This window comes from Oncorhynchus gorbuscha, linkage group LG15, assembly GCF_021184085.1.
Source record: "Oncorhynchus gorbuscha isolate QuinsamMale2020 ecotype Even-year linkage group LG15, OgorEven_v1.0, whole genome shotgun sequence".
In the NCBI taxonomy this organism is placed as follows: domain Eukaryota; kingdom Metazoa; phylum Chordata; class Actinopteri; order Salmoniformes; family Salmonidae; genus Oncorhynchus; species Oncorhynchus gorbuscha.
In genome coordinates this window covers 44,902,942-44,963,889 of record NC_060187.1, presented here as the reverse complement: position 1 = coordinate 44,963,889, position 60,948 = coordinate 44,902,942, and the positions used below count along the sequence as shown (strand labels likewise).

The 60,948-nt window shown below is 41.9% G+C and overlaps 2 protein-coding genes across 2 annotated transcripts; both read right to left on the bottom strand.

Annotated features, from left to right (window-relative positions):
• Nucleotides 1–4,513: 4,513 nt before the first annotated feature.
• LOC123997402 (zinc finger and BTB domain-containing protein 37-like) lies at nt 4,514–7,268 on the bottom strand. The gene is made up of 4 exons (XM_046301591.1): nt 6,675–7,268; nt 5,545–6,586; nt 5,170–5,269; nt 4,514–5,069 (listed from the first exon to the last, which is right to left on the bottom strand). The coding sequence occupies exons 2-4, from the start codon at nt 6,555–6,557 to the stop codon at nt 4,554–4,556; spliced, it is 1,629 nt and encodes a 542-aa protein (XP_046157547.1). The 5' UTR covers nt 6,558–6,586; nt 6,675–7,268; the 3' UTR covers nt 4,514–4,553.
• A 17,074-nt stretch (nt 7,269–24,342) lies between these two features.
• Nucleotides 24,343–28,002, bottom strand: LOC123996579 (sphingosine 1-phosphate receptor 1). Its single transcript, XM_046300035.1, has 2 exons — nt 27,866–28,002; nt 24,343–27,091 (listed from the first exon to the last, which is right to left on the bottom strand). The coding sequence occupies exon 2, from the start codon at nt 26,894–26,896 to the stop codon at nt 25,778–25,780; it is 1,119 nt and encodes a 372-aa protein (XP_046155991.1). The 5' UTR covers nt 26,897–27,091; nt 27,866–28,002; the 3' UTR covers nt 24,343–25,777.
• Between the last annotated feature and the right edge of the window lie 32,946 nt (nt 28,003–60,948).

Genomic DNA, 60,948 nt, shown 5'->3' with positions numbered 1-60,948 from the left:
GACATTTTTCTTTTTCAGGAACAGGACCATGCAAAAAATAAAATAAAAAGGGAACTTCACATATAACCTGCAAGATCTTGCAAGACCACAGCTGGTTTTGTACATTTCTTGACAGTGAAAATGTAAAATATTGTCATTTAATATATTCCATTTCCTTTGAGATATTCTTTGTTTATGAATATCTTTTTTACGTCAAATAATATTTTGCCTTAAGTATTAAATATTTTTGCCAATTAATTACATAGCCTAATAATTAGTTGGAGTAAGCATTTTGCAGTCAAAATCATATTGGATCTACTGCATGTATGCATTTGTGTATAGACATTTCACACAAGACAATTGTAAAAAAAAGAAATATATTTAAAAAAATGAATCAATGAATCAAGACAATGGATCAGCAAGACCAAGACATAATAGCACAAAATGTAGAATATATTAAATGTCACCTAATAACATTATTTGGCATGTTTTGGAGCAAATATATTGATAAAGAAACTTTCCCAAGTTTGGCATTGAAAACCTATGACAAAGATGGCATGCATTGATGCTAAATAGGGCCTCAGCTTGACAATTCATTCAAGTAACTGAAATGTTTGGATTCCTGATTTTGACATCTTAACATTTATAGCTAGATGTTGTTTTTCACAGTTGGATAGATGGGTCAAAACAGAACTTTGCAGAGAAGTACTTAAATCAACTATATATGCATTATTGACACCCTCGCACTAGCTTAGTAAGAATCTTCACACGACATACCGAGGTAAGTGGAGACGACATAGATCTGTTTGCTGAAACTGGAGAGGCTACACGAGATGGCTTGTTCCTGTCATTGATCCACATTCAGCAGTAACAATACATATACAAGGGTTCAATAATCATATTTACACTGCAAATACACATGTCCTCAGCACAGTTAAAGCTTATTAGAAAAGTAACAAAAGCCATTTGAATTATGAGCAATAGACAAAGAAAACAGCATGACAATCAATCTTGGTCGAATCCCCAAAAAGGCCTGGGAGTACTATTCAAACTAAATTGAAATCCGGCAAACCTGGTACCTGCTGGGGAAAAAATCTTGTAAAACCAAACATTGAGTTTTGTTCTTTTTTCATATAGTAATTGTTTAAAAATCAAATCGTTTTTTAAAACACAATGCAGGAACATTTTCCTATCTGGATTCCAGGTTTTCCGGCATCAAGGTTTGTAAATGTAATGTAATCTCTAAAATGATTGAAATCTAATGTATCTGAAAATCAAGTGTCAATTCAAATGATTCCGCTTTAGTTCTACTTTGGAATGCTATGTACGCACGGGAATGTTTTAATTCGAAGTCGGCACACCTTATAGCTCTCCAGGACCAAGGTTGGTGACCACTGGCTTAGAGGCATGATCTGTGAGCGCGACACATTTATTTTTAAATGTTAGCTGAAGCCATCTCATTGTTAAGAATCTTCATGCTGCAAGCATAATATTGAGTATTAAAATACTTATATCATGCATCCCTAATTGAAACATATTTGAATTCACATCAGTGTAGGACAAATATGGCTGAAAAAAACAATATTCTGTACCAATATTATATGGTGTTAAATCTGAGCTAAAATAAAATGACACGGTGCACTGTTCACCTTGTACAACTCCCAACACCCGGGGATTGGTGTTCTCTAGGTGAAACTATATTAGACCTTTTACAAAAAAATGGTATTTTATCAATTATGAAAAAGGCCTTTTGATAAATAGCTAGTTGTTGACACAATTTCTGTAATACCATTTTTCCCATGATGGCTGATACAGAAATTATATCAGTCATCATGGACAAAAGGATATTGGTTACTGACCAAGATTTCCCCCTAGCCTTTTGGGGGCCTAAAGCAACATTTTTGCTGGGAGGCCCCCCCCAACTCACAGGAGAAAAATATTTTAGTGGACCCCTCTTGATGGCGTAGAGAAAAAAATATATGTTTTGAGTGAATTTCCTTGCAATACATTTTTGTTTTTGCCATTGGGCGCAGAGAAAATATTGCAGTTTTAAAGCAAGTTTGCTACAATTCTACACATTTTGCCATGGTGCAGAGAGAAGACTGCAATTCTACAGATTTTGCCATGACTTACGCCACGTTAATATGATATCTGAGGGAGAGTGACTGGCAAAATCAATGGGAGGCCCCTGGGCATGTGCCCTTCGTGCACGCTCAATAATCGACTGACATAAGAGAAAAAAACTGCTGATGCTCAACTAAATTGCAAAACTGTAAGTTGAGACCCCAAAAGAGTTCCTAAAAACACTAACGGCTTGGGCCCAAAGCAACCGGTTTCAGTTCCACATTTGTGCATCCCTAGTTTCGACGTAAGATAATAGCTGCATTGCTACTCCCATAATGGCATTTTCATTTACACAATAAAATATTTTATTCATTTTATTAAAACATGTATATTTAAGCTTTGCACACTTGCTAAATAAAGCTTGCTGTAAGATATCACTGCAGTTAGCCCAAGCATGTTTTTAAACTCCATAATATTAAACGTAACTTACAAAGAGAGTAAACTTAAAAACAGTAAACAAAAATACCTGATATTTGTTGTAACAAATGTTGACCTGTTTTTGTCTGACGAATCTAGACTGAGGTGTACTGTGGTGATGTGTAATGCATTCTCAATCCGGATAAGAAATAACCAGTGGACAAATCAGTAGCTGTTTTTCACTTGCATACACCCATTCATAAAAACTCCTGTCACAAACACAAATGATTCACAGCTCTGTAAAACCAAAAGGGGGAGGGGGGGAGAGAGAACAGCCAATCCACTATGCTACCATTATATCTGCATTCAAAATCTTAGCAAGTTTAGGTTCTCTTTACTCTTATATAGCAACAAATGTGTTTAAATATGCATATGCGATATATACCTTTTACATAATTTTTAAATGCTATCCTTTCAAACCCCTCCTTTAAGTGCTTGGCATAGTAATGTTGGCCTCCATGTGAGGGGGGGGGGGATAAGTTCCTTGGCTTATCCTCTCAATTCCATTGGTTGCCAGGATGCCTCTTACGGATTGCCAAAGGAGCACATTCTACTGTAGCAAGCACGCAGGCTGCGTGTCTATCCTCTGGTGACAGGCCATCCGTGGCAGTCAGTGACCTCCTGCTTTCTCTCGGGTGGTACTACAGTACAGCCGCAAGGTCTTATTAGTCTCCCATCCTGCTCCTCCTTAGGACTCCCCCGATAGGGATACGAGTGTCCCCCATTACAATCTCGTCTCGTCTCTACGTCCTCCAGATACATTGTCAGAGCTAGATACAAAAATGTTCCGAAAGACATGAGATCTATGCGGGATTAAAAAATCTTGTCACTTAAAAAAAAAAATCATTAAAAAAATAGTTAACGTTAACCACAACATAGATAAATGAGAAAACAATTACATACGGTAAATTCTGCTGAGTGTATCGACCAATCTGCTTTGAGCAGACCTGTATTGCGTAGTGATGTGTGAGAGGTAACTGAGTTTTATTGTAGCTTATCTGAGGTTGAAGACCATTGAGTTTCCTGTGTTTTGCATTCCTGTATATAAGTACGCATTCAGCAGCTAGTTGAAGAATGTAGAGATATGAGGTTTTAACTGGCAAATTACAGATGGATCAAGAGTCCTCTTTCACAATACACCTGTAAAATTGTTGTACTGATTAAATAATGTTACACTTTCGAAAGCATTTAGCCATGTTGACCCTTCGGTCTTCTTGACATCTGTCAAGAAGGTTGTGTTATTTTCATCATTGCACTTATTACTACCAAATTAACAGTTTTTATGTTCACTGGGCCATGTCTACTATTCATGTGCAATTGCATTTTTTAAAGCCATTCTGGCACTTAAAATGAGCATATATGAAGAGTCTGATTATCTATCATTGACCCCCAACTGCTCAAGATTGTCTCAAGGCAAAAGGAAAAAAATGGAGAGTATGTATATATGTAGTTATTATACTGGCACAGTGTTTTGGCAATATTAATACAATATGACCAAACTGTGACCAGTTCAGCCTGTTATTTTTCTGCATTCTGAACCTGTAAACCGGTAATACAAAAGTATAAAACTGTAACATGGGAAAATAGACAGTCAAATAAAAACTATGGGCATTCAGTGTTGTATGAAGTTATTAGTGTGTGGCATTTCTTCATGTGTTCGATTTATCTGTTCAGTTTGTGTTATGAAGGTAGATGTGGTCTAAAGCGGACATATCACTTATAAATAACTATATAATACAAAGTGCCCTATCAAACTACTCTTTTGCATCATTCTGGAACTCCCGTCCCTGCTGTTTAGTTGAAGGGGTTTGAAAAATGCTTATAAAAATAACACCCTGGATGGACTTGAAACTCTCTGAAATCACCTACTCCCTTTTCATCCTTTCCTTTGAAGCTACTTCAAGATATATATTTTTTCCTTCGCCTGGCAGGAGAGCACAAAATGACAGCTTAATTGCCTGCCTGCCCCCCCCAAAAAAAACAAATACCCTGTTCTCCCATACCCCAACCATCTCTCTCCATGGTCCACTGAGTCAATCAGGCCCAGTGGTGGAGACCGAGGCCTGGGCACCCTCTCCAAAAGAGGCCCCTCCTCCATTGCTACCCCCCTCTGGCTCCTCCTGGCTGGGCGACTCCTCCTCGTTCTGGCCCCCCCGTGAGGAGACGGTGGTGGTCTCTGGGGAGGCACTGTGGGCCACCTCTTGAGGGGCGCAGCCCGGGTGGTTCTTGCGGAAGTGCTGGTTGAGGATGGCCTGGAAGGGGAAGCTTTTGCCGCAGACGTGGCAATGGAAGGGCTTGTTTCCTGTGTGCTTGCGAATGTGGTACTCCAGCTGGTCCTTGCGGGTGTACTTCTTGCCGCAGATGCGACAAACGAAAGGTGTGATGCCCATGTGCAGCCGCATGTGGCGGTCCAGGCTGCCCTTCTGGTTGAAGGACTTGCAGCAGTAGATGCAGGTGAGCCGAGGGTTGTAGCGGAACCAGCGGTCACCCACCTGCTCACGCAGGTACTCCTCGTAACCACCCATGTCGAACACGGCCTGCTCCTCCCCCTGGCAAACAAACCACAGGACTAGCGATGTATGGTGGACTTTGGGAATGCATAGTGTTGACCACCAGGGTAGAATACCAGTCGATGAGGGTGACACATACCTGTGAGCTGGTGTGGCGCTGGTTGTCCGCTCTGCTGGGTGACTCACTTTTGGCTCTCTGTCTCTCGGCCATCACCACCACACTGCCAGTAGGACTAAACCTAACAAGATAGAGATACTGGATCCGTAAACCTCAGTTCGGTGAGTAGCTCCACCTTGCCATTTACCTTAGCACTCCATCTTCCATTAGTAATACATATAGTAGGCTACTTTGTATTGAATTTTCACTCAACTTTAAATGTTACCCAAAGTGCTTTTCTGAGGTACTTCGTACTGAATTTGACTGCAGTTCAAAACTTGCATGCACACTCTCCCTTTATATAAAAAGGCATAGATGAAACCATGAAGGGCCTGCTTCCCTGGAACTTGTACCCACCTCTCTGTCTCACTGAAGCTGCTGGAGGGCTGAGAGCTTTTGGCCCCCGTGACAATACCCTCCTGCACCAATGAGCTGCGCCCGGACGTGTCGATCATCATGGCTGCTCCCTCCTCCGCCCCACTCCCTTCCTCCTGGGTATCGGCCCCCATCCACTCCTCCAACCTCTCAGTCTTTATCCTCAACCCGTCCACCACCCGCACTGACTCCCCCTCTTCACCACCACTCCCTCTCTCTGACTCGGCCTCCACATACCACTGGCCAGCCCGATTGATGCGCAGTATGGGCTCCTTCCCCAGCCTGCTGCCCACTACCACCCCCCTAGCCAGCCCCTCTGGGCCCAGCCCGCTGTGCTCCACCATCTGGGGGCTCATGGACTCCCCCGCTGGGCTTCCCACCTCCCGGATATCCAAGGCCCCTCCAGCACTGCTTCCTCGAAGGCCCAGAACCCTGGGGCTGCTGTGGCGCGGGCTAAGGGAGCGCGAGCCCCCTGATGTTCCTAACCCCCCTCCTCCTCTTCTGGCCTCCAAGCTCCCAGCCCCCCTGTGCCTCACTCCAGCCCCCAGTTCCTCCTCCACATCCGCCAGGCTGATCTTCAGATGGATGCCCTCCAGGATCTGGGTGCAGCGGTCGATGATGTGTTGCATCTGCAGGAAGCTGGCAGCTGTCAGGTAGCTGATGATGTCTGCCAGCTGCATGCACAGCCTCCCGGTGTAGCAGAAGGAGAGGAGCTGCTCGAACACAGAGGGATTGCGGATGACTGACAGGGATACGGTGCTCATCTGGCTCAGTGACATGTGGTCTCGAAAGTAAGGGGAACTGGCAGCCAGCACCACCTTGTGAGCACGGAAGCTCTGGCCCTGCACGTTCACCACAATGTCGCACAGCCGCCCCTGCATACGCAGCTGGTTCAGGTGGGACAGCACAGAGTTGCTGAAGTCAGGGATGTCCAGTTGGATGCTGCCAGCTCGCTCCATGGTGTCTCCTCGCTCCATGGTGTCTCCTCGCTCCATGCTGCCTTGTATGATCCCCAAGTTGGAAACTAGTGGACAGATATCTTGGAGATTAACTGTTTGATAACCTAACCAAGAAACTTTGCTTACTTAGCAAAAGAGGACAACTTTTCTTACCTTTTCGGGAATACAACGGCAGCACTGTACCACGGGCACTGAAACGTTACTTGCAATTAATTTCTGTACTGCACCATCATATTAACTACTGACTAAGCTGGCTGGCTAACTTGCATAGAATATGGAATTAATTATAGCTTGCAAAGGGTTGTGCATTTTTGACCAATGGTTTGAACTGACGCTGTTTTTGCACAGCGGTAACGCTCAAATGCTATAACCGAGTCCTGGCCCTCTTTTTAGCCACTGTAACATACTGCAGTACGGTGATGAGCTGAAGCCTAAACGAAGATATCCACCCCGGCGTTGCTCGCGACAGGGAGGTGGCTAACGTTAGCCAGCTAGTTCAACGTCCATGTAGCTAACAACAAAAACGAAGAAAGACAGAACACCGTAAAACTTCTATGTCATAACGAACCGTCGTAATACAACTGCGGTACTGTTCCATATTTAATGTGTCTATGTGCACGTTAACTTATGTTCAATTTCATCTGCCTGGTTACTCCTTTCGCAGCTCTCATTTTCCCATTTCGTGATACGGCAGACGGGACAATTTCGAGGGAAAAAGTGAATTTGCATGATGGGAATTGGTGTTCTCTTCTCATTGACAAGCCCTCAGAGAACAGAGAAGACACTCGATAAAATAACATTTGTTCCCAGAATGCATTACTTTGAAGTCAAACAGATGTTTATGGTGCTTGTAGTTCTTGATGTATTTATTTACTTATAGTAGCAGAAATGAGAAAAAAAGTGCAGTAGACTATCTCTTCTTGCTTGTTAGTTTGTAAGTTGATTGATTGAAAGTTGAGGATGTTGAAAAGATCACTTTCATAACTTGACTTTCTGATATAATAAAAATGGGGGGGGGGGGGCAGACAAATAATCCTCTAAGGAAGAATTTATGGCATTTAGTTTATAGTTCATAATCATGCAACTACGGGCAGAAAAATTGGTTTCTTGGGTGTAAATGTAATTTAAAACACTGCTCTTTCTTTCCCCTCACCATCTGCTTCCCCATTCATGTCTTTTATATTAATGTTGCCCTCGATTGCCTGTTCAGTCTGATGTGCTTTCTGGACTTCAGGAGTCAGCATAGAAGACTGAAACTCTCCACCACCTTCATTAAGTACACACTTTCAAACTACTCCACAGATCAAACAAAAAATCCAACATGTCCTTTGTTTGTTTGTCTTTTTAATTGGTATACTAAATATAATTTTCCACAGTATAACTTTTTATGCCACTTTACTTGACAAACAACCCAACAGTTAAGGTATGTACAAATCTGATTGGAAATACTGCTGCTGTTGATGGCCTCAGCAATCATTTGCCTTTCCTGTCCCAGACTGAGAGGCATTGGCTGTCTGCAGTAGTGGCATTAAAGTACTGCGCAGTATATGGAACTGTTGAGTGGTCCTTTGCATGGGGTGATGTACGTTTCCCTTAACAATCAGTCTTCCAGATAGACGACACAGACACAGGAACCTTGGTATAAAACTCTTTAGTAATAAAATGCAATTGCAGACAGAGATTAGATACAAAGTATGTCAAATGAGAAAAACATGTCTAGACTGTGGTTTCTCACTCTACTATCTCCGCCTTGAGGCTGCGTGACTATCAGCAGGTGCAGACAATTACATCTCAATTTTCCATCATTGCGCATTGCAAGCATACAAAGGTTATCACATATATGCAGTAATCATGGCATTGGTGTAGCCCCACACCTGACCCCCAAGGTAACCCCCAAAATTCCCCCCTTTGAGACTACCTAGTCTCATATAACCATGTACAGAAATCGACATTAGACATCTGGAACCATTCACATATAGGTAGTATAGTAATAATCCTCTGGGTCAGTTGGGCAAGCGAGAGGGTCATAGTTGGGGTCAACACCAGTGGATTCATAGTGTTCATCATATGAGGCAGGTAAAGCCAATACTGTTAAACCAGGCATGGTCTTCTTCACTGCCCATTTACCAAGACAACACAGGAACTACAAATGATAAGATACCAATTCATATCTGGAACATAACATTTCCAAATTTCCCAGTGAACCATTACGCTGGCTCTGCTTTTATTTTGCCCTCCTCATAAAATACAACATTCCACAGGTCTGATCTGTCTCTGCCATTGGTCTACTCATTGAACCAAACAACTCTCTCATGGATTTGGGTTTAGACAACATTAACACCACAGTCCCGTTTGGGGACACTTTTCTACCTAAGTCTCGAACAAACTTTACCCACGTGTTGACAGGTACGGCATCACCCACACAAACAAGTAGTGTGGATAGAGCCAACACAGTCAAGCACCAAATGTTGTTGTCTTCCCTCTCTTATACCCCCAAGGGTTTTCAACATAAACTTGCTGATCATGTAAAACAGTTGGTTCTTCATGGCTTTGGTCTTGCCCTTCATCTTTTTCAAGTCATTGGTCTCGTCTCACATCTGCTTCTGCCTCTTATTTTAGGCTGTGTCTGGCTCCATCATCTCCTGTGGGGTGAACACCTTCTGGCAGGTGGGCCAGTCAGACCTTTCCTGAACTCTGACTGCGGTTGGTGTTGCCATGGTTACCTTGAATGGCCCCATCCATCTTGGTTGGTTCCATTTTCTCTTGTGGACCCGGATTTTGACCCCGTCTCCAACCTCCACAGGCAGATAGTCGGGGTCCTCACCTGGTACCTCCTCCTGAGCTTTCCTAGTGTGAGAGTGGAGAGATCTGACAATAGTACTTAGCTCTTTCATGTACTCCTTCAGCTAGAGTGAGGTCTATATGTCTGTCAGTCATGGGTCTGTGTGCGGAAACATTCATGGATATCCTGTCAAAATGGAATTTGGTGTACACCTCAGGTCTTTACTAACATAGCTGCACATTTTCATTAACACCATTGGTAAACAATCCAACCAAGATTTCTTGGTGGAGTGGCATGCCTTAGCTAACCCTTGTTTAATGGATTGGTTAGCTCTCTCGGTAATCCCATTACTCTGGGGGTGGTAGATGGACACAAATTTCTGGTCCACTCCCATCATTATGGCTACCAGCTTCACTACATCACAAGTGAAGTGGGTACCATTGTCTGCAGATAAACCCCAGGAACACCAAATCTAGGTATAATCTCCCTCACTGGTAGCTTTGCTACTGTCTTAGCTTCACAGTGTGTTGTGGGAAAGGCCTCCACCCACCTTTTCTTTCTGCAAGTTCTATAAAATCCATGGCAAGATGGACAAATGGTCCTCTTGGCGTAGGGAAATGACCCCGCTGTTGCCATACCAAATGAGAACCAGCATCCAAAGCCTGTTAAGATGCCAAATCATCAGTGTCTTTCCCAACAGTAGCAGAGAAGAACATGGAGTGGCTATGACACTTGGAGGCAGCCAATTTATCAGCCTCATCTGCCATGGCGTTACCCATACGCACAACATTTCCCCCCCAGTGTGAGCAGCAACCTTCACAATAGCCAAAGCAGAGGGCAGCATTATAGCCTCCAAGAGATCTAAAACCATAGTTATATTCCGAATAGAACTTCCACTAGCATTGTGGAAACCCCTGCTCCTCCAGACACCACACCAGGAGGGACCTATTGCATAAGCAGAATCAGAGAAAATTGTAACCCTTTTGTAATGGCGTTCGTCTGTTGTAAGAAGAGAGTCGGACCGAAATGCAGCGTGTAGGTTACTCATGACTTTAATGAAAGAACGCGGTACATGAAATAACTGAAACTAAATACAAAAACAACAGACCGTGAAACTAATTACAGCCTATCTGGTGACTACAACACAGAGACAGGAACAAACACCCACGAAATACAAAGCGAAACTCAGGCTGCTTAAATACGGTTCCCAATCAGAGACAACGATAAGCACCTGACTAATTGAGAATCGCCTCAGGCAGCCAAGCCTATACCACACCCCTAATCAGCCGCGATCCCAAATAATACAAACCCCAATACGAAACACAACATATAAACCCATGTCACACCCTGGCCTACCCAAACATATACCAAAAACACAAAATACAATGACCAAGGCATGACACCTTTTCCCTTCTCCCATTTTACAGGCAGTGGTTAGTGTCAAAAGTTCAGCCTGTTGAGCTGAGAAAGTATCTGGTAATGGTTGTTGTATGTGAGTGGTTCTATCAACTGTCACAATACCAAACCCTGCAAGTTTCTTCCCTGTAGTTTGATCCATATAGGCAGAACCGTCAACGAAAAGCTCCAAGTCAGCATCAGTCAGGCCAGTGTCAGAGGTCAGGCTCACCCTTCATTGGTGTGGGATCCACTGTCTCTGCACTGCCTTTGGTTGAATCTGTCATGGTGCCCCGTGATTTTGTTTTAATCAGGTTCTATGTAATGTGGACTGAGTGACTTATCTGTATGGTACTGTAGAAAAACCCAGTTCTATCCCCGTATACGGGTAGTAGAACCTAAGATAGGATGATATACCGAACGCAGTTCTATTTCCTCTAACCCCTCTTCTTCTTTAGTTTCACTACATTTATTCACTAACCACACGACTGTAAATGGTTCCACGTATGTGTGGTAAATAACCACAATTGGCTTCAATTGTATTTTAACTTCAGTACAGGGGTCTCCCTCTCTCCTCTCTTGTGGAAGAGTAAACTCACAACATGTCTTTCCCAATATGCAATTCTCTAATTTATCCCTTCTTGTACTAGTCTTAAAGATTTGTTGTCTTTACCAGTCTAGATTTCTTTTCAGTACATAGAAATTCTTGATATTGACTAGCATATGTCCATTCACTGTTATCAAATACACTCAACTCATACAACAATTGTTCCACACCAAATCTATAATCACACCAATTATACATATATCAAAACAAAACCAATAGCTTCCCTCAGGTAAGAACACCATACATAAAACCAGTGTCTTCCCTCAGGTAAGAACACCATACATAAAACCAGTGTCTTCCCTCAGGTAAGAACACCATACATAAAACCAGTGTCTTCCCTCAGGTAAGAACACCATACATAAAACCAGTGTCTTCCCTCAGGTAAGAACACCATACATAAAACCAGTGTCTTCCCTCAGGTAAGAACACCATACATAAAACCAGTGTCTTCCCTCAGGTAAGAACACCATACATATAAAACCAGTGTCTTCCCTCAGGTAAGAACACCATACATATAAAACCAGTGTCTTCCCTCAGGTAAGAACACCATACATAAAACCAGTGTCTTCCCTCAGGTAAGAACACCATACATAAAACCAGTGTCTTCCCTCAGGTAAGAACACCATACATAAAACCAGTGTCTTCCCTCAGGTAAGAACACCATACATAAAACCAGTGTCTTCCCTCAGGTAAGAACACCATACATAAAACCAGTGTCTTCCCTCAGGTAAGAACACCATACATAAAACCAGTGTCTTCCCTCAGGTAAGAACACCATACATAAAACACCATACATATAAAACCAGTGTCTTCCCTCAGGTAAGAACACCATACATATAAAACCAGTGTCTTCCCTCAGGTAAGAACACCATACATATAAAACCAGTGTCTTCCCTCAGGTAAGAACACCATACATAAAACCAGTGTCTTCCCTCAGGTAAGAACACCATACATATAAAACCAGTGTCTTCCCTCAGGTAAGAACACCATACATATAAAACCAGTGTCTTCCCTCAGGTAAGAACACCATACATAACACCAGTATCTTCCCTCAGGTAAGAACACAATACATAAAACCAGTGTCTTGCCTCAGGTAAGAACACCATACATAAATCCAGTTTCTTCCCTCAGGTAAGAACACCATACATAAAACCAGTGTCTTCCCTCAGGTAAGAACACCATACATATAAAACCAGTGTCTTCCCTCAGGTTCTCAAAGAACACCATTACATATAAAACCAGTGTCTTCCCTCAGGTTTAAGAACACCATACATAAAAAACCAGTGTCTTCCCTCAGGAAGAAACAGGAAATACATTACATAAAACCTGTGTCTTCCCTCAGGTAAGAACACCATACATAAAACCAGTGTCTTCCCTCAGGTAAGAACACCATACATAAAACCAGTGTCTTCCCTCAGGTAAGAACACCATACATAAAACCAGTGTCTTCCCTCAGGTAAGAACACCATACATAAAACCAGTGTCTTCCCTCAGGTAAGAACACCATACATATAAAACCAGTGTCTTCCCTCAGGTAAGAACACCATACATATAAAACCAGTGTCTTCCCTCAGGGTAAAACCATACATATAAAACCAGTGTCTTCCCTCAGGAGAACACCATACATATAAAACCAGTGTCTTCCCTCAGGTAAGAACACCATACATATAAAACCAGTGTCTTCCCTCAGGTAAGAACACCATACATATAAAACCAGTGTCTTCCCTCAGGTAAGAACACCATACATATAAAACCAGTGTCTTCCCTCAGGTAAGAACACCATACATATAAAACCAGTGTCTTCCCTCAGGTAAGAACACCATACATATAAAACCAGTGTCTTCCCTCAGGTAAGAACACCATACATATAAAACCAGTGTCTTCCCTCAGGTAAGAACACCATACATATAAAACCAGTGTCTTCCCTCAGGTAAGAACACCATACATATAAAACCAGTGTCTTCCCTCAGGTAAGAACACCATACATATAAAACCAGTGTCTTCCCTCAGGTAAGAACACCATACATATAAAACCAGTGTCTTCCCTCAGGTAAGAACACCATACATATAAAACCAGTGTCTTCCCTCAGGTAAGAACACCATACATATAAAACCAGTGTCTTCCCTCAGGTAAGAACACCATACATATAAAACCAGTGTCTTCCCTCAGGTAAGAACACCATACATATAAAACCAGTGTCTTCCCTCAGGTAAGAACACCATACATATAAAACCAGTGTCTTCCCTCAGGTAAGAACACCATACATATAAAACCAGTGTCTTCCCTCAGGTAAGAACACCATGTGCATATAACACTTTCAATCACTTGTCACTCAGTACTGACTTGGTTCATCCGAATCTATAACCAAGTTCCTGACACAAGGTTCCATTAGACCCTCAGGAATTTCTAACTATTACACCTGGGATTCTGTGTCATTTATCACATATACATTCTATTACGGGTTTGTACATACATTTAGGTATCAACTGTTCCTGTAATTATCAACCCCATGAGTGAGGTGCCGCTTACATACTGGAAAGAGTCATCAACCACACAGTGCTTTTTCTAATTTCAGACTTCTGGTTTAACAGGCGTCTGCTTACCTTATAATTTGATGCGCTGCACATTGGGTACAAGATCATCCAGACGCAGTAGTCACTCTCTCCTGGCAAGCTCGCCAAATGTTGAGTGGTCCTTTGCATGGGGTGATGTAAGTTTCCTTTAACAATCAGTCTTCCTGATAGTTGACACAGACACAGGAACCTTGGTATAAAACTCTTTAGAAATAAAATGCAATTAGACAGAGATTCACATACAGAATACCTCAGTAGTCTATAGTAAAGATCTGTGTGATGAAACAGGAGACAACGCTCTTTATACTAGTGGTGTGAACAACCTACCGTCGATCATACCGTAGCATTATTGCATTGAATTGGACACAAATGATCAAAAATTATAAAAACATGTCTAGACTGTGGTTTCTCACTCTACTATCTCCGCCTTGAGGCTGCGTGACTATCAGCAGGTGCAGACAATTCTCAGCCTGAACTTAAACAGTACATCTCCGGGTTTACTTCTCGCTGCAGATGCGACAAACCGAAGGTGTGATGCCCATGTGCAGCCGCATGTGGCGGTCCAGGCTGCCCTTCTGGTTGAAGGACTTGCAGCAGTAGATGCAGGTGAGCCGAGGGAAACTGCATCACCGTTTGGTTTGAAACTACATCACCGTTTGGTATGGAAACTGCCAAGCAGTTTCCATACCAAACAGTGATGCAGCCAGTCAAGATGCTCTCAATGGTGCAGCTGTAGAACCTTTTGAGGATCTGAGGGCCATTGCCAAATCTTTTCGGCCTCCTGTTGGGAAAGAGGTATTGTTGTGCCCTCTTCACGACTGTGTTGGTGTGAGTGGGCCATGATGGATCCTTAGTGATGTGGACGAGGAACTTGAAATCCTCTGCCTGCTCTACTACAGCCCCGTAAATGGGGGTATACTCGTTTATCCGTTTCCTGTAGTCTACGAACAGTTCCTTTGTCTTGCTGACATTGAGGGAGAAGTTGTTGTCCTGGCACCACACTGCCAGGTCTCTGACCTCCTCCCTATAAGCTGTCTCATCCTCGTCGGTAATCAGGCCTACCACCGTTGTGTTGTCAGCAATCTCAATGGTTTTGGAGTCGTGCATGGCCACTCAGTCGTGGGTGAGCAGGGAGTACAGGAGGGGGCTAAGCACGCACCCTTGAGGGGGCCCCTGTAGGCATAATTGGCATAATTTAATCAACTTAAGATTGAAAATAGTGGTCCCTATAAACCAGGATGAATATAACCATAGTAGACATAATAGGCACCTCCCCTCAAACCACCACTGTACATTTGTCCTTGAACACAGGCAGCCTCATAGTCACACCTCAAGGTTGTCCGTGTCCCTGCAGGGCTCTCTCCCAGCAGCTCTTGTGAGGACATGAGGAACTCATGTGTAACCATTGGTTTGCAGCAACTTTTTCCTACCTCTATAAAGACAACAGTGTAGTCAAAGGCAACTCCACACAGAACTCCCAATGAATCTCCCTCCATAATGTCAGATGAATTCACATTGATCCATGTTACTTTTATCTGTAAAGGGGGTTGTTAGAACATGGTGAAACATTCAGTCCTCAAGCAGAATATGGCATTGCTGTCTTACCACTCCATGTTGACCTTGTGACTTCCATGCCGCCTGCAGTGCAAAGGAAAGCATGTCAGCACAGTGTAACAGAGTTAGGAACGTGCCATACCTCACTCCACAGGAAGCTTGGATTGTTGCTGAGGGAGTTATCCAGTTGATACATTTTGTATAGCTCAAATGTTTTGCATGTTGTCTCGCGGGAAGTCACTTGTGTTGGTGAGACAGAGGACCCAGGTTCAAACCCATGCCGGTTACATGTCACTTCATTGAAGATTTTTCGATGTCTAGCTGTCTCCTGGACTGCTTTGAGTTCAGCGACAGACACACCTCAGAACTTGGCAGAGGAGCTGTTGAGTGGCCAGAGAATGGCAAGTAGATGGAAAAGTGGTCTGTTGTGTTAGTGACAATCCAGCTAACATAACCAAAGCCATGAGAAATTTCAAATGGACCCATCGTCCATGTCTTGCCCACACAATCAACCTGATTGTAAGAGATGCTCTGAAGGTGATGAAGCCCACTGTGGACAAAGTGAAAGCAGCTGTGGAATATTTCCACAGGATCACAGTAGGTGCTGAAAAACTAAAGTCTACACAACGCCAGATGGGGATGCCTGAGCTGAGGCCTAAACAAGACTGCACTAAAAGGTAGAATTCAACATTTTATATGTTGAAGCGGTTTCTTGAGTCAAAGGATGCCATCATCTCTATCCTGGCCATTGTCAATGCACCTGTTGATGCTCTGACCCAAGAGGAATGGGAGGTGGTGGAGGAGGTGTGCAGAGTCCTCGAACCCTTTGAGCAGGTCTCAGTGGAGAGAGGTAGAGAAAGCAGTTATTACTACATCATTATTTAATCCAGTATTATATATGTATATGAGCAGTAGATCAGAATGTAGTATCAGTAGACAAAACATTAACCTGAAGTAATAAGTTACTGTTCTTTCTTTTCAGCTATGTGACAGTCTCAAATGATACTCCTGTGTAAGGGTCTGCAGCGAATCACAGCCAGCTGCCAGAGAGAAGCAAATGTAACCACAAGACAGGTGACAGAGTCGACGGACACCCTATGTGCATCAATGGACAGAAAGTTCCACAGAATGGAATATAATCACGTGCTATCAGACACTGCTGCACTTGAACCCAGGTGTAAGAAGTTAGCCTTCAGTGATGCCAAAGCATTTGATGAGGCTCTTCACAGAATAACCTCAGCAGCAGGGAGGGACAACCTCAGCAGTCATCTGGCTCAGGCACCAGGTCAACAGGAAGAAGAGGGAACAGATGGAGCAGAAGCACCAGCAGTAGTGCCACAAACGTCTGCTGTTTGACAAGAGAACAACTGGGGATGCAGGACAAAGGAATCCCTCAGCAGATGCCATAATGGAGGTCCGATCCTATTCGGAGGAGCAGATCCTCTGAGCTGGCGGAGGAACAAGGCCTCTGTATACCCACGGCTTACTAAAGGCATGACAGGGAGACTCTGCATAGTGGCCATATCCGTTCCATTTGAGAGGATCTTCTCAAACGGGACAAATAATTAATGAGATAAGAAACCGCACCAGCCACTCGAAAGTGAGGCAGCTTGCATTTCTGAATGCAAATCTCTCATAAAAGCAAAATATGGTCAGCATTGCTGTGTGCTGCTGGTTATAACATGGCAATAAAGAAGAGCGAGAAAAGAGGGACCAGTTTAATGTTTTAAGTGGGATGCTGCGGTTTTGCACATTGTTATTAATTTTTCTTTGATATGGTGCAATATTCTATTATGCTGTTCAGATTGTATTAGTTTTGAATGGTTAGATTAATATGCACTTTGTTAATATACATTAAAAAGTGATACTTTAAATGCAAATGTTTAATAGCATTCTTTTTCATAACAAACCAATGCATTTTTAAATACATTGTGGTTAAGATAGAATATGATTTAATTAGAATTGTTTTAACACCAATCATAGTCAAACTGTTTGACTTGAAAAAATCCCAAACCTTTTTTTTTTTTAAAGTGCCGTTTGGGAGCCAAAAGAGCTGACTCTTTTTGGTGAGCTGAGCCAAACAGCTCACTGAAAAGACCCGGAATGCCCATCGCTACAACGAAGTCAGTTTCATTTGATCACGTGAGGTATGGGGTCGAATGCCAGTGGTGGCACACTATTTAGATTTTTTTTTTAAATTGAAACTACACTTTCTGCACATTTTTGTTCAAATAATTATTTTAATTTAGTATAGTATACGCTTCTGTCTCACTAACCAGGTTTCCATTCAACCTTTTTTTGCAAGTAAAGTACATGTAATGTCCTGATGGAAACAGAATGTTTCAGTAAACTTTTCAAATGTCAACGAAACAAAGTAGGCTAGACATGGTGGGATCTTTTTGTGTTGGTAAAATTAATTATTAAAGAAATGTTGGTGGAAACGCTTTTGTGAGCATATACTGATAACAATCATATCGAAGTAAATTTGGCGTTATGAGTGTGTGATCTTCCCAATACGACTCGTCAGGCAATCATGCAGTTTATTAGGCTACAGATTAAATTAATTATTATGAACTTCACTGGGTGGTGAAAGTGCAAGGTGATGAGCTTGATGCTCATTTCCAATACATTTTGCGGGTTTTATTCTGGTGACATGATAATCAATCAAATGTATTTATAAAGCCCTTTTTTTTTAATCAGCCGATGTCACAAAGTGCTGTACAGAAACCCAGCTTAAAACCCCAAACGGCAAGCAATGCAGATGTAGAAGCACATTGGCTAGGGAAAAACTCCCTAGAAAGGCCGGAACCTAGGAAGAAATCTAGAGAGGAACCAGGCTCTGAGGGGTGGCCAGTCCTCTTCTGGCTGTGCCGGGTGGAGATTATAACAGTACATGGCCAAGATGTTCAAAAGGTCATAGATGACCAGCAGGGTCAGATAATAATAATCACAGTGGTTGTAGAGGGTGCAACAGGTCAGCACCTCAGGAGTTAATGTCAGTTGGCTTTTCATAGCCGATCACTTGGAGTTGGAGAGAGCAGTTGTGGTAGAGAGAGAGTCGAAAACAGCAGGTCCGGGACAAGGTAGCACATCTGGTGAACAGGTCAGGGTTTCATAGCTGCTGGCAGAACAGCTGAAATTGTAGCAGCAGCACGACCAGGTGGACTGGGGACAGCAAGGAGTGATCAGGCCAGGTAGTCCTGAGGCATGGTCCTAGGCTCAGGTCCTCCGAGAGAAAGAGAGAGATAAAAAGAGAGAGAAAGAGAAAAGGAGAGAGAATTAGAGGGAGTATACTTAAATTCACAAAGGACACCGGATAAAACAGGAGGATTTCAGCAAGGCCACTTTCTTGCCATGCCATTAATTCTCCCCCTTCTAATTTCCTTAATTTTGTCACTATAGTCAAATACTTTTTGTGGCACACATCAGAATCAAATACTTTCTATAGAACAAACTTCACGTCAGGATAGGAAACCGAAATTAATAATTAATGTATGTGTGTTATATTAAGCACAGAGGAGGGAGTCAAATGTAGGCAAGCAATAAACATACTAGTCGAATAAGACATGGGAGAGATGACGAATTTTGGCAAAGAGATTTATTTATAGACTAATACACTTGAAACAAATGATGGAGGATTGGTCCCATTACAGGGATTTGGCTCGGAATATATACAGCAACACCTCCCCCATAAGCATTTCTGTATCTTCTATAGATGTTATATCCTTGTATTGCTAGTGCTGTATTGTCAAATGAATTATCTAGGCGAGTCTCTGAAAGGGCTAATATATGAATGTTATCTGATGTTAGTAAGGTATTGATTTCATGAACCTTATTGCTAAGGCTACACATATTAATATGGGCTAGTTTCAGCCCTTTCCTGGGTAGCTTATCAGAGATAAACAATATCAAAAAAGCAAGAGAAAAAAATCTACATTCAGCAGTCCATTAATCAATTGGTGTGTGTGTGTTTTGCAGGGTTGAAGCAACAAACCCGTAGGCTTGGCTCTCTCATTCCCTCCAGGCTTCTGGGAAGGAGGGTGGACAATGAGTCTGTCTTAGCGGATGTAAGCAATGTCCCTACGAGCTCTGGCAGCATTCATGGCTGGGATCAGTTCTTTCCTCTTCTGGCGCACAGCTTCAGGATAGTTCTCGTTGAGCAAGATATATGTTCCTCTTGTGTTTTTGGCTCTTTCCAGAACAGCTACCATGTCCTTGAACCTCAGGAACATGACGAGTATCGTCCTGGGCCTATCACCTGGGCCGGTACTTGGTTTTCCAGTCCTGTGGTCGCACTCCACCTCAATCTTCCTGTGGTCCATCTTCAATTTCTCTGAGATCATTTCCCTCACTTCGTCCTCAGACTTCCACATTTTGTTGTGTTACAGCCTGAATTCAAAATCAATTAAATATATGTTTTCTCCCACCCATCTACAGACAATGACAAAGTGAAAATGTATTGAACATTTTATTCAGAAATATCTCATTTACATAAAAAGTCAAAACATGTTCAAATAACGTTTGTCAGCACACCTGGATTGTACAATATTTTCCCATTATCCTTGAATTCTTCAAGCTCTGTCAAGTTGGTTGTTGATCATTGCTAGACAAACATTTTCAAATCTTTTTTGGGGGGGAGGAGGGATTTTACCCCCCTTTTCTCCCCAATTTTGTGGTATCCAATTGTTAGTAGCTACTATCTTGTCTCATCGCTCCAACTCCCGTACGGGCTCGGGAGAGACGAAGGTTGAAAGTCATGTGTCCTCCGATACACAACCCAACCAAGCCGCAATGCTTCTTAACACAGCACACATCCAACCCAGAAGCCAGCTGCACCAATGTGTCGGAGGAAACACACCGTGCACCTGGCAACCTTGGTTAGTGCGCACTGCACCTGGCCAGCCACAGGAGTCACTGGTGCGCGATGTGACAAGGATATCCCTACCGGCCAAGCCCTCCCTAACCCGGACGACGCTATGCCAGTCGTGGCCTGTTATGACAGAGCCTCGGCGTGAACCCAGAGTCTCTGGTAGCAGCTGGCGCTGCAGTACAGCGCCCTTAACCACTGCGCCACCCGGGAGGCCCCAAACATTTTCAATTCTAGTCATAGTTTGTCAAGCCAGATTTGTGCTTAGCTCTATTCTGTTTATTTTTATGTTAAAAAAACTCCCTACTCCGTGCCTATGACAAGCATACCCATAAGATGATGCAGCCACTACCATGCTTAAAAATACGAAGAGTTGTACTCAGTGAGGTCTTATGTTTGGGGCAAATCCAACACAACGTTTTGTATTCAGGACATAAAGTTAATTTCTTTGCCACATTTTTTTGCAATTTTACTTTAGTACCTTGTTGAAAACAGGATGCATGTGTTGGAATATTTGTATTCTGTACAGGCTTCCTTCTTTTCACTCTGTCATTTAGGTTAGTATTATGAAGTAACTACAGTGTTGTTGATCCATCATCAGTTTTCTATCACCGCCATTAAACTCTGTTTTAAAGTCACCAGTGGCCTCATGGTGAAAGTGTGTGAGTGAAAGTGTGGTTTCCTTACTCTCCGGCAACTGAGTTAGGGAGGACGTCTGTATCTTTGTAGTGACTGGGTGTATTGATACACCATCCAAAGTTTGGTTAATAACTTCACCATCCTCAAAGGGATATTCAATGTCTGTTTTTTTTACCGATCTACCAATAGGTGCCCTTTGTGAAGCATTGGAAAACCTCCCTGGCCTTTGTTGTTTAATTTGTGTTTGAAATTCACTGCTCCACCAAGGGACCTTATAGATAATTGTATTGTATGTGTGGAGACAGAGATGAGGTAGTCATTCAAAAATAATGTTAAACACTGCTAAGTTTCATGTGAGCCCATGAAACTTATTAAGCACATTTCTACTCCTGAACTTATTTAGGATTGCCATTGACTCAAGACATTTTAGCTTTTAATTTTTTTAAATTAATTTGTAAACATTTCTAAAAACATCATTTTAAATTCAGGCTATAACACAACAAAATGTGGAAAAAGTCAAGGGGTGGGAAAAAATTTTCTGAAGGCACTGTAAGGCCTAGGGTTTGACGCTTTTCTTGATTTCACATTTATTCTACTCGCCAATCATTAATATGTTGGATTTACGTCTCCATCTCAACCAAAAATCTAAGATAAAGAATCAAATCAAATCAAACTTTATTTAAAGCACTATTCTTTAAAGGGATACTTCAGGATTTTGGCAATGAAGCCCTTTACCTACTTCCCCAGAGTCAGATGAACTCATGGATACCACTTTTATGACTCTGTGTCCAGTATGCAGGAAGTTAGAGGTAGTTTCCTGAGTCAATGCTAACACAATGACTGGAAGTCTATGGGTATCTGCTAGCATTCATGGGAATTTGCTTCCAGTCATTGCAGTCTATGAGCATCAGCTAGCATGCTAGCTGAAACCCATAGACTTCTAGTTATTGCACTAACACTAGTTAGAAATTGCACTAGCGCTAGTTAGCAACTTCCTTCAAACTGAACGCAGAGACATAAAAATGATATCCACGAGTTCACCTGACTCTGGGGAAGTAGATGAAGGGCCTCCTTGCCAAAATCCCGGAGTAGCCCTTCAACTTAGATTTAGGGTTGAGATGGAGATGTGAGTCCAACATATCAATTATTCATGTGTAGACAAACTGGATATTGAATTGTTTTCTTGTCAACTCAATTAAATATCAAAATTTGAAGGAGATCTTCTGCTTGTATAGTTCCATCTATGACAATGACTTGGGGCTCTTATTCAATCTGCATTGCAGAAGTTCAGCTTTACATTGTGATTGAAATTTAAAGGCAATGTTCCTCTTTAGCAGAGACTGCATTTACAGTAAACGCTGCATATGTCGGCTCAATCGGAAATTACCTTTAAATTTGTGTACAGAATCTTTACAGATTGAATAGAGCCCTTCGTCTGGCTTGAATTCTACAAATTAAAAATGTGTATTTTAGATTCACGTCTCCTGTTAATGTTGAGTAATCAACCGATTCAATATTACTTTTGTAATACAGTAAATAGCCTAATGTTAAGGCTAACTTAAAGTAATGTAACAGTATTTATTCGCCCTTAAAATGAGTAACACAACCATCTACACCAAAAATCTAACATTTCCATTGGAATTTGGTTGTGCTTTTAGATGGTTGAAGGCACAATGATAAAACATTGGAAATTCAACAAACTTCTGGCTGTCTTTTTCAGTGGGTGAGTAAAGGTTGAAATGTCATTTGAAATGACCACATTGAAATGACGTGGTATGCCTAGTGGGAGGATCTCGTCATGTGTTACACCTGTTACATACAGAATTAAATATACAGAAAAATAAATGAACATTTGGTCCCAAAAACGGTCAATGAATCTGCTTTATGAAGCAATAACAGCAGATAGCCATAGGGGGCGCTAAGTATCTTAATTATTGTAAATCAGAACTAGACTTGAGTGCCACCCATAGTCTTAGACTAAAGTTTAAATAGGTGTGCCCCCAAGATTACCCCAACAAATGAGAGGGCTTAATCTGTTCAGCTTGCCCTCTGGGAGCGGATAGAGGATTCCTGAGGGAAGATGGTATTCAGAATGAAGTAGCCTACATGGGAGGGGTCAGCTATGATTTAGAGTAGTGTACCCATGACTGGCACACTACTCTCTATTACAGCACGATGAAACAATACATGTTTCCTGGTCAACTCCAAAGACCCAGAGTATGTGTAAAATATATTCATTGTTGAACTTTGGAGCAAAAGGTCATTTCTTAACAGGAAAATTAATCAAATGTTTCCTGTTTGGTGCAGTATAGCCTAGGTTAGACTGTATCAAATTGAAGGAGCAACATTCAACCCTGCTTCTAAACCAGTGATGGAAAAAGTACCCAATTGTCATATTTGAGTAAAAGTAAAGATAGCTTTATAGAAAATGACTCAAGTAAAAGTGAAAGTCACCTAGTAAAATACTACTTGAGTTTTAAATATACTTACAAGTAAAGGTAATTGCTAAAATATACTTAAGTATGAAAAGTAAAAGTAGAAATAATTTCAAATTCCTTATATTAAGCAAGCCAGATTGCACCATTTTCTTGTTTTTTAAATGTACATATAGCCAGAGGCCCACTCCAACAAATGTACAATTTAAGCATTTGTGTTCAGTGAGTCCACCAGATCAGAGGAATGACCAGGGATGACCAGGGATGTTCTCTTGATAAGTGCGTGAATTGGACCATTTTCCTATCCTGCTAAGCATTTAAAATGTAACAAGTACTTTTAGGTGTCAGGGAAAATGTATGGAGTAACAACTACATTATTTTCTTTGGGAGTGTAGTGAAGGAAAAAGTTGTCAAAAATATAAATAGTCAAGTACAGATACCCCAAAAAACGACTTAATTAAGTAGTACTTTTAAGTATTTTTTACTTAAGCACTTTACACCACATATCTGGACAAATGTTGAATGAAACACCAGACAGCAACAGTATTCAATACTGGTATTCTAAATCGAACATGTCATTAGAGGTCCTTGTGGTGGTTTTGATAGTTTTTGTTCAACTTCATTTTTGTTATTACTTGCCAGTTTCTCGGTTTGACCGAGAGCCGGCTGGGGACGAGATAACCCTCTGCCTTCATCTCCTGTTCTGCTGAAACAGCTGGGTAAGTTTCCTTCGGTGATGGACCTGTCCCCCAAACTACTTGCTTTAGAGGATTATCCTATTATTAACAGATATTTATCCAATTCTCACTACTGTCCCCCATCTTTAGGTGGCAGAACTTATTTCTGTCACAAAATGACAACTTCCTTGGTAAAATAAAAAAAAACGATAATTTTGCTTTAATGTCACAACATTCTGTACTGGGCCTACCATACCAGGTCTCAGTGTGCATTAAGAGAAGACAACAATAACCTTTTTTATTTCCAATATTTATTAAGAGCTAACCAAAACATTGCAACAAAAACACGTGCAAAATATGACTTGGGGTCACATGGAAGTTTGGCAAACTGATTAATTGACAACTGACAAGCGCTATTGTACATGTCTGTGGGTGTTTTACGGTTCTAAATAACACATATTTACTAACTGAACAAACCATAGGCGGTTTCACCGAACTATTCCAGTCAGCTATTGATGATGTGTGTGCCCACAGTAAGGTCTATATTCACTTTTTCCTTTATGAAAAATGTAAGTCAATATTGGGGTCGGTGCTTTCAACAATGGACGACTGCTATTGAGTTTATCCTTATACGTCAATCTCTTGTGGGGTTTTTTCGACCTCGTGTCCTTCCCTAATATTGGGGCATTCTGGTTTTCACAAGAGAGTGGAAACCGAGGAACAGGCAAATATGCAAAATGTTGAATGGCTGGAGCCACAGAATCTACAAAATCTAAAAGAAATCCTCCTTTATTAAGGCAGGTAAAAATAAATCATAACTGGAAAAAGAAAGACGACCTTTGTCACACATCAACCAGAATATAAATTATTATTGCAACTACATTGCATCGCTACAAGGACAACTTGTATCGAATAAGAGTGAAATAAAACAAATTACAAGTACAAAACACATTCTTAATCAAGGGGTAGAATTTACATTGTACTAGCCTTCAGAGTTAAGTCGAAGAAACACGAGAGCTTCATTAATTGTATTTCTTAAACGTTTCAATAAGAACAATTAACGCTGCTAACTATTGTCACACTTCCATCAACACCTTAGAGAATCAGTAAACACCTATAATTGGTTGATGGTTTTTAATGAGCCTTTTTACAACAAGTGCTGTACTCAATACATAAAAAATACCTTTGACTAAAATGGCTTCTTCTCAATCTGTAAAAAGAACATGGTTGAACTCAATACTGAGAAGTCAGGTTTACACGTTGGGTGCTGCACTGTAAGTGCTTCCCCATGACATTGTCTTTTGAATATGAAAATATTCAGTTCAGTGCTGGCCGTCCTCAACGTGTGTGTGGGGGGGGGGGAGAAGGACACAAACTGTAACACTCTTTCAGTTCTACTCTCTAGCATGGGCTACTGGATGGCCACAGATATTCACTTTCTTCCAGTTTAGCCCTTTTTTTCTGACGAGTTTCTTCTCATGCATCAAAGACAGACCCTTCGAAAAATGATCAAACAAATGGAAACTAAAGAGGCAACTTACACACTGTACATAGACACAACCACGGTGCAACAAAACCACATACAAACACTCACACTCTACTTATACACATATATACATAATGTACACACAAACACACACTTGCACACTGCGCAAAAACATATATACACACATCCACGTTCCCTAAGCAGTGGAGCTAATTTTCTCACAACAGTCCACAAGGCCCTTTAAGAAGAGGAGGTGATATTCCCAGAGGATACGACGGTCTCCCTTGGCGAGTACTCTGGCTCGTCCTTATTGGGGTGGGACGAGTTGTCCGACTTGCTTCGGCTGAACTCTGCACCCATGATGGGCCGAGAGAACTTGCCAGAGGGCCGGGTGCAGACACTGCAGCACATGAGCGTTTTTAGGAAGGCGCGGCGCATCTCGTTGCTGGTGAGCGTGTAGATGAGGGGGTTCATTGCCGAGTTGAGCACGGCCAGGGCCAGGAACCACTCGGCTTTGTACAGGATGGCACACATGCGGATGTCGCAGGCCACGTCCAGCAACAGGAGGATGAAGAGTGGAGCCCAGCAGGCAATGAAACAGCTCAGCACGATGATCACGGTCTTCAGCAGGGCCATGGACTTCTCCGAGCTCTTACTGCTAGCGCTACCCCCGCCGCGGCCGTTGGAGACCTTGCGGAACACCAGCTTGCGGCTGCGGGTGCGCACCAGGGCGTAGATGCGCGCGTACAGGACCACGATGGCCATGAGGATGACACTGAAGACGGTGGTGCAGAACAGGATGTAGGTCTTGTGGTAGAGCGGCAGTACGGTGGAGCAGCTGGGCATGCTCTGGATGCAGTTCCAGCCCATGATGGGCAGGCCGCCCAAGATGGCTGCAATCAGCCACACGGTGCTGATGAGCATGAAGACACGGCACGTGTTGCCGTTGTTGTGCAACTTCATCTTCAGCATGGTGAGGTGGCGCTCGATGGCGATGGCCAGCAGGCTGAAGACTGAGGCTGCCAGGGCCACAAACATACTCCCCTCCCGGAAGAACCACTGTGTGGGGGTCAGTTTGTATGTGTTGGCACCTGACAGCAGGATGTTGGCAGTGTACACCACACCAGCCAGCAAGTCTGATAGGGCTAAGTTCCCAATAAAGTAGTACATGGGCTTGTGGAACTTCTTGGTCCTCCAAATGGTAAGCAGGACCAAGACATTCTCAAGGATAATGAAGCAACATACAATGATGAAAACCACAGAGTCCGCTTTGAGTCTGGAATCCTGCTCCACTTTCCGGAGCTTCCCTGTGAAGTTGTAGTGTCTGGCTATTAAGTCGGAATACATTGAGTCACCCATGGCTCTGATTTGAATTTAAATCCTATAAATTCTGTAGTCCACCACTTAGTCCACTGAGGGGCGATGGCAGGCCAAGGCACAGCTGGCAATGGTATTCCTTAGCACTTGATAGGTTGTCATTGCAGACACGAAATCAAATAATCCTTATTGCCACAGGATGTTCTGAGTATGATCTTGGACTCCATCATGAAACACCTTTAAAAAAAATAGGGAAAATACCGATTTAGAACAGTCATAAAAAATAAAATAAAACGTATAAAATAAAATACTATTTAATACTCCTTCAATTTGATGTGAAATGAGGACTGACGATTCAGTAGACTAATTCTGCATAAAATTCAAATACAGAACAAAAGTCCTTGAATGGGAGACAGAATGGAATGGGAGACAGAGGCAATTATTTTGTCCAATAGTAAATTAGGGTACATTGTCTTGTAGAAATATGTGATCAAATAAAAGCAAACGAACAGGAAAGTCGGTAAACCTGGCCGATTCTTTGTGGATATGATATTTAGTATGGTAACTGATTCTGGACTATATGCTGAATTCCACAAGATGGAAAAGCATCGCACTGATGCATGAGCTAAATGATCATCATGATAGGCTATTTTGAACTGTGCTAAGAATGAGAGGGGGGGGGGGGGGGGTTGATCGCATTGGGAAGCTATGCACTTATTCAATGTTTTTTTCAACGTTTTAAAAAAAATCCATAAACTTCAGAAAAAACATTGCAATAACTATGTAACGGAATCTTTCAACATGAACTTGAAATGCGCTTGAAACTCACGTTATTTTGTTCAAACGTATTTTTTTCGATTCCTTCTGTTTTTAAGATATGATGATTATTAACTTAAATTAACTTAAATTCACAACTTTGATTTGCATTCTTATTGATGACCAGACGCCAAAACTATTCGGCCATGTACATTAATAAAATCTAGTCTAGAAATTAAGCAAATGTTTCCTTACCATAATAGTGGTCATCAATGAGAATATTCCAAGTATCAACCTATATTCGCACAAATCCTCGAATCAGAAACTTTTTTTATATTTTCCAGCGGCTGAGTTCTGTGTGTTTGCTGCGTGATTTCATGGAATGAGCACCGTGCGCAAGAGAGGCTGAGTAAAAGCAAATCTTTTTGTCAGTTTATACCCCCCCCCCTTCCCCATAAAAGGAAGACTCCACCCAAAAACTATATTTGGTATTTGTTTCATTAGTCCATTGTTGATATTTGACCTACTCTTTCAAAGGTTTCTCTTTATTTGTACTTTTTTTTTTACATTGTACAATAATAGTGAAGACATCAAAACAATGAAAGAACACAGACGGAATCAGGTAGTAACCAAAAAAAGTGTTAAAATATATTTTTGATTTTAGATTCTTCAAAGTAGCCACCCTTTGCCTTGATGACAGCTTTGCACGCTCTTGGCATTCTCTCAACCAGCTTCACCTGGAATGCTTTTCCAACAGTCTTGAAGGAGTCCCCACATATGCTGAGCACTTGTTGGCTGCTTTTCCTTCACTCTGTTGTCCAACTCATCCCAAACCATCTCAAATGGGTTGAGGTCTGGTGATTGTGGCCAGGTCATCTGATGCAGCACTCCAAATAGCCCTTATACAGCCTGGAGGTGTGTTGGGTCATTGTCCTGTTGAAAAACAAATGATAGTCCGACTAAGCGCAAACCAAATGGGATGGCGTATCGCTGCAGAATGCTGTGGTAGCCATGCTGGTTAAGTGTGCCTTGAATTCTAAATAAATCACTGGCAGTGTCACCAGCAAAGTACCCCCATAGCATCACACCTCCTCCTCCATGCTTCACGATGGGAACCACACATGCGGAGATCATCCGTTCACCTACTATGTGTCTCACAAAGACACGGAGGTTGAAACCAAAAATCTCACATTTGGACTCATCAGAACAAACGACAGATTTCCACAAGTCTAATGTCAATTTCTCGCGTTTCTTGTCCCAAGCAAGTCTCTTCTTATTATTGGTGTCCTTTAGTAGGGATTTATTTGCAGCAATTCAACCATGAAGCCCTGATTCACACAGTCTCCTCTGAACAGTTGATGTTGAGATGTCTGTTACTTGAACTCTGTGAAGCATTTATTTGGACTGAGGCTGGTAACTCTAATAAACTAATTCAGCGTCTTCCTTTGCTGTGGCAGTCTACATGGGAGCAAGTTTCATCATAGCGCTTGATGTGGTGCAGAACACAAATATATGTGCCTTAAAATAATGTTTTTTCAATTAATATTCATTTGTAGATTTACAATCTTTAAATAATAAAGACAGTGATAATAATGAGAATATTTGTCCATCATAAAAATAATCAAAAATGCTAGGCAACTGGTACAACCTAAACCAACTAAAATCATCATCATCATGATCATCATCACTGTTTGTAAACTTAAATTCTCCTTTGGACAATGCAAACCCTTTGGCGGTGAGGGATGGCCTTGGCTCATTTCTGAGTCAATTGTTGTCAATCAAAAGTGCATAGCTCAGCCATTCAGCTGCTGGAATTATCATGTATGTACTAAGAAAATCCATTGTAGAATGGTAATTGCAGAGTAATAAGCTATGAGTTAGTAGTAGATAGATAAAATGTGAATACATTTTATTCAAATCAATAGGAAGAACAGAATAGCCTGCCAAGAAATACAAACATCTGTATTGAAGATGTGGTGCAGTTGATTTAGTATGCTTACTAACATGAATTTAGACATTCTAATGGATGCAGTGAACACAGAGATGACTACTTAGTATGACACCTATTATTGCGTTCTATTACTTTAATTATTGGCATAGCCAGCAGCAATTGTGGTAGTAATAATACATATACAACCATAAGGATACCAATAATATAATTATTCAATTGTGTTATTAGAAATCCTTTTGTTTTCATCTCTGGGAATGCACCAGCTGTGCACATTACCCCCCCCCCCCAAGCTATATGTGCATGAGTAACCGCCCTCCTCCATCGTCTCTGCTCCCAGCTCCATCCCCAGTGCCCCATTTCTTCTGCCCATTAATCACATGTGCTGCTCCCTGTCTCTTCAGGTTTTCAGCTCCACCCAGCCCTCTTCCCTCAGGGGGTGGGGCTGTAAGGAAACATGGCATATCCATACCCTCTTCTGAGTGTATGTACAGTATATCTGTGTGTACAGTATATCTGTCATGCAAAGGTTCCTTTCACCAACTATTGATGTATTCATAGAACTATTCAATCACGTCATAACATTTTCTCGTGATTTCATGTAATTATATGTCTTTTTTTTGCTTTAAATCCTTACGTGTTTGTGTCTGTGTGTGAAATAGAGCGCATAGAGTGAGGGAAATGACTGAAAGGAAAGAGAAAAACATGGACAACTAACTAAGGAAACCCTTCCTTCAAGAGTTCTCTTTGGTGCATTCTTTGACATTTACATTACATTACATTTAAGTCATTTAGCAGACGCTCTTATCCAGAGCGACTTACAAATTGGTGCATTCACCTTATGACATCCAGTGGAACAGTCACTTTACAATAGTGCATCTAAATCTTAAAGGGGGGGGGGGGGGGTGAGAGGGAATACTTATCCTATCCTAGGTATTCCTTAAAGAGGTGGGGAGAATATCTATATCCATGCTCCAGTTGGTCGTCTGTGAGCGAGCGTTGGCACCATCGCTGTCAGCTCTCCGGACCATCAAACTAAGTGAGATCAAAAGCCTGCTTGCAGAGAGACACAGGGTCTTTCATTTTGGGGAGCTCCACTGCCATTGCTCTTTCTTTGTTTATTTTTTGATCCCCTTTACTTAGACGGAATTCGTCCACGACAGGACTCAGCCCACTTTTCCTCCTATAGTGGTTGCTCCCGACGTGGCGTAATTGAGGCGAACGTCAGTATGAATCTTAAGCAAATGGGCACATAGATGGCCCATCCAGATAAGACCTCTGGACTTTATATGCTACTAATTTCACTATAATAATTTGCTACAGAACACATTGTTGCTGTACTTGACACATTTCTTTACAAAATGGGTTTTGAAAACGTATGAAACCAGATAGAATTCACTGGGTTGCACGACGTCGCTATATAATGTGAGAAACATAGCACCTGACTTTCAACGACAAGTGTCGTCTTTCATTAACAGATCCTACTTTGTGGACTCAGACGGTCAGGGACAGTTGCTGACTCGCATTGTTTGCGAATGTGAACCAAAGCAGCTGGGACCTTAGACTAGTTACCCCCCTCCCCTCCAATGTCCGAGCGGTCAGTGGGAGAGTAGCCATGCAGAAAAATACATGGAGGGGCGAGAAGAAGAAAGGAAAAAGGGAATTAAGAAACGGTGGTTTGTGCTTTTATGAGCTCCACAGACTTTGTTTCATGACTCTCATAGGAGAGAGTTAAGGAGATGAACTGACCCAGCAGTGGTACATGGGTAAAATCACCAGTAAAACCAAGCCCCTACATATTACAACCAATGTGTTGTGATAATTGCGTTGTTTGGCAATCGTGATATATAGGCCTGAAAGCCGAGACAATAAGAAGAAACAGTGGCAGAATAAATTCCTCCACATATTTGTTTATCACAAAACTGGATAGCCACCTCTGTCTGGTGAAGTACAGATAGCATATTGCACATAACAAACAGACAGTTACATGACCTACAGCATGATCAAGCAAGTTAATATTTCCATTTCCACATTTTTGGATCACTAAACAACTATTGAAGTAGAGCCAGAGAGAGTTACCGCAAGTCGCAAAGAAAACAGGAGCTGCCTCCACTATTCCAGCACAATTTCAACTTCAACATTTCAACATCATCAACCTCTGTTTAGTCTAACACAGTCACAACTAAAAGATACCAAAAACTATTTAGTCCAATCAACGTAAGCTAAATATGATGTGGCTGTCCATGGTTCTGATTTCTGTGTGCGTGCATGTGTTTGTGCGCATTCGTGCAAATAGAAAAACATATTGACTCACCCTACTTGTAGAGAAATGCCAATCCCATCCTCCTCTTTTTCATGTTGAGGAAACAGTCTATCACCCTGTCATACAGTACATGCTTTTATTTTTGTTGTCCTAGGCTACCTGGCTAAAATGCTTGCTCACTAGCCTAACTTCCATTCATGGGCAACATTAGCTAGTTAATATTAGCTTTCCACATCTAGTTCCATATTTAACATCCATCTTTTCAGGCCAGGGGCACAACAATGTATGAGTTAATGGTTGGATCAGAATCGCCATTATAATCATTGGCCAGTACAAAGAATGAAGTAAAACCCAAATCCCTATCTCCGTCCATGGCTAATTTAGGAAAGGGAGAATTCTAGCTAGCCAGTTAGCTAGCCACCGGAGGACAACAACATAACAAGATGCAACAATTCAAGTTGTCTCTGTCAATGACATATGCTCTCAGTGCGATTTGATAGGAGTGATGCCAAAATCCAAGCTGGCTTCCCTTGACACTTTTTGCTCCAGGACCATTCACAGTTGAGTTCGCTCAGTTTAGCTCAACGCCGATTGGCAAATGTTTCATACTTTTTATTTTAATCAAGGGAGGCCAAATGCTCGCTGGCTTCCCTTGCGTTCAGTGCTAGGGGCGGCAACAAGGTAATACTCGTTTGGACCAAACAGCATCAGATAGATGGCCTACACGTAGAGAGACATAGGGGGCACTGTTTCGTTCGCTCAGAGGCTTTCTCCTGTGAGATACATTCAGCCTCTTGCGAATTGAAGGGAAAATGATGTAATGTTTTTTAATAGTTGTCTTGGTCATTTTTTTGGGGGGGGGGGGGGGGGGACAAGCCTGGCTTCCCATGGCATCCATGAATACATGCCCCTGCATTGGCCCCATGAGGAAGAGGAGGGCTCCGATTACTCACTAGTACTGGAAATGCTCCATCGTGCTCCAATTGATCCATCACGATACTTCAACAGTGACATTCCACACACCCTTGTGCCAGCTGAATTTGGCATCTCACCAACAACCCATATTCCACTTTCTTTTTGCCATCTCTTCATTCTGTTGCATCTGGTTGGTTCACCATTGTTTTTATTGAACCCTTATTTAACTAGGCAAGTCAGTTAAGAGCAAATTCTTATTTCACAATGACGGCCTACTCCGGCCAAACCCGGACGACGCTGGGCCAATTGTGAGCCGCCCTACGGGACTCCCAATCATTGCCTCGGTTCTTCTCTAGGCGCAACACCAACAGAATCTGCATCCAATATGTAGCTCCACAACCGTACAGTCACACCAACACAATCATTGGATTGAGAAAAGCCTTGAATGCCTATAGGTTGATCATATTTTGTAGAATACACAATACACCCCCACTCCATACAAGAATATGTTTGATATACAGTATGTACCCATGCAAATACAAATACCCATACTTAAATGGATGAATTGTTTGTGGAGTAAATTTTTCACAGGATATCAAAAAATGATTAGGCTACAGAGATTGTAAGTCAAAGTCACATGTTCAGAGGTCACATCTGAGCATAGCATACCCTGACACGGCCTAGAGAATGACAGCGAAGGCAACGAGAGCGCATAGGCAACTCAACTCAATAGGCGGTACTAACTCTAGGTTTATGTTGTAGTTTAGCATTACACTGTAGCCATTGGTCTGGACGGCGAATTAAGTATTGAGTACAAATCATCTGTTAAAAGAAAGCAATACATTCAAGAAAGAGACATGGCGCTGCAGGACAGGTTAAGTGCGGCAAATGATTTCCCAGGAGCCTACTACATTACGGAACACACCAACATCAATTTAGTCTGTTTGGTAACATGACTGCTGTTCTGTTGACCTTGCCGGGTGCCAGTGTAGTGTCAGTGTAGAAAAGGAAACCCCATTGAAAGAAAAGCAAGAGTGAAAAAGAAAGTGGAGAGAAAACCGACAACCATTCTTATTGCTTTCCCTCAAACAAGTTTTACCTAGACGTGAGGTAGAAAATGGGGTGGTTTTTAGGTGGGGAGTAGCGTAGGTGTTTTTGGAACCCCTTCAAGTCATAGGTCGTAAAATACCTGTGGGTGTACTTACAGTGTTAAACTGCTCTCATAAAGCATTCCAGAGGAATATGATATTAGGAAATGCTCAATGAATGAGAGTACAGAAAGCTAAATTAATTGACTATGGTTTTTACAAGGCCTCCTAGGGTTTCATGTTACTTTAGGTAGGCCTAAGTGTTAAATGGAAACATACATCTGCAACAAAGTGTGTCCTATATCTAGATGTCTATTACTCACACATAAGATGCACTGACAAGCACAAGTAGTATGGATGGCATCGTTGGAAATAGAAGAAGAAAAAACTGAACAGCTTACTCTTCAATGTCTTTTAGCAGGATTTCAATGTCCCTGACCAACCACGAGCATTAACGTGAGTTCCAATTCTAATTATCCACCCATCCACCACTTATCTAAAATCTTGTTTCTAAGATCAACAAACAAGCCCCAGAGTTCCACCAGTTCAACCAGTCAAATATAAGTCTTAAAGGGAGGGGAAGAACAACATTTCATGAAAGATAACAATCACCACATCCTTGCCTTTTCCCTCCGAAGCCCTAAAAAAGTGACTTTTCTCCTTCCTCCATCCGGTTCTCACAGTCAGTATAGATAGCGCCAATCAACCCCACCCAAAACACAGTTTGGGACTCTTTATTGACATCTTGACCACATACAGAAAGAAGCACTGTCATCAAAAAGCAGACCAAAAATACAACCTTGTCAGGTTTAAACACTTTAGGATGGTCATTACAATGCATTGAATTATTGAATCTTAGATGATAATGTTGCAATTTGATTTATTTTCCAAACAGTGGTAGGCCTACAGAACATGGCAGAGAGATTCTTGCCATTTAAGAAAGCCAGTGTTAAACTCTCAGGACACATCATGCAACGGGATGATGTGTTCTGGATCTTTCATGATTCTAGGAAGTTTTTCCTAGCCACCGTGCTTCTACACCTGCATTGCTTGCCGTTTGGGGTTTTAGGCTGGGTTTCTGTACAGCACTTTGTGACATCAGCTGATGTAAAAAGGGCTTTATAAACACATTTGATTGATTGATTGATTGATGATCAGTAGAGGTGCCCATGAGATGCCAAGTCAACCATATTGGGTGAGACTGCAAGGAACAATGTGTTCTACATGCTCTGCACTTCAATTGGCTTTAAATCCCTTACCAGTAATCATCTCCACATGGCTAGCTGTGAAGTCCCTGGAATGTCTCTCAACCCCCTGAAGTGAAATTGTTGATGCTTCTCACTGGCCACAGACGTTTATTCAATGTCTATCCCACGTTGGTTCATTGTCATTTCATTGAAATGACGTGGAAACAACCTTGATTCGGCCAGTGTGTGCCCAGTGGGTTCGGTCTTTTCCCCTTTTATTGACAAATAAATCATGGGAGCTATATTCCCAAAAGGAGGGATTCATCATCAAATGCAGGACTCGGAATGGAGATGGTGTAAAATTGTCACTATTCGTTAGGTGTTGTTAGGGTTTTGTATTTTTTAAGATAACATCATTTGAGGGCATGGCGGCAGGTTATTTCAGTTACGTTATTTCAGTTGTCATGGTGTTCACTGTGAATAAGGTTACAGCATAAACCTACTTTTCATTCAAGTCAGAATTGTGGGAAGCCTTGAGAAGTAGCCTAATGCTCTGGGTTAACACTAAAGTCTCTGAGATGAGAGACTGTTTGGGACATACCAGGACTGACCGTGCGTGGAATATTGGAACCATTGGCTCCGTGACAACGTGTCGTAGTTGTGTGAGTCATCTACATAATCTGTTGCTGGACAAGAGAGCAAAAATCTCCATGGAGACCATTGTCCAGAAAGCTGTTCAGATTCCCTTTGTTGTCGGGGGGGGGGGGGGGGGGCAAATCTGAGCACGGCGGGATCCAGCTCAGCATAAGCCGTTCGGCCAGCCCTCGTATATTAGAGGGGCTTTTCAGATTTCTCAGACAAAAGAGTGCTTTATGTTTTAAAACACAGGACAAAAAAAAAATTAACCACACACACTTGGCCCAAACACACAGATCTTGAACAATGTTATGTAAAGGAGATATCAGGCTCTTATCATTGTGGCCAGAAAGAGTTGTGGGGAAGGGGAGAAGTGAGAATAAGCTACAGAGAAGTCACTAGTCTTCTGTTATCATACTGGTGTTCAATTCAGTCATGGAAGATCCTAATATCATCAGCTTCAGTGGAAGAATTCAAGCAGAAAAACCTTTCCTAGTAATAATCTCTGCAGGAATTAAAGGCATGTTTCCGTTTTGATTGGTTTCTCTGGCATTAGAGTAAAATAGGAAATGTTAATGTGTGCGTTGTAATATGCAGTCACAACAAAGCAAACGGTTTCGTGCGTACATTAGGTGTCACGTGTAGACCTCGTTTGCTCACCCCACTTGTGTAGTCTTCATTCTTTCATGGCAACATCACTGTTTGGTCACACGCTGAATTGGTCAAGTACTCTAACAGTTGATTTTTTTAAAAATATATAGATTTACTCAGTAAATTGTTTTTGCTCATTCATTTCTGCGGTTCTGACATGGCAAACAGTATACTCTTATTTTTAACTGTGTCGTGGATATGGATAATGATATTCAGAAAGGCTAATGGCTGCTGTACACTGGATTCTGTCCTGACTGGATAGATTATTACTTCAGGCAAAGGTCAAATAGGCATTGTCCTGTAAAGGGTTATTCCTAGATTGGTCAAGTTCAAAGACACAGATGCATGAACTGTATCATTGCCATATTATCGTCATGCTAACTTGCCTCATCCATATAGCTAATAACATAACATGGTGTCGGTGAGATCCAAACCCATGCTTCTTTTGGCATGGCTTTAAAAAAACTGATATTAGAAATGCAAACTGTGGAAGGACATCCCCATCCCTAACTGTAACTTATATAGAACTGTGCAACTCCCACTATCACTCTGATTGGACATTTTGGCCAGTTGGGTCCTTCACTTAGGATCTACTCTGTCAGAACGCATTGGTTTGGGATCAAGTGAGAGGCTCTATTTTGTGAAGCCCTCTGTCAAGTTTGAGCTCTTATAGCAGGAGCGAAGAACTGTCCACTCTCCCACCTAACACGTATTAGGATGTCTGTCACGTCACATTGTGTCTCTTTCCGATGAGCCTAACATTACAGTAACTTTGGGAAATTCACTTCCCCCAGTGGAGGTTTTCTTTAGGGAACCAGGACACAGGCGCATTGACACTGCTAGTTCTTCAGCTTGTCGCCATGGTGCGGAGTAAACTATGCCAAGCCCTGAAAAGGGTGAACTGCACTCTGAGGAAAGAGTCTTTTGTTGGAGTAACGCCCCCTTCACAAGTTTCCTCTTTCTCCTCATCTTTTCTCTATTTTTCAGAGTCTTTCAGTCGAACAGGAAATGGGATTTGGACAGGTCATGAGTCTTGGTCTCTCTCCCTGCACTGCCATGTAAAAATGCACCATGGACATTTAGTTCAGTCCTAAACCAACTTGAGCTTACCCACTAACTAACAGGCCAAGCTTGCAGCAAACATCACATTGTAAGTCCACGTCTGGCTATTTGTTTGTACATCCAAAAATGACTTTCAATAGGTCTCTGTGTCTTTGAAATTTCAAAACACCATTGACAGATGACGATCCTAAGAGGTCAAGTATTACTGAAGGTTCTTGAGCTAAAATGATTGGTCAGTGGCAAACAAAAGCCTGCCTTTCCAGACCAATTCATTCTGGGACAGCCACACTGGATGTTGTTAATGAAGGAACAAATTCCCTGCTGGCAGGCAGGTCCCCTGCTATCACATCTAAAATGGAGATGTTGCTGCATATATAAACATTGTACTCATGTTTATACAGTTTTGCATAAGAAAACAAAGTACCCCAGTACTGTTTCTTTTTGCTGTCAACAGAAAGGTTAAAAATGTGACTCGTTTCAAGAAACTAGGAGTATGGTGCTCATCACTACATCACAGGAGTAACATTTGAACGTAAAACGTTTTTTTGGTCAACATGCGTTTTTGGGCAGAAATGCCTTCTGGAACATGTTCAATTTCATGTACCTTAATAACAAACGTGTATAACATCAGTGAATACAAATACATATTGTTAAATTACGAGCCTAGTTGGTTTTGCCACGGAAAAAGTCAGGAACCTTCTTGCTAGCCATGATTGGCTGAAATAATGGATTTTTTAAATTCTTTTTTTATTTCATCTTTATTTAACCAGGTAGGCCAGTTGAGAACAAGTTGGGCTGGACATGCCGATAGATGTGTTCGGATTGGTCTGCCATGTAGCACGCTTCTGCAAATAACATGAGCTGTGTAGTTAATCCTTATCTAATGCAACTTTTTGAAAGATATCATGATTAACTGTGTTGCTAATGTGTTGCAAATGTGTTGCTAAAGCTCTCCACTTTCTGGAGGACCGAGGTTTGAAATCAGTGGAATGCCTGATGGAAGCAGAGTATGATAGCTAAGGAGATGAAGAAAATTCAGTCGTTTGAATGCAAATATGCAGAGGGAGTCGAAAAGAGAACACACAGAAGGCTGTTGAAAAAACACTTGTCACTGGATTACATCTTCAAACCAAGGGCAGCCATGGCATCCGTGACAGAGAGGGAGAAGCGTTCATCCATGTGTATGGGTAAGAGAGTCTAGCTAGCTACATTTTCAGATATTATATGTTTCTAATTTAGTCAGAAATTTGTTTTCATTGCAAGTGAAAGCGTACTGTTAGCTAGCTAGCTAACGTGATCTGGGTAGTAATATTATGTGTATCTCAGAGCCATTGCGTATCTCAGAGCCATTAGTAACATTATGAGTTGGGATTGTGATTCATTGTTCAGTTAGAAAGCTACATGTCTAAACAATAGACTCCACTCATCAAGTAACGATTTCACTATACCGTTTACACCTTCTGTATCCTGTGCATGGGACAAATACACTTTGATTTTATTTGATATAGTGTGTGGTTACCAGAGATGGTAATATGAAGAACAACAAAGTCAAATTAGCACATAACATTAGGCCAACAAGATAGTTTCCAAGTTCTAAAATTCTCCGGAGGAATGCCCTGAATTGATTTCGTCACACTCACAACCGTAAGCTATTTTCTGGAATTAGCTCGCCATTAACTTGTAAAATGCCTGTAGCACAAGCAAATGGCAGGGACAGTCCATAGTATGTCATGCCAAAGTTTTGACTGTTCTCTGTCTTATTTTCCAGCCCTGTTTCCTGACCTGGGATCTGTTGGTACACACTGTCCATGCTAGAGGCACGACGCCCCTAAACAATGACCTGGCTCGAACTGACCGGCCAAAAGACTTGACCCAGGATGTGTGTGTGTGACACAGGGCTTAGTCAGAGAGGAAGTGAGGTCACAACGCAGACACATCCCTGAGCCTGAGCCCTAGAATGGCTGGGAACCTTCCATAAAAGGTGAGGCAGCCAGGGGGAAGCCATGGGACGGCACACCCATCTCTCAGACAAATATGACTATGACACATTGCTATTGTTACAATGACCATGGTGATTATTATTATTTTTGACATCACCTTTGACTCTCTCAGGATGTAGTTCAGGGTTTTTAGTCGGTACACTTTATCCGAATGGCTTTCTTTCTTGATAAACCTCCATGGGTTATTCACTGAGTAGTTCCTCTATCATGATATGGAGCGCAAGGAAACAGAGACAGGGGACCTCTGTACCTCAACAGGGCATACCCCATGCCATGATCCTTCACAGTAAATGTCCCTTATTACGTAACATTACGTGGAAGACCCCTCACTTTGTTGTGTCTGTTTACCTTGGCTCAGGTGTGTATTGAAATGGGGCCGATTGTTCCAGGAAAATGAAGTGAGAAATGTTTGTGTCTGGCAAGAGACCAGACAGTACTGTCTACGCCTGTATGGATGCGCAAAGGAAAGTGGGGTCATTCGGGGGAAGTACCAGCTGGCACCTGGAACAAAAGGGATGTTTGCAAACACCAGGGCCAGCCCGCTGAGTTCTCCCTGCTGGGAAGTAAAAGGCATGCTCATAAAAGGTGTGTCTCGTCCCAATTTAAACTATTACATCCCTCTCCCATCCCCCAGCTCAATATATTCATTAATATGGAGGAGCACTCAATCAAGTGAGACAGAGAGGAAACATGATTTTTTTTTTTACTCTCTGATTTGTAACAAAAAAAGTATAAATAAATGTAGCTTGCCAGTTTTGCGAAGACAAAGAAAATTGAAAATACATACAGTATAGTATGTTAGGTATAGTTGTTGATATAATGGATTAACTTAGTTGAATAGACAAATAGTTATTTATTACTAGAAGACAACACATTTCAGCTAAAAGCGTTTGTCAGGGTGCTTTGAATCTAATAATTTAAATTGTCTGTAAATCAAGTAAGTAAGTCTCTTACCCCATGAGGAAGAAGGCAATGTAGTGATTGGGCCAATCTCTACTTTCTGCTGTGCTGATGGAAAGATGTCCGGGTCCCCTTCCAGGGGACTTCCTGTATCACCGTGGAGAGTTGGACCACAGGGAGATCCAGCTCACTCTCTGCCAAGTTTTAAACTCGACTCGGAAACAGAGCTAGTGTGTCCATCATTCGGCTTTGTCCTCATGTCTCACAGTCTTCCAGTTGATGAGATACTGTGCTTTCAAAGAAGACCAGGCCAACCAGCCAAATGGTACACAATGGACACCTTGATCTCTAGGGTCACACTTTATTGAGATAGTCAAGATTTTCATACTATCAACAAACTATCTCTTGATAAGCAACTGCTTGCTAAAGTTACGGTTAGGGTTAGGTTTAAAATAAGGGTTTGGTTAAGGTTAGGGCTAGGGTTAGGGTAAGAGTTAAGTTAAGGGTTAGGGCTAATAGATAGTTAGTTGAAATGTTACTGATAGTCTGTAGAGCATCTACATGTGGCCAATCCAAATAAAGTGTTACCATCTCCAGGAAGTCAGACATTATAAGGATACACTTGAAGGTTGACAATGTAAGGCCCAGTTAATGCTCTCAGTAAACAAACACCTAGTGGAGTGTGCTTACATCGTAATCTGTAAACACAGGTGTGCCACAAGGATGTGTACTATCCCCCATATTATTAATGTTTTATACTGTCAATTGCACATGCCATAGCCCCATCGGTTCCATTGTTGGCAGCAGCACAATCTTTAGCCATAAAAGGCTAAACTAGACATTGTCCAGACTCCTCCCAGCAATAATTCACTGTTCAAATAAACCTTGAGAGCATAAATCAAGTGTAGTATGTCATTTAGAATGTGGGACAGCATAGTTCAGTTGAAACCAGCCTTCTTTATAAGCACACATTGAGTATGTCATTTTCCAAACTGTAATTACTCCAATTATTCCTTTATCTCAGGCTACCAGCTCTTGGCAAAGGCGTTGCAATTCATTATGCATTTAAATTAAGTCAGTCTGTTATTATCAATGTGCAAATGGAATCAAGTGCACGTCATTGCAACCTGGCAAAGAGCCACATTTCAGGCATGCGCTCCACAGTACAACAAAATAAATAAAAAACATATCTTCCTTGACATTTTATTTCAGCTCTCATAAATTAAAAAAACACAGAAAGATGTTGAAAGGCGAAATAATATGGCTAATGTTTCTACAACGTCTTAGATCACCTCCATCTTTGACTTCACACTGAGTGCCGTCCTGCAATACAATATAACTCAGGTGGTCTACTCCTCACGTATTGAAAACATTTGGGTATATGTTTGATGAAGATGTGATATGGGCGGCAGCGTAGCCTAGTGGTTAGAGCGTTGGACTAGTAACCGGAAGGTTGTGAGTTCAAACCCCCGAGCTGACAAGGTACAAATCTGTTGTTCTGCCCCTGAACAGGCAGTTAACCCACTGTTCCCAGGCTGTCATTGAAAATAAGAATATGTTCTTAACTGACTTGCCTGGTTAAATAAAGGTAAAATAAAAATAAAAAAATATGGTGGACCTTTCAATGAGAGATTAAACCAATTTAACATGATCAGCAGGCCAAAGGACACCAGACCAGGACACTCACAAAAGAAATACATTTGAATATTCCCTGTAGGAATGTCAGAACCAACTGCCACTGTGGCTATAATTACTGCTAACTGTCTCAAGCGGGAATGAAACTGAACAAGAGCTAGAGAAAAATAGAACAGTGCTGTTAGGACCCTGACCCATGGAGGGCTTGTTGCAGGGAGGAGGGGTGTTGAAGTGGTGGGGTGGGGTTTAGGGGGCTCACAGAGGGGGGAAGGGTTGATAAAAGGGTTCAGCTAAGCATGTCAGAGGAATGTAAATGGGCTTGTGTCTAATTGAAGCGGGCCTTTGGATGAGTTGGGAGCACACCCACAGAAGTCCCAGCGTTGGACTGTGTAATCTGTTAATGAGCACTCAGTCTATGAGAAAGGGAGGGATTCCTAGTCAGTTGTACAACTGCATGCATTCAAATGAAATGTGTCTTCTGAATTTAACCCAACCCCTCTGAATCAGAGAGGTGCAGAGGACAGCCTTAATTAACATTCACGGTGCACAGGGAAGAGTGGGTCAACTTAACTTTCGGTTACCCCATTCCAACCATCACAATGAGCGCGTATGTGAAAGCATCTATGTCTGAGGGGAGTCTTCTTGGTTGTAGTAGTAGATATGAACGGTTGCATCATTTTCACTGTTATGTCAATGCTCGTCATTAATAGTTACGGCAAGCGTTATATAGCTACTATGTCAGCATTATGACAATGCCTGGATCCCTAAAGTTAAGTGACAGAATACAGTGGCAGGAGAATGAGTCAGTTAAACTTGACTGTAGAAATCAAACCAATGAAAAAAAAAGTTTTTTTACAGTGCTCCTCTAACTATGACAGACTAGTTACATCCTGTGGCCTCCTTGGGAGGGGGGGGTCCGTTGAATAGAAAGATGAAGGTAGTCGAGTTCTCTGGAGTCTGGGAGTGGGAGAGGAGGGGTGTAGAGGTGGATATTGCGCCGAGCTACCAAGGGAGCAGAGGAAAGCATTAGACTGCTTCCTCATCTCCCTCACTTCCGCTGATGTCATAAACGTCCCTTTGGGAAAAATTGTGGTTTGGGAATAGCTACTGACTCTTCATATGCCACATTACTTCAAAGTCTGACCTTGTAAAACATAATAACTCTTGTGGAGAGAGTGACTATAGTTATGTGTTCATGAGGTCATAGACAAGTTGAAGAGTGCTTACTGAAGGGAACCTAAGAATTATATGTCATGAATGGCTGAGTGGAGTTTGATTGAAAGCACCTGCTCCAATTCAGAGCGAACATCCACCCCACAAACATTCAAGATACTGTATCAACATGATTTAAAAAAAAAAAATGAAATATGTATTTTTCTAGTCAACTTCCACTTCCAGATTATAAGGGGAGATACTGTATGACCAAATGATTGACCCAAGTACTATAATTAAGCTGGATACCAAAGTACAACATGTTTCCTTAACCTATATATCAGACAGGTGTGCTCGCCTTTAAAAATATGTAGTTTCACATGTGAAATCGCTTTTCCCCACGAGAAATAGCTGTTTTCATGTTGTACTTAAATTTCATATGTCGACCCACATGTGAATCTCACTTTCACATGTGGAATCTCATCAGTGAGGTGTTTTCGCCCACAGGACTACTGCTGAAGGGATATTTTTTTGTTTGTCGCACCCTTCTTGGTACAGACTTCTGTCTTTTCATTCTGTCAATTAGGTCAGCATTGCGTTGTAATCACATTGCTGTTGATCCACTCTCAGTTTTCACCTCTCAGTTTTCACCTACTATATCACACCCACTAAACTCTGTAACTGATTTAAAGTCACCATTGGTCTCATGGTGAAATCCCTGAGCGGTTTCCTTCCTCTCTGGCAACTGAGTTCGGAAGGACTCCTGTATCTTTGTAGTGACTGGGTGTACTGATACACCATCCAAAGTGTAATTAATAACTTTACCATGCTCAAAGGGATACTCAAAGTCTGCTTTAAAAATAAACCAATCTACCAATAGGTGCCCTTCTAATAATAATAACTTACTATTAACAAACCCCACTGACCCAAACAGACCACCCATTAGAAGTATACAGTGGACCAATGTTACAAGGGGAAACAATCATGGGATGTGGACTCAACTCATTATAGTAAGCGGAAGAGATCTTATTGCAATTCTTACTATATGTTGTTGTTCACTTTGTTGATGGTGTAACACCTTGTGTGTGTGAGTAATATATGTTTTGTGATAAAGGTACATACAATACATGCATAGTATACCATACCATCACACTAATTGCCAATACAAACCTGTTTGTGTTTGTGTGAGAGGGAGGCAGGGAGCTGAACAACCTCTTGTAAGGACACTGTGTTCCAGGTGACAATAGAGCAACAAGAAAGTCTATCAGCAGAGGGAATCTGTTGGACAACTGAATTCAAAGAGAGGGGCGTTGTAAGCACCATGGCTATTTGCTATAATTAACAGGCTTTTCCAGGTTTCACACTTGGTAATCCACAGATTTGGGATGTAGAGGGAAATGTACAGGAGGATCATCATTTGAGTCACCCCTTTTATGTCCCCAATTTCGTGGTATCCAAATGGTAGTAGTTACAGTCTTGTCTCATCGATGCAACTCCCGTACGGACTCGGGAGAGGAGAAGGTTGAGAGCCATGCGCCCCCCAAAACACAACCCAACCAAGCCGCACTGCTTTTTGACACAATGCTCATCCAACCCAGAAGCCAGCTGCACCAATGTGTCGGAGGAAACACCGTACACCTGGCGACCGTGTCAGCAAGCACTGCACCCGGCCCGCCACAAGAGTTGCTAGTGCGTGATGAGACAAGGATATCCCTGCCGGCCAAAACCTCCCTAACCCGGACGAAGCTGGGCCTATTGTGCACCGCCCCATGGGCCTCCCGGTCGCGGCCGGCTGCGACAGAGCCTGGACTCGAACCCAGAATCTCTAGTGGCACAACTAGCACTGAGATGCGGTGCCTTAGACCACTGTGCCACTTGGGAGGCCCCCAGAAGCCTTTTTAAATCAGAAATAAACTACACGTTCTCCAGTGACAAGGTAAACAAATGAATAAGATCCTCCGTCTGTAATGTAGTGCAGGGGTCAATAAATAGTGGTCAATCAAAGAACAGGATGATCATGGAAATGGATCCAAGCCTTTTTGCTTATCTACTTAATACCGGGTATGATGACAGTGCAATAGGAGCTGATACATGAGTGATGATATCTGTCTGCAAGTTCCACCCTCTTGTTATTAACATACTAATAACCAGTTGTGTATGACATTCATAACTGTGTGGATAAAACACATTACTGTCTTTCACGTTGCTCTATGCTACGCACACACACTATTCAATTCAAACAGTATTCTTCACATATTCAGATGTGTCAATGCTCTTCGATTAGTCTCATCCAGTACGGCCTCTCAGTTGTAGTGCAGTGCCAGTGGCCCATATCAATAAGAACTAGGAACAACACCAAGTCCACAAACAGTGCAGAACAAAGTTACAAGTGTAACCAGGCCAAGGGGTCCTGAGAACAACCTTTGGTGTCCAGGCCTCTCGGTGTGATGGGTGGCCAGCCAGCGTTACATGAGAGATCAGATAACAGGGGTCACAACTCAGGAGTCAGAGGTCATTGCTCTCTCCCATCCTGTAGCTAAAATTCCTTGTGTTATTCCCTCCGGACAGAATAGGCAAAGGGGATTTTGTTTTTAAAAATCCTCCTCTCCGACAGTGTTTGAAACTGGCATAAGGAATGCTGTCTACAGCCAGAGACATAATTCAGAGATGTGAAACAATGTCATTTAAAAAAGAATGATGTGTCTGTCATATGAAGAGGTTCAACATGGAGTGTTGAACCTGGAGTCTTCTGGCCTCATTTCTGGGTCCCTACTATCAAACCTGATATCAACCCTGAGTCGACTCAAGACTGTGTGAGGCTGCCAAGCTATAGCCTGCATTATGGCGCTGGATGCCAACTTGTCTCTCCTTACCTACCGTATCTCTTTGGTTGATCTTGAGTGGTAATCTTCTTACTGCAAAGTCAGACCACAAATAGAGGGAGAACCCCCTTGGCGTCACCCAGTCCGGTGCATGTCAGTCATCGAATAAGACGTCAGTATGCCCTTTGCCCTGTTTCTCTCTCTCTCTCGCTGTCTGTGACATGTTAATGTGTGTTGATTCAACATTGTGATACGATAATAATCGTTGGGGGTGAATTAATTTGTTATTGACCCACACTCTCACCCAGTGGCCTCCAGGCATAATAAGAAACACTGAATGTATTGAGCGTACAACGTGCCACAAGAGCATTTTCGATTTTTAATTCCTGGTGGTTAATGTTATAATCGGAGGTATGGTATCCTGATCCTAGATCTGAGCTTATGGTCTACTCCTAACTAAAGTTTGTGAGTGACTTTGAGCTGCTGTGTTTTTTTTGTTGTCTAACTGTTATCACGCTTGGGTGTACTGTACTCTGTTATCCCGCTGTTATGGGTGTATCGTACCCAATAAAGATGTCTGGGTAAGGTCTTAAACCCCTTCACTACCACAGAAGGCAAAGAACAAGAGTTTTCAAAACAAACATAGAGATGGCTAATCCTGATAATTCCAGACCTAACATGTTTTTCCTTTGCTTTCCTACTGAACAGAACTATAACAAGTAATAAGCTAACTAAAATGTTTATTGACAAGACATTCTAAAGGTGGTTGGGAAAAGGTCAATGGCAACACAGGGAAACAGAAACACTGAAGCTCAACCCTCCATTTTATGTCTTCTGAACTGAGAATGATTTGAATTATTTCTTTTGTATGTGGTCATTGTTGCTCTCCAATAATGAGACAGGAATCAGCTGTATTTAGGGGGGGGTCAGTGAAGCAGAAGCCACTGCTGTCATGACAACTTCAACTCACATTACAGTAACCAACCAGAGGGCCCAGACACTGCCAGCGGCATGTGTCAAAGGGAATCCCATGTTTTCATACATGAACAAATAACTCCATAATTAGTATATATTTACATGGGGTGGAGGGAACTGTTTTTTCATCGCTATATTGTCGTGGAAATTACCACCAGAGACACCTGAAGTCAATGTTAAATGAATCATTCTTTATTATCAGCAAGCTGGAGAGGTTCCAACAAACTTAATGCACCAAGTAGTACACGTCTGTCAGGAGCTCTGCCGGGTCAGTCCCGTTAGTTCTCTTATATACTGCTTACACAGACAAGTTATATTCACATGATTTAGCTTATTCATTATTCATCATTATTTCGTTATTAACGTTTGGTTCATGCATGTGACCGACCAAAACCTCACAAGGCTTGAAACTGAGACACCCCTTTCAGTTCTCAAAACAGTGTTCTGGCTGTACTGCCAAATTGCTTATACTGATAGTGAGGATTCCTCCCAGGAACGCTCAGTCACTTGCATGAACCCAGTTGAATTGGTTATTAGAAAAGCACAAACATAAAATGTTCCTTCACAATATCGTGCTTTTACAAACAAAGATAAATGCAGAGTGAAAAAAACTTAGGCTATCAATTTTGTCATGTTGACGTAGATATACAGTGCATTCGGAAAGTATTTACATTGGTGATTTTAGCATGTACATCTTGATGGGGCAAACACTTTTTTCTTTTATTCGGGGGATGCCAGCAAAGCCACTACACAACACAACACTAAACAATACATTAATTGCACTATAACGGTGAAAGCCAGTGCCCACAAAATGTTAAGGCCTACATAAAGGAGTCCCAACACCTTAGCACTGCTTCACCTGGCTATAAAACAATTCCTTGTCTAGCTGCGAAACAGTTCATTCAGCATAATTTACATTTTTACCTTTATTTAACTAGGCAAGTCAGTTAAGAACAAATTCTTATTTTCAATGACAGCCTAGGAACAGTGGGTTAACTGCCTGTTCAGGGGCAGAACGACAGATTTGTACCTTGTCAGCTCGGGGGTTTGAACTTGCAATCTTCCGGTTACTAGTCCAACGCTCTAACCACTAGGCTGTCTTATAAGAGGCCATCTGTAATTTAGATTAAGACATTAATGAGCGAGCTAGGACAGATGTAGTCAATATAACTATTTGTTCAGCACTTTTGAAATGTACAGCGACGGAATTCAGAACATGTGCCGTTCTTACAGTGTTCTCCCTGTACACCAAGTCAGAACCGTGCGATAAATAAAGGGGGCATATAAGTAGACAATAAAAGCGCTTACAATATTCGCTGACTACATTTCTCTAAAACAGGTTATAGGCCACATGTGCACCACCAAGACAGAACAGTAGGCACAATTAAGAAGGAAAAATATAAAATTATTAGGGTGAGGCAGATGTGCTACTAACAGCTTACTACACAACATACACTTAGTAGTACTTTCTTAGCTACAGTATACATAGCTCCCTGGCATATTACATAATTTATGCAGCAGCATACAAGACATTTTTGGACTCACCTTGTTGTGCTATCCACACTTGAACAGGAAGGTGGTGCGGGGGTCCATCGTGGGCAAATTTTGTGATCAAACCTTGGCATCAATGTCTGGCATTCTCTTGATTTATGGTGCTTTCAGGACAACTGGGAACTCAGAAAAAAACAAGGTTGAATCATGATGACGTCAGTGATCTTCAGGTCGTAGCTTTAGAAAGAGGCCCAAATTTCCAACCTACAATTCCAAGTTTTATGACCGTTTATAATGTATTTTCCTAGTCGGAGCTCATTTTTTTCCCGAATTCCCAGTTGTCTTGAACTCACTGAAGTCAGATTTCCCAGTTCCAAGTTAACAGTTGTTTTGAGTGCGGCAGAAATCATTCTGGATTGACAGCATGGTCAATGTTGAATGTTTATAATTTTAAGATTGGAAAAGAGACCCTTAAACCCAGACTTTGGCCCATACAGCCACTCCAATGAATAGCAGGCTAGTGATGGCTTTGCAATGCTTGCAGTTATCCACTGATTCCTTCCAAAGCACTCATTGTTGAATTTGCAATTTCCAACTTGTTGTGTAATGTTTATGGCCAATGAGCACCGACACATTTGATCTATAATTTATCTTCATTGTTTTTCTTCATATGACAAGGATTAAAAAGGATTTGTCAGTAGATTGTCGACTTGATACATGATGATGACTGCAAGCTAAGATTTTGAAAGTATTATGTTGACATGATCAGTCTAATCAAAGCTACTGTAGATATAACTTGATTTGACTTCCTTTAACTGTGGCCAATGACTTTGAGCTTTCTTGGATGGGCACTTCTAATATAACTCTATGGCAGCACCCAAGGGGCATGAGAAACCTCCCCCCACCCCCCAAAAAATAAATAAATATATACACTATATTACATTTTTTGGGCAAAAAATTTGGAGCTCAAAACAGGCCCTGAATGACGGGTCGCCACTGAGTATTCAGAACCTTTGACTCTTTACACATTTTGTTTTACGTTACAGCCTTATTCTAATATTGGTTAAAAAAAAATCCCTCATCAATCTACACACAATACCCCATAATGACAAAGCAAAAACAGGTTTTTCGAAATTTTTGCTAGTTTCCTACAAAAAAAAATGTAACTTCAAGAAAAGACATTTACATAAGTATTCAGACCCTTTAGTCAGTACTTTGTTGAAGCACCATTGGCAGTGATTACAGTTTTGAATCTTCTTGGGTATGATGCTTCAAGCTTGGCACACCTGTATTTTAGGAGTTTCTCTCATTCTTCTCTGCAGATCCTCTCAATTTCTGTCAGATTGGAGGGGAGCATTGCAGCACAACTATTTACAGGTCTCCCCAGAGATATTAGATCGGGTTAAAATCCGGCACTCCTGCGTTGTCTTGGCTGTCTGCTTAGGGTTGTTGTCCTGTTGGAAGGTGAACCTTCACCCCAGTCTGAGGTCCTGAGCACTCTGGAGCTGGTTTTCATCAAGGATCTCTCTGTACTTTGCTCCGTTCATCTTTGCCTCGATCCTAGTCTCCCATGACGTTTCCACCACAATACTTCATGGTAGGGATCGTGCCCGGTTTCCTACAGACGTGATACTTGGCATTCAGACCAAATAGTTCAATCTTGGAGAATCCTGTTTCTCATGGTCTGAGAGTCTTTAGGTGACTTTTGGAAAACTAAAAGCAGACTTTCATGTGCCTTTTACTGAGGAGTGGCTTCCATCTGCCCACTCTACCATTAAGGCCTGATTGGTGGAGTGCTGCAGAGATGGTTGTCCTTGTGGAAGGTTCTCCCGTCTCCATAGAGAAACTCTAGAGCTTTGTCAGATTGATCATCAGGTTCTTGGTCACCTCACTGTCCAAGGCCCTTCTCCCAAGATTGCTCAGTTTGGCCGTACGGCCAGCTCTAGGAAGAGTCTTGGTGGTTCCAAACTTCTTCCATTTAAAAAAGATGGAGGCCACTGTGTTCTTGGGGACCTTCAATGCTGCAGACATTTTTTGTACTCGTCCCCAGATCTGTGCCTCGACACAATCCTGTCTCGGAGCTCTACACACAATTCCTTTGACCTCATGGCTTGGGTTTTGCTCTGACATGCACTGTCAACTGTGGGACCTTATATAGACAGGTGTGTGCCTTTCCAAATCATGTTCAATCAATTGAATTTACCACATGTGGACTGCAATCAAGTTGTATAAACATCTCAAGTATAATCAATGGAAACAGGATGCAGCTGAGCTGTCTCATTGCAAATGGTCTGAATACTTGTGTAAATAAAGTATTTCTGGTTTAATACATTTGCAAAAATGTCAAAAAATCTTTTTTCGCTATGTCATTATGTGGTATTGTGTGTACATTGCTGAGGAAAATGTTTAATTCAATCAATTTTTGAATAAGGCTGTAACAAAACAAAATGTGGAAAAAGTCAAAGGGTCTGAATACTTTCCGAAGGCATGGTATATCTCTAATTTTAAGTTTTGTCGAATCTTTAGTAGTAAATATTGAATCTTTAGTGGTAAAGTAGGTTATACATTTCACAATATTTCTTACAGAATATGTTTTAGAATAGATATATATACACACACACACACACACACACACACACACACACACACACACACACACACACACACACACACACACACACACACACACACACACACACACACACACACACACACACACACACACACACACACACACACACACACACACACACACACACACACACACACACACACAAAGTGTAAGCAGAGTACAGCCTGAGCTATGTCGACAGCTGGCCTTGGCTTTCCTGGGAAACAGGTGCCCGGTGAGACAAACCTTTCAGACTGAGTCGGACGTTAAAGTGTATATTGTGTATGGCGGTGATTGACAGTAGGGTAATAATAACAGTATGTAAATACAGCCAATTTATTTTTTTATGAGAGGCAGGGGGTTCCATTGTAAGAGTGTTGCATTGTATTTCTTTCAACAAGGCCTCAAATGTCACATTCACAAACCGGGGAGATGTTTATGGTCTTCAAGTTCTTTTCAGCCCGGGTGAGAACAATGCAAGAGCTGTCGACCAGCTGAGGTGTCTTCAGGATGAGAGCAAAAAAACAAACTTATTGAACAATAACAACAACTGCCCTTTCATATGGTGTGTCCTGCACTTTGAGGGGCACAAAGCTGTTACTGGTTGTAGTACAGTATTTCTGCTCTTTTTCCAATAGAAATTTGTACAATGACTGTTTTCACAGCTGGACCTTGTGTTTTGTGTGAGAATGAGAAGAGAACAACGGAGAACGTGTGCAAGCGTATTGTCGCCTGTATCACCGCCATTCTCCATTAGCAGGCACTCTACAACATGGCATGTTTAATAGAATGGCAACACTGTGAAATGACACTTAACTGTATGTCTCACACATCGGAAATAATTCTTAACTGATCAGATCATGCTTGTTCTGTCAATGAAAAAAATGTATTTCTATCTGAACGTTGTTTCCCCCTAGGTCTTACAACAAAACGTTTTTTTTCACCTCCACTATCTTTCTGTCCCCTTAATCCTATCTACCAGACCTGAATCAATTTGTACATTTGGCTAGATGACAGATGACAAATTATTTAGCAAAATACCCAAGTGTTGTTCTGGGTTCAGTGCTATGACCTCTGCTGCTCTACAGTATGTTACCTCTTGGAAATATAATACTCAAAAATGTCTCCAAATACCCTTTCAGTTGATACAATGACAACCTTATTAGTGCACCTTGGTATACAGATATCTTGCCTCTTGCTTAAATATATAGAATTGCTAAACAATTACTACCTCATTTTAGATATCCCACTGTCTTTTACGATCAAATTTTATCTCTCGATCTCCCACATAATCTTCTGCTTGGAAAGTGGATTCTAGATTTTTCCACCTTCCGGCTCAGGCAGGACCTGGAAACAATGTCAGCTGAGACAACTAGAATCCATCTCTTCCAGATTAGGTTTGCACTATGTATGGAGATGGGAAAAGAACTCGACCAAATATTGGACAGGAACTTTTGGATTCTCTTGTTGTTCTGTCTAGCTGTAACAGAAGAAGGCTCTTTTTGATCCTCAAAAATGTTGTGCTTCAGAAAGTATTCACACCCCTTGACTTGTCCAATATTTTGTTTTGTTACAGCCTGAATTTAAAATGTATAACATTTTGATTTTGTGACTGATCAACACACAATACCCCAACATTTCAAAGTGGAATTAAGTTTTTAGAAATTTGTACAAATTAATTTAAAAAACGAAAAGCTGAAATGTCTTGAATTAATAAGTATGGCAAGCCTTTGTTATGGCAAGCCTAAATAACTACAGGAGAAGAAATGTGCTTAACAAGTCAGATAATGGGCTAATTATGTATGCAAAAAAAAAATATTGGGTCCAAACAGGGAACAAAACAACAAAAAAATGGATAATATACATAACACTACATAATACAATACACAATACAATACAAAATATATAAAAACGTCTGTCTCTCCTCACAGTCCCCGACGCGTTCTTTTATCTGTTTTTTTTATCTGGTTTTATTGCTACCTTGAGTTACCTGGGGAGGCAGAGAGTTCCATGGACAGTGCCTTCAGAAAGAATTCACGCCCCTTGACTTTTTACACATTTTGTTGTGTTACATTTTTTATTTATTACATTGAGATTTTTTTGGCACTGGCCCAATGATACCCAATAATGTTAAAGGGAATTTTGATTTTTTAATTTAAAAAATAATAATTATAATAATGAAGGGCTGAAATATCAAGTCAATAAGTATTCAACCCCTTTGTTATGGCAAGCCTAAATAAGTTCAGGACAAAACATTAGCTTAACAAGTAACATAATAAGTTGCATGGACTCACTCTGTGTGCAATAATAGTGTTTAACATGATTTTTGAAGGACTACCTCATCTTTGTACCCCACACATACAATTATCTGTTATGTCCCTCAGTCGAGCAGTGAATTTCTAACACAGATTCAACAACAAAGGCCAGGGAGATTTTCCAGATAAAATACAAGGGTTAAAAATACAAAAAGAAGACACTGAATATCCCTTTGAGCATGGTGAAGTTATTAATTACAATACCCTTTGGATGGTGTCTCAATACACCCAGTCACGACAAAGATACAGGTGTCCTTCCGAACTCAGTTGCTGGAGAGGAAGGAAACCGCTCAGGGATTGGCCATGAGGCCAATGGTGACTTTAAACCAGTTACGGAGTTTAATGGCTGTGATAACAGACTTCTGGATGGATCAACAACATTGTGGTTACGCCACAATACTAACTGTACAGAATACAAATATTCCAAAACATGCAGCCTGTTTGCAATAAGGCACTAAAGTAATGCTGCAAAAAATGTGGCAAAGCAATTAACTGTTTGTCCTGAATACAAAGTGTAATGTTTGGGGCAAATCCAATACAACACATTACAGGTAGCCTAGTGGGTAAGAGCATTTTGTCAATAACCGAAAGGCAAATCCAATACAACATATTACTGAGGACAACTCTCCATATTGTCAAGCATAGTGGTGGTTGCATCATGTTATGTGTATTCTTGTAATTATTTAAGATTATTTTTTTTCAGCTTAAAAAATAAACAAATGGAGCTACAGGCAAAATCCTAGAGGAAAACCTGGTTCAGTTTGCTTTCCACTAGACAATGGGAGATTAGTTCACCTTTCAGCAGGACAATAACCTAAAACGCAAGGCGAAATATACACTGGAGTTACTTACCAAGACAACATTGAATGTTCCTCAGTTTTGACTTAAATCATTCGGAACATCTACAGCAATAAAATTGCTGTCTAGAAACAATCAACTACCAACTTGAAATAAACTTTTTCTCAAGAAAAATGGGAAAATACTGTTCAATTTGCGAAGGTTTTTAATTGCTGCCAAATGGGATTCGAAAATATATTGAGTCACGCCCTGACCATAGTAAGCTGTTTTTTCTCTGTGTTGGTTGGGGCGTGATAGTGTCTAGGGTGGGTCATCTAGGGTTTTTTGTATGTCTATGTTGGCCTGATATGGTTCCCAATCAGAGACAGCTGTTTATCGTTGTCTCTGATTGGGGATCATATTTAGGTAGCCATTTCCCTTTTATGTTTGTGGGATCTTGTCTACGGATAGTTGCCTGTGTGCACCAGCAGCTTCATGTTTCATATGTGCTTGTTTGTTTTGTTTTGCTGTGCTGAGTATCGGTTTATTAAAAATATGTGGAACTCTATTCACGCTGCGCCTTGGTCTATTCACTACGACGAGCGTGACAGGGGGTTGAATACTTATCTAATCACAATATATATTGTTTTATTTTTCATTAATTAATAATGTTTGGAACATTTAAGATAGCAAATTTCAATTTACAAAAAACCCAGACATTTTCGTCTTTTGAGCTTCTAGTCATGAAATCTATGCAGCCTACTCAGTCACTTTTTATTGTTACTGTTTACAGGCCTCCTGGGCCATATACAGCGTTCCTCACTGAGTTCCCTGAATTCCTATTGGACCTTGGAGTCACACATTTTTGGAGACTTTAATATTTACATGGAAAAGTCCACAGACACACTCCAAAAGGCTTTCGGAGCCATCATCGACTCAGTGGGTTTTATCCAACATGTCTCCAGACCTCACTGCCACAGTCATACTCTGGACCTAGTTTTGTTCCGTGGAATAAATGTTGTGGATCTTAATGTTTTTCCGCATAATCCTGGACTATCGGACCACCATTTTATTACATTTGCAATCGCAAGAAATAATCTGCTCAGACCCCAACCAAGGATCATCAAAAGCTGTGCTATAAATTCTCAGACAACCCACAGATTCCTAGATGCCCTTCCAGACTCCCTCCCCCTACCCAAGGACGTCAGAGTACAAAAATCAGTTAACCACCTAACTGAGGAACTCAATTTAACCCTGGGCAATACCGTAGATGCAGTCGCACCCCTAAAAACAAAAAACATTTGTCATAAGAAACTAGCTCCCTGGTATACAGAAAATACCCAAGCTCTAAAGCAAGCTTCCAGAACATTGAAACGAAAATGGAGCCACACCAAACTGGAAGTCTTCTGACTAGCTTGGAAAGACAGTACCGTGCAGTATCGAAGAGCCCTCACTTCTGCTTGACCATCCTATTTTTCCAACTTAATTGAGGAAAATAAGAACAGCAGCATTCGCCAAGAGAGGATAGCTTTCACTTCAGCAGTGATTCATGAACTTCTTTGAGGAAAAGATCATGGTCATTAGAAAGCAAATTACGGACTCCTCTTTAAATCTGCGTATTCCTCCAAAGCTCAGTTGTCCTGAGTCTGCACAACTCTGCCAGGACCTAGGATCAAGGGAGACACTCAAGTTTTTTAATACTATATCTCTTGACACATTGATGAAAATAATCATGGCCTCTAAACCTTCAAGCTGCATACTGGAACCTATTCCAACTAAACTACTGAAAGAGCTGCTTCCTGCGATTGGTCCTCCTATGTTGAACATAATAAACAGCTCTCTATCCCCTGGATGTGTACCAAACCCACTTAAAGTGGCAGTAATAAAGCCTCTCTTGAAAAAGTCAAACCGTGACCAAGAAACCATAAAAAACTATCGGCCTATATTGAGTCTCCCATTCCTCAAACAAATTGTGGAAAAAGCTGTTGCACAGCAACTCACTGCCTTCCTGAAGACAAACAATGTACAAGAAACGCTTCAGTCTGGTTTTAGACCCCATCATAGCACTGAGACTACACTTGTGAAGGTGGTAAATTACTTTTGAATGGCGTCAGACCTAGGGTCTGCATCTATCCTCGTGCTCCTAGACCTTAGCGCTGCTTTTGATACCATCAATCCCCACATTCTTTTTGAGAGATTGGAAACCCAAATTGGTGTACACGGACAAGTTCTGGCATGGTTTAGATCTTATCTATCAGAAAGATATCAGTTTGTCTCTGTGGATGGTTTGTTCTCTGACAAATCAACTGTACATTTCAGTGTTCCCCAAGGTTTCGTTTTAGGACCACTATTGTTTTCACTATATATTTTACCTCTTAGTGATGTCATTGGGAAACATAATGTTAACTTTCACTGCTATGCAGACGATACACAGCTGTACATTTCGATGAAACATGGTGAAGCCCCAAATTGTCCTACCCTGGAAGCCTGTGTTTCAGACATAAGGAAGTGGATGGCGGCAAATGCTCTACTTTTAAACTCGGACAAAATAGAGATGCTAGTTCTAGGTCCCAAGAAACAAAGAGATCTGCTGTTGAATCTTGATGGTTGTACATTCGTCTCAAATAAAACTGTAAAGGACCTCGGCATTACTCTGGACCCTGAACTCTCTTTTGATGAACATATCAAGACTGTTTCAAGGACAGCTTTTTTCCATCTACAGTTGAAGTCGGAAGTTTACATACACCTTAGCCAACTACATTTACACTCAGTTTTTAACAATTCCTGACATTTAATCCTAGTAAATATTCCCTGTTTTAGGTCAGGTAGGATCATCACTTTATTTTAAGAATGTGAAATGTCAGAATAATAGTAGAGAGAGTGATTTATTTAAGCTTTTATTTATTTCATCACATTCCCAGTGGGTCAGAAGTTTACACGCACTCAATTAGTATTTGGTAGCATTGCCTTTAAATTGTTTAACTTGGGTCAAATGTTTCGGGTAGCCTTCTACAAACTTCCCACAATAAATTGGGTGAATTTTGGCCCATTCCTCCTGACAGAGATGGTGTAACTGAATGAAGATTGTAGGATCCTTGCTCGCACACGCTTTTTCAGTTCTGTCCACAAAATTTTCATAGGATTGAGGTCAGGGCTTTGTGATGGCCACTCCAATATCTTGACTTTGTTGTCCTTAAGCCATTTTGCCACAACTTTGGAAGTATGCTTGGGGTCATTGTCCATTTGGAAGACCCATTTGCGACCAAGCTTCAACTTCCTGACTGATGTCTTGAGATGTTGCTTCAATATATCCACATAATTTTACTCCCTCATGATGCCATCTATTTTGTGAAGTGCACCAGTCCCTCCTGCAGCAAAGCACCCCCACAACATGATGCTGCCACCCCCATGCTTCACGGTTGGGATGGTGTTCTTCGGCATGCAAGCCTCCCCCTTTTTCCTCCAAACATAATAATGGTCATTATGGCCAAACAATTCTATTTTTGTTTCATCAGTCCAGAGGACATTTCTCCCCAAAGGACGATCTTTGTCCACATGTGCAGTTGCAAACCATAGTCTGGCTTTTTTTGTGGCGGTTTTTGAGCAGTGGCTTCTTCCATGCTGAGCGGCCTTTCAGGTTATGTCGATATAGGACTCGTTTAACTGTGGATACAGATACTTTTGTACCTGTTTCCTCCAGCATCTTCACAAGGTCCTTTGCTGGGATTGATTTGCACTTCTTGCACCAAAGTACGTTAATCTCTAGGAGACATACTGCGTCTCCTTCCTGAGCGGATGACGGCTGCGTGGTCCATGGTGTTTATACTTGCATACTATTGTTTGTACAGATGAACGTGGTACCTTCAGGCATTTGGAAATTGCTCCCAAAGATGAACCAGACTTGTGGAGGTCTAAAAAAAAAAGTCTGAGGTCTTGGCTGATTTCCCCATGATGTCAAGCAAAGAGGCACTGAGTTTGAAGGTAGGCCTTGAAATACATCCACAGGTACACGTCCAATTGACTCAATGATGTCAATTAGCCTATCAGAAGCTTCTAAAGCCATAACATAATTTTCTGGAATTTTTGGGCACAGTCAACTTAGTGTATGTAAACTTCTGACCCACTGGAATTGTGATACAGTGAATTATAAGTGAAATAATCTGTCTGTAAACCATTGTTGGAAAAATGACTTGTATCATGCACCGACTTGCCAAAACTATAGTTTTTTAACAAGAAATTTGTGGAGTGGTTGAAAAACGTGTTTTAATGATAATATAATAATAATAATAAATAATAATAATGACCTAAGTGTATGTAAACTTCCGACTTCAACAGTACGTAACATTGCAATAATCAGGAACGTTCTGTCCAAAAATGATGCAGAAAAATTAATACATGCTATTGTCACTTCTAGGTTAGACTACTGCAATGCTCTACTTTCCAGCTACCTGAATAAAGCAATAAATACATTTCAGTTAGTGCTAAACAGGGCTGCTACAATCTTGACTAGAAACAAAAAAATTGATCACATTACTCCAGTGCTAGCCTCTCAACATTGGCTTCCTGTTAAGGCTAGGGCTGATTTCAAGGTTTTATTGCTAACCTACAAAGCATTACATGGGCTTGCTCCTACCTATCTCTCTGATTTGGTCCTGCCGTACATACCTACACGTACCCTACGGTCACAAGACGCAGGTCTCCTTATTGTCCCTAGAATTTCTAAGCAAACAGCTGGAGGGAGGGCTTTCTCCTATAGAGCTCCATTTGTATGGAATGGTCTGCCTATCCATGTGAGAGACGCAGACTCGGTCTCAACCTTTAAGTCTTTATTGAAGACTCATCTCTTCAGTAGGTTCTATGATTGAGTGTAGTCTGGCCCAGGAGTGTGAAGGTGAATGGAAAGGCACTGGAGAAACAAACTGCCCTCGCTTTTTCTGCCTGGCTGGTTCCCCTCTCTCCACTGGAATTCTCTGCCTCTGACCCTATTACAGGGGCTGAGTCACTGGCTTACTGGTGCTCTTCCATGCCATCCCTAGGAGGGGTGCGTCACTTGAGTGGGTTGAGTCACTGACGTGATCTTCCTGTCCGGGCTGGCACCCCCTCTTGTTTTGTGCCGTGGGGGAGATCTTCGTGGGCTATCTCGGCCTTGTCTCAGGATGGTAGGTTGGTGGTTAGAGACTTCCCTCTTGTGGTGTGGGGGCTGTGCTTTGGGAAAATAGGTGGGGTTATATCCTGCCTGTTTGGCCCTGTCCGGGGGTATCGTCAGACGGGGTCACAGTGTCTCCCAACCCCTCCTGTCTCAGCCTCCAGTATTTATGCTGCAATAGTTTGTGTTGGGGGGGCTGGGGTCAGTCTGTTATATCTGGAGTATTTCATTTTACATTTACATTTAAGTAATTTAGCAGACGCTCTTATCCAAAGCGACTTACAAATTGGTGCATTCACCTTATGACATCCAGTGGAACAGCCACTTTACAATAGTGCATCTAAATATTTTAAGGGGGGGAGGGGGGTGAGAAGGATTACTTTATCCTATCCTAAGTATTCCTTAAAGAGGTGGGGTTTCAGGTGTCTCCGGAAGGTGGTGATTGACTCCGCTGTCCTGGCGTCGTGAGGGAGTTTGTTCCACCATTGGGGAGCCAGAGCAGCGAACAGTTTTGACTGGGCTGAGCGGGAACTGTACTTCCTCAGTGGTAGGGAGGCGAGCAGGCCAGAGGTGGATGAACGCAGTGCCCTTATTTGGGTGTAGGGCCTGATCAGAGCCTGGAGGTACTGAGGTGCCGTTCCCCTCACAGCTCCGTAGGCAAGCACCATGGTCTTGTAGCGGATGCGAGCTTCAACTGGAAGCCAGTGGAGAGAGCGGAGGAGCGGGGTGACGTGAGAGAACTTGGGAAGGTTGAACACTAGACGGGCTGCGGCGTTCTGGATGAGTTGTAGGGGTTTAATGGCACAGGCAGGGAGCCCAGCCAACAGCGAGTTGCAGTAATCCAGACGGGAGATGACAAGTGCCTGGATTAGGACCTGCGCCGCTTCCTGTGTGAGGCAGGGTCGTACTCTGCGGATGTTGTAGAGCATGAACCTACAGGAACGGGCCACCGCCTTGATGTTAGCTGAGAACGACAGGGTGTTGTCCAGGATCACGCCAAGGTTCTTAGCGTTCTGGGAGGAGGACACAATGGAGTTGTCAACCGTGATGGCGAGATCATGGAACGGGCAGTCCTTCCCCGGGAGGAAGAGCAGCTCCGTCTTGCCGAAGTTCAGCTTGAGGTGGTGATCCGTCATCCACACTGATATGTCTGCCAGACATGCAGAGATGCGATTCACCACCTGGTCATCAGAAGGGGGAAAGGAGAAGATTAATTGTGTGTCGTCTGCATAGCAATGATAGGAGAGACCATGTGAGGTTATGACAGAGCCAAGTGACTTGGTGTATAGCGAGAATAGGAGAGGGCCTAGAACAGAGCCCTGGGGGACACCAGTGGTGAGGAGACAGATTCTCGCCACGCCACCTGGTAGGAGCGACCTGTCAGGTAGGACGCAATCCAAGCGTGGGCCACGCCGGAGATGCCCAACTCGGAGAGGGTGGAGAGGAGGATCTGATGGTTCACAGTATCGAAGGCAGCCGATAGGTCTAGAAGGATGAGAGCAGAGGAGAGAGAGTTAGCTTTAGCGGTGCGGAGCGCCTCCATGATACAGAGAAGAGCAGTCTCAGTTGAATGACTAGTCTTGAAACCTGACTGATTTGGATCAAGAAGGTCATTCTGAGAGAGATAGCGGGAGAGCTGACCAAGGACGGCACGTTCAAGAGTTTTGGAGACAAAAGAAAGAAGGGATACTGGTCTGTAGTTGTTGACATCGGAGGGATCGAGTGTAGGTTTTTTCAGAAGGGGTGCAACTCTCGCTCTCTTGA

Coding starts and splice junctions, on each gene's coding strand:
- LOC123997402 (XM_046301591.1), bottom strand. CDS start 6,557: ATGGAGCGAGGAGACACCATGGAGCGAGGAGACACCATGGAGCGAGCT. Junction 5,270..5,544: donor AGCTTCAGTGAGACAGAGAG/GTGGGTACAAGT, acceptor CTATCTTGTTAG/GTTTAGTCCTACTGGCAGTG. Junction 5,070..5,169: donor AGCGCCACACCAGCTCACAG/GTATGTGTCACC, acceptor TTTGTTTGCCAG/GGGGAGGAGCAGGCCGTGTT.
- LOC123996579 (XM_046300035.1), bottom strand. CDS start 26,896: ATGGGTGACTCAATGTATTCCGACTTAATAGCCAGACACTACAACTTC.